We start from the raw sequence: 72,089 nt of genomic DNA, 5'->3' as shown, positions 1-72,089 counted from the left end.
AAAACTACACCTAAATTGAGAAAATTCAATCTCATTATATGCTCCACTTCAAATATTTTTGGGCAAACATAGAAAGCGTGGAGGGAATGAGACTTGAACTTGACCTACAAAGCTTCTCGAAAACAATTGCTCAATCTAAGAAGAATAACAAATTAGAAAAAAAAGAATGCTTTAGCTCTTAGATTTAGACTCACGAACTGCAAAAGAAACACCATAAATAATCTTTAGTAGTATAAAAATAATTATAGAAATTAATTATTGATATTAATATCAATTTATCACTATCAATATTACTATCATATTTATGGCAATTAAAATTATAGAATTATGTTTATTTTTTTATTTTTAATTATTGATATCTTAATCCTTTTAAAAATACATTTTGCTTTTTTAAAATATAAAGTATATGCTGTTTAGACATTTTCTATTATTATTATTATTAATTAATTAATATCAATATCAATTTGTCACTATTAATGTATGTATCAATTTGTCACTAATTATGCTTGATTAAAAATAATAATTAAAAAATATTAATGATTGATAATTAGTATTATACCATTAATATAATAATTAGTATCAACGTGTGTATCAACTTACATAATGATTGAGAATTAGAATTATATAAATTAATTTAATAATTAGAATGATTAAAAATATTTAATGATTGATAATTAATATAATAATATATTAAATATTAATTTTATATAATTATAAAAAAGATATTTTCTTAAAATATATTGAGAAGAAAGTAAATATAAATATATTAAAAATAGTGCTTTTATTTTAGAGAGAAAAAATTCATGAGAAATTGACATCTCACCTCCAATATTTCTAAAAATATACTAATATACCAATAATATTAATAATTGAAAAATAATTGTAGAGACTTATTAATAATTAATACCTAAAATAAGTAAATTAAATAACAATAATTAGAAAGAAATCTTTAACAAATGTGAGACATAAATAAAAAAATTGATAAATAATATATATATAAATATATTAAAGAATAACATTTTTATTTTGGAGGAAAAATTCATGAGGAGATGATATCTCACCTTTATTAGTTAGAAAAAAATTTAATTTTAATAGATTAAGTAGATTATTATTATTATTATTATTATTATTATTATTATTATTATTATTATTATTATTATTATTATTATTATTATTATTATTATTATTATCTATCTATCTATCTATCTATCTATCTATCTATCTATCTATCTATCTATCTACTTAATATACTAAAATTGGGTTTTTTCTCAACTAATGAAGGTGAGGTGTCGATCCCTCGTGACTCTGTTTTCCTTCCAAAATGAACTTTCCTATTCTCTATTATAAATTATTTTATAAAAAATATCTTTATTATAATTATATTATAATTAATGTTTAATGAATAATACATAATTATACTAATTTAAGAACATATCTTCATTATAATTATATCACATTAATATTTAATGTATTATTAAACTACTTATCAATTATCAATTAAAAATACTTTTAATAATAATAATAATAATAATAATAATAATAATAATAATAATAATAATAATAATATATGATAATGATATGATAATTGCACCGGCGGTGGTAATCATGATAAGAATATTTGAATCTAATCATAAAATGATCAAATTTTATGATATCAATAACGCACATTAATTTTAAATATTTTTAGTCATTTTAATGATATTAATTTTAAAAATATTGATATAATTCTAATTCTTATTCATCATCCAATAATAATAATAATAATAATAATAATAATAATAATAATAATAATAATAATAATAATAATAATAATAACTTAAAAAACCCTAAACTATTTCAATTACCCCTGTATTATTATTAAAATTCTATATGTTCCTAAATATAAGTCTTGAAAAACACGACATGACACAGACTATTAGTGTAGAGTTGTTTAAGTTTGTTTAGGAAGATATAATAGAATTTATATTTCTAAATTTTAAGACATATATTTCTATTTTAATTTGTGTATATCAGGTATAATATTCTTATTTATTGTCCGAAATTTCTCTTATTATGATAGAAGCTAATGATTCTAATCATGATATGATAAAATTATATAATTTAAATAAAATTAATAAAAAATATATTTATTAGACTTATATTATAATTAGCATTTAATGAATAATATAAAATTATACTAATTTAAAAAATATCTTAATTATAATTATATAAAAAATTAAACATAAATTTATAATTCTAATTGCCATAAATATGATACTAACGTTCATAATGGTAAATTGATATTGTAATAATTAATTTCTATAATTATTTTTGTACTACTAAAGGCTATATATAGTGTTTCTTTTATAGTGTTTCTTTTTTGTTAGTGAGTCTAAATCTAAGAATCAAAGCATTCTTTTTTTTCTAATCTGTTATTCTTCTTTGATTGGAAAATTGTTTCTAAGGAGCTTTATAAGTCAAGTTCAAATTATATCCCCTCCAAATTTTCTACGTTTGTTCGAAAATATTCGAAGTGAAGCATATAATGAGATTGAATTTCCTCAATTTAGGTTCAATTTTGAAAAATTCGTGTCAACTGTGAAGACGCAATTCAAAGATTGGTACTATATTTAAATTTTTTTTCTTAAGCTTTTTGTATTAAAAATAATTTTATAACATATTTGATTTTTTTTCAGAAACTACCAGCCTTCTGGTGCATTAATGCAATGTCATTGAGGAGAATAAAAGTCAATTTAGTTTGACAATTTTAACAAGAAGATAGTCTAAATTTGTACGGATTCTAAATGTTCGATCTTATGATGTTATTTCGGTTGGGTGTTACGAGATTGACTCTAATCTATACATATCTAAGGATTAGAATAGATTAAATATTATTTAAATAATTTAGTTCTAATATTGGTAGTATTTGATTAAATTAGTTTTATGAAAATTTAAATTGTTGTCTCAATTTATATATTATGATTATTCTTTTTGGATATGTTATTTTTAAACTTTTTAATATGAAATTTTTTCTTTTTTTTTTTTAATTTTTAAGTTTGTTTTCTTTTTTAGATATATGTATCACCTTTTTTTTTATTTCAGATTAGTAATGCAATTATTAAGAGAAATATAATTCATCAACAGATTAGAATGATTAAAATTTTAATTATATTGTATGGATACAAGATTGATTAATTAAGATTGGGGCGTGAAAAAGGAAAAAGAATGCTTTCTTGCAAATATATAAAAATATGTAAAAAAAATTTAAAATATCACCGTTTAAAAAAATTGTTAATCACGCATATAAAAAGGAATTGGAGAATATGAATGGATATAAAAAAATAAAAAATTATTACTCAATTGTAGAATAAAAAATAATCATATATATATATATATATATATATATAATTATAAAAAAAATAATTAATATATGTGACTTAAAATTTTTATATGTACAATTAATATATACAAATAAACAAATATTTAAAATTATTTAATAAAAAAATTATTATAATTTATGAAAATTACACATATGATGATATTAATAATAAAGAATAAAAAAATTATCGAATGATTGTAGGCTCAGAAAATAATTAATATATGCGATTTAAATATATTTACATACAATTAATATATATAAACTACATAAAGAAGTATTTAGAATTATTTAACAAAATAAATATATTATAAAAATAAAAAAATATTAACTAAACAATTGATATATATACATATAAATAAATACGGAAATTAGTATGATTTATGAATATTATTATGCGTATGGTATTAATAGAATAATAAAATTATTGAATGATTGTAGGCTAAAAAAAATATTTATAATCAAAAAATAAAAAATAATTAATATATATGACTTAATATATATGTATACTTAAATAAGGAAAGATTTAAAGTTATTTAAACAAAACAAATAAAAATATCCTACGAATAAAAAAATTATTTAGTAATCGATCAATATATACTGGTAGTATAAATAAAAAAATCATTAAATAAAAAATAAATAGTATGTTTTTAATTTTGGGAATTAGTCCACGAAATCACAATCACACTTTTACAATTCTGCACAACTAACCAACAAGTGCACTGGGTCGTCCAAGCAATACCTTACGGGTGTGTATGGTTCAAGTATTACTTTGTTATAAATATTCCATTCCCATGGGAATCAAAGATACCCAAGGAGAAGGTGAGAATTAAAATAATGGTATTTTGAATCCCGGAAATCAAATTTGTTTAGAAATAGCTTTTCAAACTTTGAACCAAACATAGAAATATGATATTCCTATCTTAAAATTCCTAGGAATTATTTATAATTCCTTCAACCACACACACCCTACGTGAGTAAGGGTTGATCCCACGGAGATTGTTGGCTTGAAGCAAGCTATGGTTATCTTGTAACTCTTAGTCAGGATATCAATAATAATTCTCAGTTTTAATTGGAATGAGTAAAAGAACATGGATTAATTAATACTTGTTATGCAGTAATGAAGAACAGGTTGAGGTTTTGGAGATGCTCTGTCTTCTGAATCTCTGCTTTCCGACTGCCTTCTTCTTCACGCACGCAAGGCTCCTTCCATGGCAAGCTGTATGTGTAAGACCCAGAACTTTTGAAAAAGGGCTATCATTAGCTAATTTCAAATTCAGTGTTTTTGTAGTTTTAATTTCAGAAATTTCTCTATTAAAGAAATTTAAAGTAAGTTTTAATTTATTGAATTTGAAATAAATTGAGATTATTATCCAATTTTATAATTATTGGATTATTTTCTATATTCAAATTTTAAAGTTGGTAGTTGTGAAATAATAAGGATTTCTATATGATTTGGATTAAATAATTATATTTTAAATATTAATACTGCTATTTTGGAAAATAAAAAATTAATTATATTATTTCTAATTTTTAGATTTAGGCATTTTATTGAAAATAATTTGTAAAATTGATGAGCAAATAGTATTTTTCCATATACAATTAGTGTTGGATTTACATTGGGTTTCAATTATTATATTATTCCCAAGTTTATGTGAAATTACCATAATGCCCTTAACCCTAATTTTCAAAATGAAACCCTAACCCAGTAACCCGTACTCGACCCGGTTTCCTCCTCACCCAACCTAGCAGCAGCAACACAATTTTGCTTTTCCCCTTTTCTCAAACCAAAACTACCACAGCAGCAGCTGCAAGATGAAGGAAGGAAGAAACGAATTTGAGGGAGAAGGAGAGGAGTTCACCACGTGTGGAGAGAGAGAGATACGCCGTCATCCTCGTTGCCAGAACCGCGAGGAGCGTCGCCGCCGTTGCTAGCCGAAGGGAGAAGGATCTGTTCGCATCGTCACCATGCGATTGCTGAGCCGTGCCGTCGCCGCCATTGCCGTCCGGTCCCTGGAGCCTGAGCCACGCCTTTGTCACCGAACTAGAGGAGCTCATCCTTGCTGAGTCGCCACCATCTTGCCTCTGATGGCGAGCACGAAGAGAGAGGGAGATGGGAGTCTGCACCGCAGAGAGAGGGAGAGCGCGACAGGGGAGACCATCGCCGCTTGGGTCGCCGTCGCCGAGCCTCCTTGTCGTCGCCAGTTCTGCTTGTTCTATCGCCAGGAAACTCACCGCTGTTGGGGGCTCACCGCCGCCGTTCCTGTTGTGGCTGGTGTTGCGCCGGAGAGCCATCATCGCGGGTTGGGGTTGATCCTTTTGCTACCGTTTCATTGTTGCTGCGGCTGAGTTGCGGCCGTTGGATCTGATCGGAGAGGAAGGTGGTGACGGTGGTGGATGTTGGTGCTGGGTTAGCGCCGCCACTGCTGTTGGCCGCTCCGAGCTGCTCTGCCGTCTCTGCCGCCGGAGAATGCAGCTTAGTCACCGGAAAACCACTGCTGGTAAGGGTCCTTGCATTTGGTCTTCATTCCTTTCTATTCCTGGGTTTTTATCATCATGACGTTGTCGTGCAGTCGCAGTTGTCGGGGTTTTTCGCCGCCACTGTCGCTTGAGGTGGCCAACGGAGTTGCTGCCGGGTTGATATGGAGCTGCGCCTGCTTCGTTTTGCTAGTTCAGTAAGTAAATTATATTTCGAAAAGCCTCGCGTTAGTATTCGGTTGTGTTTGGTTAATGAATATGAGTTTTGATAACGTGGAATCGAGTCCTGATTATTGTATGTTGTGATTAGTGTTGCTATGGTTATTATGAAATTGGCTTGGAGCCGAGGTTTTGGTTGCTGGTGATTTCGAGTTGAGGCGGAAAAACCTCTGTGAGACGTTTGGGTTATGGATTTGCGTTTTGAGGTAGGGGCGCTTTTCCAAAAATTATGTTTTATGTATTGGAATTATTACATATGGATACTGATGTGAGACATTGTGTATTTGGTGATTGTATCAGCATTATGTATTATTTGATTGTCTCGAATGGCTATGGATATTTGTTTGGCTGAATTGTTGTGCGGCTCTGTGAAATGTAATGTTTTGAAGTTGATTCTTTAAAGATTTGAAATCTGAGTTTAATCCGTTAAGGATCGATTTGAATTGAGTTAATTATCTTGATGATGTGAAAAGTTGAATGCACTCTTGAATTCAGCCTGGTTTGCTTTAAATGATCTGGTTTGATAAATGATTGTTGCTGAACCGTTTCTTTAAAGCTTTAGAAATGAGTTTATTTGGATGATAATGATTTGATTTTGAAACGGTTTTCTTGAAATATGGAATTGAGATGACTGTTGGATTTTGGCTTGCCTTGGACTGATTTTGAAATTTGGACTGTTGAAAAGGATTGTGAAACGGTTTAGTTGGGAATCGAACCGGGTGGCAAAGTCCAAGTTTTAGGGGAGGTGCTGCCGAAATTTCTATAAAATTCGAGTCTTTATTGAATGTTGTCTGGAAAATGATGAGTTAAAGACTTCTACTATTTTATTTGAATTATCAAGAAAGAGATGATTCATACTTTTGAAATGAATTATTAAAGAGGAAATTGTGATTTAGTCTTGCTTCTTAAGAAAGGCATTGTATCTCTTTCAGGAGAAAGTTATTTAGATGAAACTTATGTTTTAAAGCTGTTTTAAATGTGACAAGGGCAATGCCTTTGAATTTTACTTGAGGGTTTCAATTAGAGGAGTTTCAATGACTTTGAAAGAACGTGAATGTCTATTGACAAGTTTCATTTTGAAATGTTTTGAGAAAGGTTTTAAGTACTCTTGAATTTTGAATTCTTGCAAGACTAAAACAATTTTGAACAGTTGAAACGTTCTAGAATTTATCATGGGGTTGAAGTTGGTTTTGCCTAAGTAAAGGAAACGGCTTTGAAAGAAGTAAATGATTACGTGACTCAGTTTGGCTTAGATCCTATTTTATTACTCAAATCGGAAAGCCAAGGTTTTAATGATTTTAAATGAATTTGGAAAAATGAGTTATGTTATTCTCTCCTAAAGACTTGGGACTCTGCCGAGAAACTTTGTTATAAAATCTCATTGTTGGATGGATGATTTTGAATGTTTCAAAATGAATCTTTAACCTTCCATGGTTATGGAAGTTTTGGAAAGAGGATGCCGGAAGTGGCATTGTTTTAAAAGGGAAATTTACCTTGAGTAAAAGTGGCTTATGAGCCTGAGATGATTTGAGAAATGAGATCTTTAAAGCCAAGGCTGAAAAGAGTTGAAACTTGATTTCAAAGTGAAATGAATTGAGAAAAATGATTTACGGCTTAAATGCCGATTTTATGAATTTAATGATTTTGAATGGTGGAAGTGCTATTTCGTTATGGGCCGGAATGGCTGTGTATGATTATGAATATTGGCTGATTCTGGATTGAACCGTGAGCCAGAATGGCTGTGTATGATTATCAATATTGGCTGGTTCTGGATTGAACCGTGAGCCAGATGGCTGAGATGGATGTTGATCCATGGTTGAGAATGAATGCATATATGCTGAGATATTGATGATTGTGATTTTACACTTTCCCTATCTGAGATACGAGTTTCCCTGGGTAGTAGCAGTGGTTAGCCACCACGTGCTCCAGGTTGAGACTTGATACTCTACTGACCCTATGTCGTAAGGGTGGCCGGGTACTATGAAAGCCCCGGATGAGCTCGCCCCCGTGAATATACACCAGTGAGGGTGTTGGATATGGATCATGATTATGATTATGATCAAGTTTATGTTGAGTATAACTCGAGTTGGGGATGCACGACAGAGGGACAGTCCATGGTTAGCTACCAGGACTTGTCGGGTTGGCTCTATAACCGACAGATGATATCATCAGCCACTAGGACAAGCATGCATCATATGCATCTATGTGACATTGTTTGGATTTGCATATTGTACTTGGTTTGCCTTTGTGACTGCTTGTGATTAACTGCTATTTGTTCTACTTGCTGTAACTGTTTGTTTGTGCTTGAACTTTCTATCTGTGTTTGCAACTGGGACTCTGTTGGATTGTGGTGATTGGTTGATGGTTGGATTGTTTGGGCCTAGGGCCGTGGTTGAAATGAGATGGACTGATGGTTGGTTTCGGTTTTGTGTGTTTCTGGTTTGGAAAAATATGAAAGGCTATTTTGGTTCAGCATAGATAAACCTTTTTGAAAGGCTTTTGATGTTTTTGAGAATTGAACGGTTCCTCTTTCAGAAAAGATTTCCGACTTTACTTTTATTGAAAATCGTTGTTTTTGAAAAGAGGCATAAGACGGTTATTAATCACTGGTACAGTTTATTTTCACGTATCCTATTATAGTAATTTCCAAAAACCCTCTACTGAGAATCCTTTCGAGGATGATGTTCTCACCCCCTACATTTTCCCCTTTCAGGATATGGGTGCAGAAGTCAAGAAGATGTTTATTTAGTCGTTGTTGAGATGCTCTGTATTGCTTTAGATTATTATTTGTTGTACCCTCGCCTTTATCTTGATATATTCTGTAAGAGGGATAGAAATTGTATTGGCTAATGCTTGTAATATTATTTATATATATGTGTATATATATGGATGTACTCTTTATGAGTTTTTGAAAGTTGTATGGTATCTATGGATATATGTTATCGAACGAAAGTATTTTTGAATCGGTATTGCAGTTTAGAAGTTTTAAACAGGCTCATATTTTAGTATTAAATAGTATAAAAGTCGTCGTAATGTCCGAGCTATCAGAGTCGCGCAGCCGGAAGCGTGAGCTTTGGTAGTTAGGGTGTTACAGTATGTTGGTGGATCACCGTTGTCAATGGCTACCATCCGTCCTCTCAGTGAAAATGGTCCAAATGCGCTGTCACCGCACGGCTAATCATCTGTCGGTTCTCACTCATGTTGGAATAGGATCCATTGATCTTTTTGCGTCTGTCACTACGCGCAACACTCGTGAGTTTAAAGCTCATCACAGTCATCCCATCCCAGATCCTACTCAGAATACCACAGACAAGGTTTAGACTTTCCGGATCTCAAGAATGCTGCCAATTGATTCTAGCTTATACCACGAAGACTCTGATCTCACGGATTTGAATGCTCTGTTGTCAGGAGATGCAATCAAACTCGTGAACCAGGAATCAAAGAGATATGCACTCAATCTAAGGTAGAACGGAAGTGGTTGTCAGGCACGCATTCATAGGTTGAGAAAGGTGATGAGTGTCACGGATCATCACATTCATCATGTTGAAGTGCGAGTGAATATTTTAGAATAGAAACAAGCGTGATTGAATGGAAAACAATAGTAATTGCATTAATTCATCGAGACACAGCAGAGCTCCTCACCCCCAACCATGGAGTTTAGAGACTCATGCCGTAGAAAATACAAGTTCTGATGTAAAATATTGTGAGGTACAAAATAAATCTCTAAAAATAGTTTTTATACTAAGCTAGTGACCTAGGTTTACAGAAAATGAGTAAACTAAGATAGATAGTGCAGAAATCCACTTCTGGGGCCCACTTGGTGTGTGCTTGGGCTGAGCATTGAAGCTTCCATGTGTAGAGACTTTTCTTGGAGTTAAACGCCAGGTTGCTGCCTGTTTCTGGCATTTAACTCCAGTTTTTATGCCAGTTCTGGCGTTTAACACCAGAATAGGGTAAAGACTTGCCGTTAAACGCCAATTTGCATGATCTGAACTCGGGCAAATTATAGACTATTATATATTGTTGGAAAGCCCAGGATGTCTACTTTCCAACGCAATTGAGATCGCGCCAATTGGGCTTCTGTAGCTCCAGAAAATCTATTTCGAGTGCAGGGAGGTCAGAATCCAACAGCATCTGCAGTCTTTTTTCAGCCTCTGAATCAGATTTTTGCTCAGGTCCCTCAATTTCAGCCAAAAAATACCTGAAATCACAGAAAAATACACAAATTCATAGTAAAGTCCAGAAATATAATTTTTGCATAAAAACTAATAAAAATATACTAAAAAGTAGCTAGATCCTACTAAAAACTATATGAAAATACCCCAAAAAACATATAAAATATCCACTCATCAGGAATAAAACATAAGTAATTATAATATAATAATTTGTTTAATTATTAATATTTACAATTGTTATTTTAAATCATAAATTTAGAAAAAAAAAGTAGATTAACAAAAATCATTAATAACTATATTAAGTTGATATACATAACACTACATTAAGAAAAAATGAATGCATAATATGTTACTTTTTTATTAATCAAATTACTACAATCAAATTAATTTCAATAAAATAATTTAAAATTATAATTTCAACCTTATCACGTGCATAGTACGAATTATTGAACAATTTATTATCATGTACATGGCACAAATTATTAAACAATTTCTCATGTATTTTTTTTTCCAAAATAAAAATATTATTTTTACTTATAATAATTATTCTTTATCAATTCTTTCATTTAAACACTAATATTATTTATTAATTTTTTTATTTTTATTTCTCATATTTATTAAAAATTCCTTTTCAATATTTTAGATATTAATTATTGTTATTTAATTAACTTATTTTAGGTATTTAATTATTAAAATTTTAGGTATTAATTATACCTCAATTACGATATTAAGACTTTAAACATAATTTTAATTTAATTTTGGACAATATCAAAATATATATATATATATATATATATATATATATATATATATATATATATATATATATATATATATACCTAAAATAAGTTAATAAATAACAATAATTAATATCTAAATATCATATATATATATATATTTTTTTTTTCTTTTTAGCTTATTATTTTTCTATCATATGACATATTTATTATTATATTTTAAATTTAGAGTTTTCTTGATCTAACATTGCGGTGAAAGAATGACAAAAAATATAGGAACATTTCAAACATAATTACCGCTAATCTTTTTTTTCTTTAGTTTTCAAATATATTATTTATTTTATTTATTTAGAGTAATAACTAAATTTATTATAACTGTAGTACAATTATCCTTAAACTATTAATATTATTAGTATATTTTTAAAATTATTGACATATTAGTATATATAATAAGCAATAGTAAATTTTCTTTCATGTTTATCATTTAAAAAATTTATAATTTTGATATAATCTTTATTCTATTTTTTTTTCCATACTTAATGACTATTGACTACGATCCTATCAATAGTATCACCTATAGTAGATTATACGAAGAGAAAATATGAAAAATAAAGACAAAAATTATAAGGTTATAGAAAGTCCCATCCAAATTTGATAAGAGTAAGACGGTTTACATAGAAATAGTTCTAATAGATGATAAGATGAGTTGATTTATTTACTAAATTTTTTCAAGTAACGCTAAGTTCAATTTATAAATAGAGTTTAATTTCGATGCACTGACAATGTAAAGCAGTTTACACAGTCGTGCAATCACATCCGTTCTTTTGGATGACCATTCATGCGGTCAATGTGAAAGGTATTTATTTTTATTGATGTGTCATTACGTAATTAGATGCATGTGTATATAAAACTACTTTACACTGTCAGTGCATCAAAATTAATTCTTATAAATATTTGTAGTTCATATTTTAAGTTAATTTTATAAGTACACCATTTCACAAGTCAAAGATAATTCTTTTTAATAGCTTTGTAAATGCTAATAATTTTTATATTTAATTTATTTTGTAGTACGATAAAATTCATTGTTCAATCAAGAATTATTTGATAAAAATATTTTAGAATGAATTGGTAGAAAGGAAGGTTTATGTCTTCTCAAATTTTGAGATTGAGAAATCAAGCGGAATATATATTCTGACTGTACATACGTGCAAAATATCTTTTAAGAAGGAGTTACGTATAGTACATACCGTCGATGATCATAAAATTCCAGATAATCATTTTAATTTGCTTGCCCATACTGATATATTGAAACAAACAAATGAATGATTTTACTTATTTGGTATGTAATTAATTTATATTAACTCGCACAATTATTTTCCTTTTGATTTTAAATTTTACCAAAAAATTGTATAATAGCATCATTTTATTGACAATAAAAATTTTAACAGTTTATTTATGAAAATATTTGAAATTGTATTGTGACTTTTTTTAAAGGTATATCCTTTTATTAATATACTATTGTTAATTTTATCGTTTAACATAAAATAAATCAGTAAATTCTCTTTATTTTATACACGTACGAAGTTATAATTTCTTATATTATTTACTCATTTATCCTTAATTTGGTACTTTTAGTTCAATTTTTTGTTCAATTAGATGTTATTGGACTCTTGACTGGAAAAGAAAAACTTATATCATGGTCAAAAATAGAGAGAAGTGATTAGTACATTATGATTGATCTTCATGATTTGCATTATGTAAAATTTTAATATTTTAATATGAATATTTCTTTTGGTAATAATTATGTGTTGTGGTGTAATTTTTTTTCTTTATGTATTACTACTTACTCTCTTAATTCTCGCTTTCATTCAAAAATGATAAAAAAAAATAAGATGTACACTATGAGATCAATTTATAATCTAATTACTTGATCATTTATGTAATCACCGAGCAACCAAAATTACATAATTTATTCTCTAATTTATAAAACTTAACAAAGACATCGGTAAACGTATTGGTTTTGCATTTATTTATATATTTTATTTATTTATGTTATATTTGTAATTATATTACATCTATTTTTATCAATATATTTTTTTAAAAAAATACCGTTAGTGTTAGCACATGGTGTATTAAATAAATTAAATGATAGAAACACGTAACTATTTTCTTTTTCAGTCAAGATTAAGTAAAATACTGTACTTTAGACTTGCAATATCAATATATTAATAGTAAAGTGGAGAAAAAAATGTAATATTATATCAAAGAAAATTTTTTAAATCATAATTGTAATTTATGATTGAAGGCATAATTTAAATATTTTAAACGGGATAATTTTATTTAGAGAATTCATAATTCAAAGTTCAAACATAATTTTTATACACTTAATAGCTACATTCGAGTTAATATATTTAATATTATATTTAAAAAAATACGAACAATATACATCATATTATTTATTTATTAATTAAATTATTACAATTTAAATTAATTTTAATAGAATAATTTAAAATTTAAATTTTAATTTTATCACGTGCATGGCACGGGTTATTACACTTGTTATTATTATATCATTAAAAAGACTTATAAGTACAGAATAACCCGAATAACCCAAACATGCAAAACAGGTGATGCAGGAGGAACTGATCCCAGCGGAGGTAACCTGCTACAGCTTCACTAGGACTATTTGGAAGGGGCTGGTTCCGCCTAGAGTGGAGCTCTTTGTCTGGTTTGTTCTGATAGGAAGAGTGAATACAAAGGACAGGTTGAGCCGGTTTGGAATCATCAGCCAGGAAGATGTTACTTGTGTTCTTTGTAACAACGGGGTGGATGATGTACATCACTTGTTTCTAGGATGTATATTTACATGGCAGGTATGGAGTGCTTGGACTTCAGCCTTTGGCCAACGGTGGTCTTACCCGGGATCGATGAAAGAACACTTTCTTAGTTGGACAGAAGAACCGCGGAGGATGGAAGAGCGTAATCACCGGTTGAGGTGCTTCTGCGCGATCGTCTGGAACTTATGGTTGGAAAGAAATAGACGGATTTTTCAGCACACAAGCAAAGAAGTTGAAGAAATCATCAACATGTCTTCGAGTAGTACTAACGAGTGGAGCGGTGTGGATCCCTTTCGTTGTTGATGGCTATACTGGAGATGACATGGGGACAAATTTGTGTAGTTATATTTTGTTAGTTCCGCTTATTTTTAGTTTATGTAACCTGATCGCTCCACTTCTATTGTGTTGAGCTGTTTAATTTCAAAAAAAAAAAATTCGAATAACCCGTGCATTGGAATTTTTTTTATCATAATTAGAATAACTCATATCATTAGCTTTAGAATAACTCGAATAATTCGTGCATCCCTCATACTTTCTCAAATGAAGTAGTCTCTTCATTCATTCTTAGCTTTAGACTTGATAAGTAATGAAACAAAATAAACTTTGTGATTTCCATTGGCCAAATATTACGTTTTATTTTGTTGCACCAAATCGATTAGGTCTATCAAAAGGTCCTGTCTGACTCTTTAGATTTTGTATGTCTAAACTCACAAGTTATACGAGTTGGCATATTTATTTTTTATTTGTTTATAGATTTTAATTTTCAATCATGAATCATTTATTATTAATCTAACAGGTTAAGTTAACTGATCGTTTATTTTTTTATTTCTTTTTAAATTTAGATAAAAGTTAAATTTTAGGGAAAAAAAATTCAGACAAAATAATCACTTTTTAACAAAAAATAAAATCTTAGAAAATAAAATTTTTGATGGATCGAATCGAATTTTTTATCAAATAAAAAATATATTAAAAATAATATATTTTTGAAAAATACAAAAAAAAAAACAAAAAAATTAACGACTATTTATCTTATTAGTTAATTCATTTATCCTATTATTTTCTTGAGTTAACTGGACTCAATTTGTTTAGTTCAAATTTTAAAATAGGATTGATTTTAAAAACAAAATTTTGCCTATTTAATTAAACAAATAAACGAGATGATGATCCAACAGATTTATTCACACATCTGCCTTATAAAACGATGATAATCTCGTTTATCGATGGTAACAACAAACATATAAGAGTGGCATATACAATACGGCGCCTGAGTGACAACTGACAAGTAATAACGACGGAGGACAAAACTGCTTGTGATATGGTTTGTAAGTCAATGCTGAGTAAGATTATGAAAACCAATTAGGCCAATTCTCCCATGCCTATAACTTGAATGCCGAAATTGCCTAAGTTACTCTTTATAGCAAGATTTAAAAGACATACTTAAAATCGTAATTCTTCTAAAAACGTCACCTAATGAAAAAAAAAGTAAATTAGAAGATTTAAGAGAAGAAATAATTAAATTATCAAAATTAATAGATCAAAAATTAATGATTTTAACTAATGTTAATTGTAATGACACCGAATTCTTAAAATCAATACAAAATGATTTTTCTCAAAATCTTAATTTTACTATAAGTTTTATTGAAGGACTTCAAAAACCTGAAAAAACCTATTTTTCACACGGAATTTCTAAAAAATGTTACTATGGAAATGATTCCCCACATCTTTATCATACTTTTAACCCACAATTAAATTCTATAGTAGATATGCTTGAAGAAATATTAGTATCCATAAAATTTCAAAGAAATAAGGAAAAAGAGAATCCCAAAGAAGAAAAATTTCAAAATATAATCAACATAACAGATTTAAAAGTAAAACCACCATTGAAATTATGAATATTGAAGAAAAATTAGAAGAAGTTACAATGCTTTTTAAACAATTAAAAATGGCTCAAGAAAATAATATTATGGAACATGGTTTTCAAATAGAAGAAGAATTAGTAAATTCTGAAAATATAGAAAATGAAGAACACATTCTAGATTATTCAAGTGACGAAGAACCAGCAATTCCAATACAAGTAAAAAATGAAGCTGGAACATCTAGGGATAATCAATCTCAATTTAAATGGGAAACAGGTTTTGATAATTATGCTTTTAAAAAAGGGTTTATAAATAAAAATTCAAAATATACAAAAATACCATCAAAATACGTTCCTAAAATCCAGGAAATGGAAGGAGAAAGAATGCTCGATTTAGACTGTAAAACGAATGAAAAAGAAATTTTCGAAAACTGGTTGAATTCCTTCTTATTAGAAGCCTTTACTAATCCAAAACTTAATGAATTATCTGGAAGAGACATTTGGAATTACATAGGGTTTCATACTAAAGGAGCTATAAGAGATTATATGACATCAATAGAAAACCAAATAATAGAAGAATTAGCAACAAAAATAACAGCTTATGATAAGATATTATATATAATGATGATTCTATATAAAGAATTTTTTGGGAAAAATATTATAGATCATAAACAAGAAGTCTATAATAAAGAATATCAAGAAGCAAAAAACCATTTAGCTAACATTCACATATATGATCTATGTAATGTGGAGTCTTATATATGTGAATATAGAATACATTATTACAAATTAAAAGAAGAAGATAAAAATCATTATCTTAGTATGTATATAACAAAACTTCCATATCCTGCTAACGAATTTATTATGGGAAGATTTATAAGAGAAATAAATAGAGGAACAATTGAAAATAATTTTGGTGGAGCAACCTCTGCAATAAGAGAGGAAATAAAAGAACGTTGTATGCAAGAAGCAACTCAAAAAAGATTTGCAAATATAATTAGAATTTGCTGTCAGGATAATGAAGAGATACCTCAAAAATATGGTCTTAATAAAAATTTTCAAAGAAAAAGAAAATATCAATTTAGAAAAAGAAAATACTATCCAAACTGGAGAAAAAAGAGGTATTTTAGAAAAAGAAATAACAATAAAAACAAGAGACAAAAAAGTGATTATTGCCCAAATAAAAAAGAAAATTGTAAGTGTTGGTATTGCCAAGAAGAAGGACACTATGCAAATGAATGTCCGAAAAAGAAGGATAAAAAGGATCTTACTAAACAAATAGAAATTGCTAAGTCTTGTTTCATGGAACCTTTAGAAGAATTTGATGATAACTTAGACTATATTTTTGAATATGTCTCGGAAACAGACTCAGAGACTGAGTAATAATGCTACATTTATTACTATAAAAATAACAGAAAAATTTATAAATGCTTTCATAGATTCTGGAGCATCACAATGCTTTGCTAGTTCAAATATAAAACTTGATTGGAAAAAATTAAAGAAACCATTAAGAGTTAGAATAGCTGACAAATCAATACATAAAATTGACCAAAAAGCAGAGATGGTTGAAATTTTTATTCAAAATTATAGGTTCATTGTTCCATCTATATACATGTTAGATTCTGGAATGGATTTTATCATAGGAAATAACTTTTTAAAGCTATATCATCCATTCATTCAAGAACTAACATATATAGTTTTAAAAGCTCCACACGATTCTTCAATAAATCAAAAATCAAAACGTATAAAAATACCGACTACTACTATAGATAAGATCTTAAAATTTATATTAGAGATATGTTATTTAAATTTATACTTTCAAATAAATATCCCAAAAAATAATCTTGAAATAAAGATAGAAGAACTTTTGGATGAAATTTGTGCTGAAAATCCTTTAGATATTAAAAATACAAATAACGAATTAGTAAGCATTAAATTAAAAGATCCGACAAAAGAGATAAATGTTCCAAATAAAATCCCTTATTTCGCAAGAGATAGAGAAGAGTTTTCATTAGAATGTAGAGATCTTTTGGAAAAAGGAATTATAAGATTAAGTAAAAATCCTCATGCGGCTCCAGCCTTTTATGTCGAAAACAATAATGAAATTAAAAGGGGAAAACGAAGAATGGTTATTAACTATAAGAAGATGAATGAAGAAACTATTGGTGATGCTCATAAACTTCCAAGAAAAGATTCTATTTTAGAAAAAATCAAAGGAGCAACTTGGTTTTCATCTCTTGATTCAAAATCAGGATATTGGCAACTTCGTTTAGACGAAGAAACAAAGAAATTAACTGCTTTTACTTGTCCAACAAAAGAATCAACAAGTGTGTTGCTCTATGAATGGAATGTATTGCCATTCGGATTAAAACAAGCTCCAGGTATTTATCAAAGATTTATGGAAGAAAATCTAAAAGAGTTAAATGAATTTGTTTTAGTGTACATTGATGATATACTAATTTTTACAAAACAGGATAGAGAAGATCATCTTCAAAAATTATTAATAGTTTTAGAAAGATGTAAAGAAAAAGGATTAGTTCTTAGCAAAAAGAAAGCAAGAATAGCAAAACAAGAAATAGAGTTTCTTGGATTAATTCTATCTACTCAAGGAAAGCTAAAACTTCAGCCAAATGTCCTAGAAAAGGTAAATTTATTTCCTAATAAAATAGAAGATAGAAAACAATTACAAAGATTTTTAGGGTGTATAAATTATATTTCTGATCAAGGATTCTTAAAGAATATAACAGAATACACTAAAAACTTATTTCCAAAAATTAGTACTAAAAAAGAATGGAAATGGGATGAAAAAGATAGTATGCAAATTCAAAAGATTAAAGAATTATGTGAAAAACTTCCAAAACTTTATATTCCAGAAGAAAATGACTACTTAATAGTAGAAACAGATGCTTCAGACATAACCTGGTCGGGATGTCTAAAAGTTAAGAAAGCTATAAAAAGTTTGGAACAAGGAAAAGAATCACTAGATTCTAAAAATTCCCCAAAGGAATTACTTTGCAGGTATATTTCAGGGACTTTTACTCCAACAGAACAGAGATATACCACTCATGAAAAGGAAACTCTAGCAGCAATTAAATCTCTTAAGAAATGGAAAATTGATTTACTACCCAGAAAATTTACATTAAGGACAGATTCAAGCTACCTAACAGGTTTCATACGATATAATTTAAAAGTTGATTATAATCATGGACGATTGGTAAGATGGCAATTATTTTTGTTACAATATCCAATAAAAATTGAATATATTAAGGGTGACAAAAATTGTAACACCCTCACTATCAGAAGTCACGCTTCCGGCTGCGCTACTCTGATAGTAAGAAGTATTAAAACTAATTCACATATTAAATACTGAAATAGGAGCCTGTGACTCGACACTGTATCGCTGATTTTTTTAGAAAACCGAAAATAAATACTTTATCTTTAGAAAAATACAAGCAGGCATAGATTCATATATAAGACTCCTTACATAATAACTCAATATATTATACATATAAAACATACAATTCCTATCCCTCTTACAAAATTTTAATAACAAAGACGAGGGAAGAAAATAATCTAATTAATACAACATATAAACCAAACGCAGTATAACTCTTCTTAATGCTTCATCCGGTTCTTGAAAAGATAAAGCTGTAGGGGGGGTGAGAACCTAACCACACGGTCTCACCACGCAGTTTCAAAGTTGTCATAAGAAGATATTTAATAAGAAAATTGTTTTCAAACTCAGTGATTATCATTGCCTTATGAATCTATGCCTGCTTGTATTTTTCTAAAGATAAAGTATTTATTTTCGGTTTTCTAAAAAAATCAGCGATACAGTGTCGAGTCACAGGCTCCTATTTCAGTATTTAATATGTGAATTAGTTTTAATACTTCTTACTATCAGAGTAGCGCAGCCGGAAGCGTGACTTCTGATAGTGAGGGTGTTACATTATGGTATCAGAGCGGTCCTTCCTGTAGAGCCTGAGGAATGGACTGATTATGCTTCAATTGCATACTCTGAGCGTCTGACATGTAATAGGTCTCGTTCAGATAATGAGAATTAGAGTTTTATACACATGACGGTCTATTGATTAATGCCATTAGTCTTGCATTGCATAATTCCTGGTATTAAGTTTGGCCGGCTTAACACTAGTAAATTATGTATATGGAAACACCAATGGGTTATGATAGACAATATGCGAGTCATAGATAACGCGAGTTGCGGGTTTTGGGAGCATTAGAAATTAATTCTTGAAGTTGGTTGACATGTGATCCTTATCTGTGATAGGTGTTACTTTTACCTTTATCATTTGCATTGGAAATCCTTGATTCAATGCCTTTCTTGAGATACGGTTTGATTCTTTGTCAAATTATATTCTTGACTATCCCCTGGATTCTTAATGTTATGGTCCTCAATTTGACGTTCTCTTATAAGAACTTTGTACTCTAATTTAATTGGAATTTACTTCGATCAATATATTATCTTTCTTCTTGTTGTTCATAGCAAAATTTTCTGATTTAGATTCTCTCCTTAAGTTATGATTTGATATCTTGCCTCTATGCTTTGCACCATATGCGTATTCTTCTCTTAACATGCGCCTACTTATTCCATAGATTCTTGACATCACAGCTTTAGGTTATGTATTCTTCTACTTAAACGATGTAATTTATCGATGAAATCTGAACCTGTTTTGCCGTAATACATCCTATCTTATAAAGCCCTCTTGTAATTTTTGTTTTGGGTCTTCAAAGTAATTCTGGTTTGATTCTCCTCTTGAATATTTTTCAAGATTCTTGAAAGAATATTTTTGCTCATAGCTTAATTAAGTTTATTTTATAAATTTTGCATATTTTATTTTAATTTGAGTTGTTTTAATGCAAAATCTTATTTAAACATTTCATGTTTCTTTTGAGAAAGTGAATTCGTTCCTTTTTGAGATTATCCATTCTTTGTTAACGCTACCAATGACTTTTAGTATTATTTTCGACTTAGCTCAAATCCGATTTAAATAAATGCACTGTTCTTCTTCTTGATCGTTCCTACAGGAGTTCTTAAATTCAAGTTTCTTCTTAAGACTACAATTTGATTTTCTACCAAGATTTTCAGGAAAATGTTTTATCCTTAGCCTAACTAATTTTTATTTCATAAATCTCACATAATCTAGCTCGACTTGAATTTGTTTTAACAAGACGCAATATTTACGTTTTTAATTGACTTTCTTGAATTTTGTAAACAATTACCCTATTCTACTCTATGGTTTCTATTGAAGATCTTTGAAATCAAAATTTTTTTTTCTATTTGTACTTCGATTTTTCTGTCCGGCACACTTTATGATTTTTGACAATTCTTGTTTGTTGGTGACTCAAACCATTTCTTCAAATACTTGTAAACATTGTCTTAAATCATGTTATCTTCTCTTTTGCAAACTTTGTATGTCCTTTATTCGGCCTAAATTTGTTTCGGCTAAATATGTTAACTTTTCTGATGATTCCTATTGAAGTTCTTTGATTCGGATCTCCTAGGAAAAAAAATGTAAATTGACTCTCCTTCTGGAATATTTCATTGTTATTGCGCATTCTTGTTAAATTGCGACTCTATTCATCCTTTTGACTTCATGCGAACGTTGCCCTTGCCATTTGATTTGCTCTTCCTAGGTATTTTATCCCTCTAAGTAAACTCGAGTGCTTCAGTGTCATGTGCAACCCCTAGACATGGGTAACAATATGCTAGTTTTTAGTACACAGCTTATTGATGCAGGAAGTAAATTTGGTGAGTTTGAAAATGTCGCAGGTTATGGCATTTAATTTTGTACTGGTGTGTTTGAGCACGTGTCAGGTTGCTAAGTTTTCGAACTAAGACCGATTGTTTAGATTGTCGCATAACAATGAATGAGTTTAAAACCTTGATTGAGATTGAACTAGACCTTGGAATACTGGGGATTGGTTATGGCTTTCACTTCTTGAAACTCTCCCATTCCGTTTTTTAAACTTGGAAAATGTTTTGATGAAGTATAACTGGATTTTCTTTTGACTATATGTCAGTTTTATGCATGCGTTTGGCTAGTGAAGCGCTTAAATATTTTTACTCATACCTTTTCAAACTTTACATAATCTCTTACAACCTGAAATTGTATTCAAGAAATGTCACATCTATGTTTTCGTTATTCTTTTTCAAATATGTTGTTGTATACTTTTCTTTTGAAAGGAAAAATGATTTTCTTAAGTTCCGATTTTGGTAAATGATGCATTCGAAAGAGTTTCATTGATACTCGAATCTTGTGAATTATCTTTGGCCTTAGATTTTCTTTTTTATAAACCTCATACTCCTTGACCTTGAATTCATTTCAAACCGTTGTGTTGTTGTCTAATCCTCAAGGTTGTCTTTTAAATTCTTGTGAACGTCGTCCTTGTCACCTGACCTTATCTCATGCCTTGTAACCTTCTAAATAACTCGGGAATTGCTTTAGAGGCACGTAAGACCTTTGGGCATAGCAAATGAAACGTTAGTTTCCTTAGAATGCTGCTCGTGAGCGTGAAAAGATGAAGTAGTAAGTGTGTGACGTAATAAGGGGCTGTGGTAATTTTATTTCCATGTGAAAATTTGTGGATGATAGGCTTGTGACCAACTTTTTTTGGGTTGCGAAGTAATTGATGGAGTTGCAAATTGAAGTTCTGAAGTGAATACAACGTTGGTGAATGAACGTTTTACCCGTTGTTTAAATACCAGCTTGCTTTGTAGCCATTTTGCCACATTAACTATAACTTTGCATTGTGAACGCCTATCTTGTATCTCCTGCCTTATACCATACTTTACCCATATATTTAAATCTTATAGTTATTCAGTATTTGAACATCTATATACATAAATATGCTAAACTTTCTTGCTTATCTAAAACGCATTTAGAAAGTAAAGTACTGTTGCTTCAGACCCATGTGACATTCTTGTTTTAAACCCCCGTGTAACTTTTGCTTCAGACCACACTTTTTCCATACGCCTAAGTTTTACAAACTATTCGATATTTGGAAAATTAATACATATATCTGCTAAGATCTCTGCTTTTCTAAAGTATTCAAAACTATTTTAAAATGGTGTGTATTAAGTTAATTTTCGAGGACGAAAATTTTTATAAGTGGGGTAGGATGTAAGACCTCTAACTTTTTAAAAGTTATTAATTAATCATTTACGATGCATTATATTTTTTTAAGACTGTATTTCGGAGATTTTTATATAAAAGTTGAGTAAACTCTTATTTTTGATTTAGAGTTCTTATAATTGAAAAATAGGGAATATTTTATATGCCTTAATTTTAAATATTTATATTTTTAACCTTATTTTATAAATGAAGGAGAATTAATTTATTTGTCTCCAATTTTTATTTAATTAGCATTTAATCGAAACTAATTTATAAATTTGTAATTGAAAGGTATTTTCAAGATGGATATTTTATATTTAATTTAATATAATATCTCTTAATTTTATTAAAATTTAACAAAATCCCAAATTGTCCAAAAATCCCTAATTTCACATTTGCCCCAAATTGAACCCTAATCCTAAAATCAAACACACAAAACCCTAATCTTAATTAACACATAATTTTCCCTTTATCCCAAATGAAACCCTAGCTGCCCCTTACCTCCTTCAGCCGCCAATTACTTTCACTCCAATAAACCCACTCATCGAAGAAAGAAAGAAAAGAAAAGGAAAGAAGGAAGGGAGACCGAGGAAGGAGGGAGAGGGGGGAGAAGAGGGAGGCGGCGCGGTGGGTGTCACTGCCACCGCCGCCGCCGCTGCTAATCGGGAGAAGGGGAGATCCAAGAAAGAGAGAGAGTGCGTTGGTGGGAGAGGAAGACCGCTGCCACAGTTGCCGCCGTTCGTCCTCCAGCTCGTTGCCACCATCGCGGATCGCCAGTGACCTCGCGCCCGTCGCCGCCGACCACGAGCCAGAGGAGAAGAAGAACGATACTATTACGCTGTTCCTCGCTGTAGATGAAGCTCGCCGCCGCAGATGAAGTTCACCGCCGCAGCCGTTACTGTTCGCGCTGTCGTCGTCGCCGAAGGGAGCCATCGTCGTTGTCATCGGAACAGAGGGCGAGAGAGACAGAGAGCTCGCGGTGGGGGAAAGGATAGGCGCCGCCGTGCTGCGTGAAGCTCCCGCCGCCGTTCCTGCCGCCGTCCAGCCTCAGTTAGCACCGCCGAAGCTCCTGCCATCACCGTCGTTGAAGAAACTCACCGGAGCTGTTGGAGGCTACCGCCGCTCTACCTGGTTCTGTTTTGAGTCGCGCAACCGTGTCCGTGGCCGTCGGAGATCGTATCTGAAGCCTCTATCTTCTTGGGTTTTGGTTGTTGCAAGTTACTCGGCTCTACGTTGTTGTCGGAACTAGGCCAGATTTACCGGTAACTGCTTCCTCCTTTCTTGAATCTGTTCTATTTCTATTTTGCTCCGCTATTCTGATTTTATTGATATCCCTGCTGCCTTACCAATTGGAATATGTTACTGCCATCAGGACAGATGCATAGGTCCCTGATTATGTTCTTTGCTGCTCCGTCGTTTTGTTTTCTATAGCTGCAGTAAGTTATTTTAACCTTGATATCCTTACTGCTATTGTTTTCCTATGAATTATTGAGAATTTCGTGATATTGACGTTCTAGGGTCGAGTTTCGGTAATCACATGGTTGGAGTAAAAGCCGTTTTTGTTGTTGTGAAAGTAAACGGAACTGCGGATGCAACTGCCGCTGAATGCGAGCCGAAAGAAAAAGAGTTTAGTCTCGTAGTTAGATCGCAATCGAGGTAGGGGTTTTTCTTAAATATATTTTACATTACAGGGTTGTTATAAATCGATATTAACGCGTAAAATACATTTTTGTGATTTCGTGAGTCTTATGAATTGAATTGACTTGTTTTGGTTGAATGAGATCATTAATTTGATTTGATATTAAACCCGATTTGATATTGAAATATGATTTTTGAATGAATTTGGAAATGGGATATGGATTGACGAATGATGATGATATTGAGAATGGCTTAGATATTGATGAATGATGAATGAATTATTTGTGGCTTATGAATTTAAAATATCCGAGATACGAGGTTCCCTGGATTAAGTGCCGTGGCTTGCCACCACGTGTACCAGGTTGAAAACTCGATACTCTGTTGACCCTACGACGTAAGTGTGACCGGGCACTATATAAATTCCCGGGAATGTTACCCCCATTGAGCAGTATTGATTATTTGAGAAAAAACTATGCATAGACTCTTGGGGATGCACGTCGGGGGACAGTCTAAGGACAATTCAGACTTGTCGGGTTGGCTGGATAACCGACAGATGAGCCTCATCGGCCATAGGACAGGCATGCATCATATGCATTTGTATGCTTTGTTTGGGTTTGAACTTGTTTTGGTTTGCCTAATTGCTAAACTGTTCTTAACTGCTACTTGAACTATTTGCTGTAACTGCTACCTACTTGTGCTTTCCTTGTTTGTCTTGCCTGTGTTTGTCCTGGCATGCTACATTTGAGAATAAACTTTGGTACTGAATTAATGATTGTGTTGTTTGATTGCATGGTTGGTTTCTAATTGAGATTTTTCTTATAAGGAAGGAAATGTTTCGGATTTTTGAATAATTACACGTTTCTTTAAAAAGGTTTTGAACGATTACCTACTGGTTTTTTAAAAGATTCATAAGGCAATGATAATCACTGAGTTTGAAAACAATTTTCTTATTAAATATCTTCTTATGACAACTTTGAAACTGCGTGGTGAGACCGTGTGGTTAGGTTCTCACCCCCCTACAGCTTTATCTTTTCAGGAACCGGATGAAGCATTAAGAAGAGTTATACTGCGTTTGGTTTATATGTTGTATTAATTAGATTATTTTCTTCCCTCGTCTTTGTTATTAAAATTTTGTAAGAGGGATAGGAATTGTATGTTTTATATGTATAATATATTGAGTTATTATGTAAGGAGTCTTGTATATGAATCTATGCCTGCTTGTATTTTTCTAAAGATAAAGTATTTATTTTCGGTTTTCTAAAAAAATCAGCGATACAGTGTCGAGTCACAGGCTCCTATTTCAGTATTTAATATGTGAATTAGTTTTAATACTTCTTACTATCAGAGTAGCGCAGCCGGAAGCGTGACTTCTGATAGTGAGGGTGTTACAAAAATGTTATTGCAGATACATTAACAAGAGAATGGAGTTCGTCTACAACGCATTAGATCAGGAAATTCAGAAATACGAACAAGAACTCAAAAAATGCAAGCATTGTCAGCAAATAAGGACACAGATCCAATCCCTCAAGAAGGCCATCGAAGCAATGAAATCAACACAACAACCAAAACCATCAGAGCTCAGCCAGCTAAGCGTGGTGGACAAATCAGGTGAAGAAAAAATTCCAGAAAATAAAACAATTGCTGAAATTATCAAAAAATCTACCCAAGATAAAAAATATTATGTAATTTATAATGGCCCCATGAAAGGAGTATATGATGCCTGGGAAAAAGCAGCACCATTTACACATCAATCAAGGATAATTCATAAAGGAGGGTTTTTAACACTGGAAGAAGCAAAGGAATCTTTCAGGGAATATGAAGCTCTTCATCCAGAGCAAACCCTAAAAAGAGCAGATAAAGCTCCAATTCAAACCCAGAGAACAGGGATAATAAGAAACATTCCTACAAGGGCTGAAATCAAAGAAAAGAAAAGGGTCTGTAGATCAAATCTCAGAGAAACCCTTAATATAGTCCTGAACTGGACTGAAGAAAAAAGAGCAATTTTGGGATATTATCCTATTGCCAAAGAACAGCTAACAAAGCTGGTTATATTTTCAGATGCATCCCCATCGGACACCTATCAGTTTTTCCAGTATGGATTAATTGATACAATTTTAATTTTTAATGATCTAAAAATTATTAGTGAGTTTCCTGCAGGATTCGTTGATGCAGTAAAGAGATTTAAAAATATGATTGACAACGTAAATCCAAGGGATATATCCCTAAAATTTATGAACAGTCAACCTATTTTTAATGAAGAAGAAGAATGCTTGGTTCCAGCACACCAAGTAATATTCATGTCCGTCTTCCCAGGAAATTTTCAACCAATTGATCAAGTTCAAGATTTAACAATCTACAGTCATGAAGGAAGGCTAGCCAGCACACTAGCAAGGGTCTTTGAAAGAACTCAAAAGATAACAAGGGAATCTCACACAAGAATTAATTATAAAAGCAGAAATACTTTGCTTGTGTCTAGTAAAAGGAATGAAATTGAAGAAAGAGAGATGAGACTCTTAGTGGAATTTGAATCAGCATTCTACAACTTATCCGGACTCTTAGAAAAGCTCCCTGAAGGGATAAAGAGGAATCTCTGCTATTTGATAAAAGACAGAGAAGACCACAAGTGCCAGCTATGCGTCTCAGAGTTATCTGAAGAAAGCAATAATAAAACGGAATCAACCCACATGATAAAGGAAGAAGACAACGCATCTGAAGGTCACATAATGAAAGAGGAAGACAGCACATCTGAAGCATCTCTCAACATTATTGCATAGTGACGTAAGCGCTTAGGTCATAGAGCACCAACAATGTAGCTGGTGCAAGATAATAAACAATGACGTAAGCAATGACGTCATAAGAAGGGTAAGGATGGGAATTGTCCATCAGACCCAACCATTATAAATAGGTTGCTTAGGCAATTGTAGAAGGCATCAGACAATAGAAAGCAGAAGGCTAAGAGTACTCATATGCTAGGAGAGCAAGGAGGAAGCTGCCAAGGCGATTCTATAGTCTGAGGAAGAATTCCTTTAAGGAAAAAATAGTTCTAAACTCCCCTCTGGAGTTAGTATCTACAATCTCCCCTCTGGAGATAAAAACACCTCATGTAAAATATACTAAATAAAGGAAGTTTTTCTCCAGAAAGGTACATCTTCATCCTAGTCTTTCAATTATGAATTATTTAGAAAGTTTAGAATTAACAGAAGAATATGATTATTATAGATTAACTGCTTTATTAGATAATGAAAAACAGGCTGTTCTAAAAACAGAATTAAATCTCAAATCAAATGAAAATTTTAATAAACAAAACCTATTAAAAGAAGTTTTTAATAGAAAAAATGTAATATACTATGGAAAAATTCAACTTGAATCCCCTATAAAGATAAAATCTGCCAATGGAGAACTTGAAATAGCTCTGATAAATGATGAAGAATTGAGTAAACAGATTGAGAAAATTAAGGATCAACAAAAAAGATCTAAAATCGGATGGATTCATATTAGTACTATACAAGTCTTAATCAAATCTACATATATGAAAGGAATTAATTCACCAATAAGCTTAGCAATCTGTGACAAAAGAATTACTGATGACCCAATAGATCAAATAATTGGAATTGTTCATGGAAACTTGGCAAACGTAAATGTTAAATTCAATGCCCATCTTGGATACGCCATACCTTTATCAACTGAAAATCTTGGAAGATCTATAAGTTTGGCTTATAAATTTCATAGAAAGAATTTAATGGAACAAGATGATGAACCATTTTCAATTACATATGCAATAAATTATGCTTTAACAAATAGCCATCATAGTATAATATTTAAAAACAGAGAAAGAATTTATGTTGATGAATTATTTCAGAAAATTGTAAAAACAGAAATACCAAAATATAAAGCTATTGAAAACCCGGTTCTATTATTAAAAGAACTGTCAGGAAAATTAGTTTCACCGAATTTTCAAATAAGAGAATCTAAAATTAATAGCCCTTTAAGTTTATCTAAGTTAAAAATTAAAGAAGAAAATTCTGAAATAAAAGAACTAACAAAAAAGGTCGAAAAATTAAATGAAACCTTAAACACTAAATTATGACAATAAATAAAGAAGAAATATATATCACTTATCAAGATAAGAAACAAGAACTCTTTGAAAGAGAAAACCGTTTGAATTATTTACAGTTTTCTGAAATAAACCAAAGAGCATTTGAAGCTCTAAAAATAATATATGACAAGTTGAAAAAAGAAGTGGAAGAGCTAGAAAAATTAATAGAATCTCTAGAAAATAGTGATGAATCGATGATAGAGTTTGCAGAAATTCTAAAATAAATAATGAAGCATATAAAGATTGAAAAACCAGAGAATAAAATAAAAAGAAAAAGGGCGGAAAAATTAAAAAGTAAAATAAAGGAGTATAAAAGGGAATTAAATAATCTTCAGATCGAAATTGATGACCTTATAATAAAAAGAATAGAAATAAGAATAAATATAAACAAGTTGAAATTAAACCTAAGAAATTTATAAATGCCTGGAAAATCATATTATGACTTAAATGAATTAAAGCTGCTGAAAGAAAAAATAGAAAATGAAGTCGATAAATTAAAAAGATATTTAGAAACAACAGAAAGTGTAGAAATAAAAGAAGTTCTTGAGGATTTGAGAAATTATATTAAAGAAAAAGACAAACAGATAAAAGATTTTATATATAATAATTCATGCAAAAAAGAATATTATAAATTAAAACAAGATTGAAAAACTATAAAATTATAAATATACGTCAAGGACTAGTAATAAATAATCATACAAGAGAAATAGTAAAAATGGTCAATACTTTAGATTATAAAAATTGCAAATTGTTTAATCGAAGTTTAAATAATCGAAATTTAAAAATTGGTATCAGAGCCAAGTTAACGATTTAGGGTAACACTTTCTCTTTAAGCAACACTTTTAGTGATACGCTTTTAAATCATAACAACCACAAAATAAAAGTGACATCCTTACCATTGCATTCCCCATTTAGTAAGTTAGGCAAGTGTATATAGGCACCATAGCACTCACCTTAATATAATAAATCAAAAAAAAATTTTATATTATTATATCCAAATATAATTATTAAATAAAAAGATATTCTTACATAAAATATTTAAACATAAAGTTACTTTTACTTCTTTAAAAGATCTTTTAAAAAAAATCACTTTAAAAAAATCTTTTCATCAAAATTTATCAAAAACACACTAAATACTAGTTAAATTTTATTACAAAATATGAAAAAATAATCATTTTAGTGAAAAATGTATTTTACATAACTAATATATGCTTTAGAAATAAATTATCAGTTTTATGTTGCAAAATAAAGTCAATTCTCCTAGATAGACAGTAGAAATGTAAACAACATGAATAATGGGTTGCATCTTAAACTCAATAACATAAAAAAAATCTCAACCTAATTACTCATCTTTACTCTCAATTACACCTTTTACCTTTCATATTTTTTATTATCCTATTTTCACTTAAGCCACTCCACTTTCCCCTCTTCTATCACACTATCAATGTTGCCAGCAACGCCGGACCTTAGCGCCGAAATAAAAAATTCATATACAATAAAAAGAAATATCCACATCAAACTTAAAAGAAACATCCATAAAAATTTATACCGAAAAATATCCATATATGATAAAAAAAAACCTCCAATTAAGAGTAGCAAAAAAAACATATGCAATCCTATATTAAGAAACATTTATGTATAATAAAAAGAATATCCAACTACGAACAAAAAAAGATCCACCAAAACAAAAGTAACATCTAAAAAAGTGAAAGTTATTCATAGAGAAATAACTGTACTATTTTATTTCAAAAGAAACATCCAAATTACAACAACAACAATAAGAGGAGGACGAAAGAGGGAAGGTCTATGCAGTGTCCAACTTGAATGCCCAACGAGATGGAGGGAGTAGTGCTCCTCTGCCGCCGCCGTGATAAATGCAGCACCGATGGTCTGTGAGGCTGCGCAACATGAATGATGGAGGGTAGATGTCATTACGCGTCGCAGAATGAAGGAGGTGCCTTTGTGGTCGGAGCCGCGACGCGATGGAGGATGGAGCATCAGCGATCAGCGACGCTGCACACGGCGGCGGTGGTCCGGTGGAACGTGGGGTGACAACAGTAACTCCATGGGAGAAGGGTGCGAGACAGTAGCAGCAGCGCCCTCTGAAATCGCGAAACAGAAGCGGCGGCCGCTACGGGAATTGCGTGGCATGGGGATTGCAAGGCAATGGCAGTGGCGTCACGCAATGGATGGTTGACGCGAGGCAGAGTGATAGCACACTGTCGGAGCAAGGTGGAGTGGCGGCAGTCTAAACGGCGGATGGTTGACGCGATGAGAGGGAACAGGACATGTGAAGGTGCGACGAGAGGGAACTAAACATTGTGTGAGAATGTGTTTAGAAGAGGTTATGTTGTTTAATCCTAATGATTCAAATTAAAAAATTTGATTATTTTTAATTAATTAAAAATATTATTTTTTAAATTAATTTAACATTTTTTTAATTTGTTATTTACTTTATTCATTAGTATAAGCGTTGTCCTCCTATATTTTCTCAAATAAAATAGTCTCTTCACTCATCCCTTAGCTTCAAACATGAGTGATGAAACAAACAAACCTTGTGACTTCCATCAGCCAAGCTTTATGTTTTATTTTGTTGCACCAAATTGATTAGGTCTATCAAAGGTAAAGGTGGTAAAATGGGTCGAACCCATCGGGCCGATCTGTCAAACTCGCTAAAAAGGCGGGTCAGGCTAGAATTTGAAACCCACCAAATAAAACAAAAATCTGCCAAACCTGCACCGCCAAATTTGTGGGTTTTTGGCGGGGCGGGGCGGGTCGATCTGCCGTGCCAAAGGTTTTTATTTTATTTTATTTTTTATTAAATAAAAAAATAATTATTGCTACAAAATTAATAATTATATAATTTTCAAATACTTTTTTTTATTTTTTATTTTTATTCTTCTTTTAGTTATTAATTTTATTTATTTTATTTTACAATTTCGTATATATGTTCAAATTATGTGACTTATTTTACAATTTTATTTGTCATTTTCCATTTTTTCTTTCAGCAGCTTTAATTCATTTAAGTCATAATATGGTTTTCCAGGCATTTATAAATTTCTTAGGTTTAATTTCAACTTGTTTATATTTATTCTTATTTCTATTCCTTTTATTATAAGGTCATCAATTTCGATCTGAAGATTATTTAATTCCCTTTTATACTCCTTTATTTTACTTTTTAATTTTTCCGCCCTTTTTCTTTTTATTTTATTCTCTGGTTTTTCAATCTTTATATGCTTCATTATTTATTTTAGAATTTCTGCAAACTCTATCATCGATTCATCACTATTTTCTAGAGATTCTATTAATTTTCTAGCTCTTCCACTTCTTTTTTCAACTTGTCATATATTATTTTTAGAGCTTCAAATGCTCTTTGGTTTATTTCAGAAAACTGTAAATAATTCAAACGGTTTTCTCTTTCAAAGAGTTCTTGTTTCTTATCTTGATAAGTGATATATATTTCTTCTTTATTTATTGTCATAATTTAGTGTTTAAGGTTTCATTTAATTTTTCGACCTTTTTTGTTAGTTCTTTTATTTCAGAATTTTCTTCTTTAATTTTTAACTTAGATAAACTTAAAGGGCTATTAATTTTAGATTCTCTTATTTGAAAATTCGGTGAAACTAATTTTCCTGACGGTTCTTTTAATAATAGAACCGGGTTTTCAATAGCTTTATATTTTGGTATTTCTGTTTTTACAATTTTCTGAAATAATTCATCAACATAAATTCTTTCTCTGTTTTTAAATATTATACTATGATGGCTATTTGTTAAAGCATAATTTATTGCATATGTAATTGAAAATGGTTCATCATCTTGTTCCATTAAATTCTTTCTATGAAATTTATAAGCCAAACTTATAGATCTTCCAAGATTTTCAGTTGATAAAGGTACGGCGTATCCAAGATGGGCATTGAATTTAACATTTACGTTTGCCAAGTTTCCATGAACAATTCCAATTATTTGATCTATTGGGTCATCAGTAATTCTTTTGTCACAGATTGCTAAGCTTATTGGTGAATTAATTCCTTTCATATATGTAGATTTGATTAAGACTTGTATAGTACTAATATGAATCCATCCGATTTTAGATCTTTTTTGTTGATCCTTAATTTTCTCAATCTGTTTACTCAATTCTTCATCATTTATCAGAGCTATTTCAAGTTCTCCATTGGCGGATTTTATCTTTATAGGGGATTCAAGTTGAATTTTTCCATAGTATATTACATTTTTTCTATTAAAAACTTCTTTTAATAGGTTTTGTTTATTAAAATTTTCATTTGATTTGAGATTTAATTCTGTTTTTAGAACAGCCTGTTTTTCATTATCTAATAAAGCAGTTAATCTATAATAATCATATTCTTCTGTTAATTCTAAACTTTCTAAATAATTCATAATTGAAAGACTAGGATGAAGATGTACCTTTCTGGAGAAAAACTTCCTTTATTTAGTATATTTTACATGAGGTGTTTTTATCTCCAGAGGGGAGATTGTAGATACTAACTCCAGAGGGGAGTTTAGAACTATTTTTTCCTTAAGGGAATTCTTCCTCAGACTATAGAATCGCCTTGGCAGCTTCCTCCTTGCTCTCCTAGCATATGAGTACTCTTAGCCTTCTGCTTTCTATTGTCTGATGCCTTCTACAATTGCCTAAGCAACCTATTTATAATGGTTGGGTCTGATGGACAATTCCCATCCTTACCCTTCTTATGACGTCATTGCTTACGTCATTGTTTATTATCTTGCACCAGCTACATTGTTGGTGCTCTATGACCTAAGCGCTTACGTCACTATGCAATAATGTTGAGAGATGCTTCAGATGTGCTGTCTTCCTCTTTCATTATATGACCTTCAGATGCGTTGTCTTCTTCCTTTATCATGTGGGTTGATTCCGTTTTATTATTGCTTTCTTCAGATAACTCTGAGACGCATAGCTGGCACTTGTGGTCTTCTCTGTCTTTTATCAAATAGCAGAGATTCATCTTTATCCCTTCAGGGAGCTTTTCTAAGAGTCCGGATAAGTTGTAGAATGCTGATTCAAATTCCACTAAGAGTCTCATCTCTCTTTATTCAATTTCATTTCTTTTACTAGACACAAGCAAAGTATTTCTGCTTTTATAATTAATTCTTGTGTGAGATTCCCTTGTTATCTTTTGAGTTCTTTCGAAGACCCTTGCTAGTGTGCTGGCTAGCCTTCCTTCATGACTGTAGATTGTTAAATCTTGAACTTGATCAATTGGTTGAAAATTTCCTGGGAAGACGGACATGAATATTACTTGGTGTGCTGGAACCAAGCATTCTTCTTCTTCATTAAAAATAGGTTGACTGTTCGTAAATTTTAGGGATATATTCCTTGGATTTACGTTGTCAATCATATTTTTAAATCTCTTTACTGCATCAACGAATCCTGCAGGAAACTCACTAATAATTTTTAGATCATTAAAAATTAAAATTGTATCAATTAATCCATACTGGAAAAACTGATAGGTGTCCGATGGGGATGCATCTGAAAATATAACCAGCTTTGTTAGCTGTTCTTTGGCAATAGGATAATATCCCAAAATTGCTCTTTTTTCTTCAGTCCAGTTCAGGACTATATTAAGGGTTTCTCTGAGATCTGATCTACAGACCCTTTTCTTTTCTTTGATTTCAGCCCTTGTAGGAATGTTTCTTATTATCCCTGTTCTCTGGGTTTGAATTTGAGCTTTATCTGCTCTTTTTAGGGTTTGTTCTGGATGAAGAGCTTCATATTCCCTGAAAGATTCCTTTGCTTCTTCCAGTGTTAAAAACCCTCCTTTATGAATTATCCTTGATTGATGTGTAAATGGTGCTGCTTTTTCCCAGGCATCATATACTCCTTTCATGGGGCCATTATAAATAACATAATATTTTTTATCTTGGGTAGATTTTTTGATAATTTCAGCAATTGTTTTATTTTCTAGAATTTTTTCTTCACCTGATTTGTCCACCACGCTTAGCTGGCTGAGCTCTGATGGTTTTGGTTGTTGTGTTGATTTCATTGCTTCGATGGCCTTCTTGAGGGATTGGATCTGTGTCCTTATTTGCTGACAATGCTTGCATTTTTCGAGTTCTTGTTCGTATTTCTGAATTTCCTGATCTAATGCGTTGTAGACGAACTCCATTCTCTGGTTAATGTATCTGCAATAACATTTTTGTCACCCTTAATATATTCAATTTTTATTGGATATTGTAACAAAAATAATTGCCATCTTACCAATCGTCCATGATTATAATCAACTTTTAAATTATATCGTATGAAACCTGTTAGGTAGCTTGAATCTGTCCTTAATGTAAATTCTCTGGGTAGTAAATCAATTTTCCATTTCTTAAGAGATTTAATTGCTGCTGGAGTTTCCTTTTCATGAGTGGTATATCTCTGTTCTGTTGGAGTAAAAGTCCCTGAAATATACCTGCAAAGTAATTCCTTTGGGGAATTTTTAGAATCTAGTGATTCTTTTCCTTGTTTCAAACTTTTTATAGCTTTCTTAGCTTTTAGACATCCCGACCAGGTTATGTCTGAAGCATCTGTTTCTACTATTAAGTAGTCATTTTCTTCTGGAATATAAAGTTCTGGAAGTTTTTCACATAATTCTTTAATCTTTTGAATTTGCATACTATCTTTTTCATCCCATTTCCATTCTTTTTTAGTACTAATTTTTGGAAATAAGTTTTTAGTGTATTCTGTTATATTCTTTAAGAATCCTTGATCAGAAATATAATTTATACACCCTAAAAATCTTTGTAATTGTTTTCTATCTTCTATTTTATTAGGAAATAATTTACCTTTTCTAGGACATTTGGCTGAAGTTTTAGCTTTCCTTGAGTGGATAGAATTAATCCAAGAAACTCTATTTCTTGTTTTGCTATTCTTGCTTTCTTTTTGCTAAGAACTAATCCTTTTTCTTTACATCTTTCTAAAACTATTAATAATTTTTGAAGATGATCTTCTCTATCCTGTTTTGTAAAAATTAGTATATCATCAATGTACACTAAAACAAATTCATTTAACTCTTTTAGATTTTCTTCCATAAATCTTTGATAAATACCTGGAGCTTGTTTTAATCCGAATGGCAATACATTCCATTCATAGAGCAACACACTTGTTGATTCTTTTGTTGGACAAGTAAAAGCAGTTAATTTCTTTGTTTCTTCGTCTAAACGAAGTTGCCAATATCCTGATTTTGCATCAAGAGATGAAAACCAAGTTGCTCCTTTGATTTTTTCTAAAATAGAATATTTTCTTGGAAGTTTATGAGCATCACCAATAGTTGCTTCATTCATCTTCTTATAGTTAATAACCATTCTTCGTTTTCCCCTTTTAATTTCATTATTGTTTTCGACATAAAAGGCTGGAGCCGCATGAGGACTTTTACTTAATCTTATAATTCCTTTTTCCAAAAGATCTCTACATTCTAATGAAAACTCTTCTCTATCTCTTGCGGAATAAGGGATTTTATTTGGAACATTTATCTCTTTTGTCGGATCTTTTAATTTAATGCTTACTAATTCGTTATTTGTATTTTTAATATCTAAAGGATTTTCAGCACAAATTTCATCCAAAAGTTCTTCTATCTTTATTTCAAGATTATTTTTTGGGATATTTATTTGAAAGTATAAATTTAAATAACATATCTCTAATATAGAAAATATTTTAAATTTTAAGATCTTATCTATAGTAGTAGTCGGTATTTTTATACGTTTTGATTTTTGATTTATTGAAGAATCGTGTGGAGCTTTTAAAACTATATATGTTAGTTCTTGAATGAATGGATGATATAGCTTTAAAAAGTTATTTCCTATGATAAAATCCATTCCAGAATCTAACATGTATATAGATGGAATAATGAACCTATAATTTTGAATAAAAATTTCAACCATCTCTGCTTTTTGGTCAATTTTATGTATTGATTTGTCAGCTATTCTAACTCTTAATGGTTTCTTTAATTTTTTCCAATCAAGTTTTATATTTGAACTAGCAAAGCATTGTGTTGCTCCAGAATCTATGAAAGCATTTATAAATTTTTCTGTTATTTTTATAGGAATAAATGTAGCATTATTACTCAGTCTCTGAGTCTGTTTCCGAGACATATTCAAAAATATAGTCTAAGTTATCATCAGATTCTTCTAAAGGTTCCATGAAACAAGACTTAGCAATTTCTATTTGTTTAGTAAGATCCTTTTTATCCTTCTTTTTCGGACATTCATTTGCATAGTGTCCTTCTTCTTGGCAATACCAACACTTACAATTTTCTTTTTTATTTGGGCAATAATCACTTTTTTGTCTCTTGTTTTTATTGTTATTTCTTTTTCTAAAATACCTCTTTTTTCTCCAGTTTGGATAGTATTTTCTTTTTCTAAATTGATATTTTCTTTTTCTTTGAAAATTTTTATTAAGACCATATTTTTGAGGTATCTCTTCATTATCCTGACAGTAAATTCTAATTATATTTACAAATCTTTTTTGAGTTGCTTCTTGCATACAACGTTCTTTTATTTCCTCTCTTATTGCAGAGGTTGCTCCACCAAAATTATTTTCAATTGTTCCTCTATTTATTTCTCTTATAAATCTTCCCATAATAAATTCGTTAGCAGGATATGGAAGTTTTGTTATATACATACTAAGATAATGATTTTTATCTTCTTCTTTTAATTTGTAATAATGTATTCTATATTCACATATATAAGACTCCACATTACATAGATCATATATGTGAATGTTAGCTAAATGGTTTTTTGCTTCTTGATATTCTTTATTATAGACTTCTTGTTTATGATCTATAATATTTTTCCCAAAAAATTCTTTATATAGAATCATCATTATATATAATATCTTATCATAAGCTGTTATTTTTGTTGCTAATTCTTCTATTATTTGGTTTTCTATTGATGTCATATAATCTCTTATAGCTCCTTTAGTATGAAACCCTATGTAATTCCAAATGTCTCTTCCAGATAATTCATTAAGTTTTGGATTAGTAAAGGCTTCTAATAAGAAGGAATTCAACCAGTTTTCGAAAATTTCTTTTTCATTCGTTTTACAGTCTAAATCGAGCATTCTTTCTCCTTCCATTTCCTGGATTTTAGGAACGTATTTTGATGGTATTTTTGTATATTTTGAATTTTTATTTATAAACCCTTTTTTAAAAGCATAATTATCAAAACCTGTTTCCCATTTAAATTGAGATTGATTATCCCTAGATGTTCCAGCTTCATTTTTTACTTGTATTGGAATTGCTGGTTCTTCGTCACTTGAATAATCTAGAATGTGTTCTTCATTTTCTATATTTTCAGAATTTACTAATTCTTCTTCTATTTGAAAACCATGTTCCATAATATTATTTTCTTGAGCCATTTTTAATTGTTTAAAAAGCATTGTAACTTCTTCTAATTTTTCTTCAATATTCATAATTTCAATGGTGGTTTTACTTTTAAATCTGTTATGTTGATTATATTTTGAAATTTTTCTTCTTTGGGATTCTCTTTTTCCTTATTTCTTTGAAATTTTATGGATACTAATATTTCTTCAAGCATATCTACTATAGAATTTAATTGTGGGTTAAAAGTATGATAAAGATGTGGGGAATCATTTCCATGGTAACATTTTTTAGAAATTCCGTGTGAAAAATAGGTTTTTTCAGGTTTTTGAAGTCCTTCAATAAAACTTATAGTAAAATTAAGATTTTGAGAAAAATCATTTTGTATTGATTTTAAGAATTCGGTGTCATTACAATTAACATTAGTTAAAATCATTAATTTTTGATCTATTAATTTTGATAATTTAATTATTTCTTCTCTTAAATCTTCTAATTTACTTTTTTCCATTAGGTGACGTTTTTAGAAGAGTTACGATTTTAAGTGTGTCTTTTAAATCTTGCTATAAGGAGTAACTTAGGCAATTTCGGCATTCAAGTTATAGGCATGGGAGAATTGGCCTTATATTAAAAACATACTTTTCAAAATAAAAAAGTTTTATTTTTTAAAAAAATATAAATTGTAGTTTCTAAAAAAATATTTTTTAATTCTTTTAATATTTTTATTTTTATTTCTAAAATTTTCTTAAACACGCTAAAACATAAAAAAATTTATTAAATTTTTCTTTTAACAATTTAATAATATTCAAACAAATACTTAATAAAGCATTTACTAAAAGTAATTATTCCAAATATGTACTTTATATATTATAAAGTGTCTAATTTAGTCATTTATTATATCTTTACATTTCAACATACTATATCTACAAATTACTTTATAATACTCATTTTAGATTCATATCATCTAATAATCTTAACGAATTATTTTTACTTAGAACGGGTGCTCAGGTTTTTAATTTACTGGAACATTTATACCCATTATTACTTGTCACTCTACCGTATACCCTACTCTTATATGTTGTTATCATCAATGAAAATTATTGGCAATCAGGGGAAGAAAATAAAAGGAGAAAATGATAATATTTTGGTGCAACAAAATAAAACGTAAAGATTGGGCGATGGAACGAAGTCACAGTTTGTTTGTTTGATCACTGAAGTGTGAAGATAAGGGATGAGTGGAGAGACTACTTCATGCAATCACAATCTTGGAGGACTTTGTGCATTTTTTGTTGATGACGACTTACTACAATACCACATATTGCACGCAGTTGAGTTGTATAACATATGATTTGGAATCTATAAAAGGAACGGATAACATATTCTCATATGCAAAAATAAAAAAAAACATATTCACTACTCTTCCATACATCTCATTTATCATAGTCATAGATTATAATTTATAAGTTGCCTCTCATAATGAAAACCACCCTTATCTTGTGGTTTTATTTGCTACTACCCTTGTCCCTATTAAACTTCACTTTCACCATTAACATTGTTACTTCCCAATGTCTTGGCCATCAACAATCTTTGCTACTCCATTTGAAGAACGGCCTCATATTTAACCCAGCTAAGTCCAAGAAACTAATTCATTGGAACCACACTGATGATTGTTGCCAATGGAAAGGTGTAGCTTGCAGCACCAAGGGAAATGTTATTGCTCTTGACATAAGCCATGAATTCATCACTGGAGGAAACTTAACTAGTCTCTTCAAACTGCAATATTTGCAGAATTTGAATTTGGCTTATAATGAGTTCCACTTTGGAATTAATTCCGAGTTCAAAAACCTGAAGAATCTCAGGTATTTGAATTTGTCAAATGCTGGTTTCATGGGACAAATTCCAACTAAAATCTCTCACTTGTCCAACTTGGAAACTCTAGATTTGTCTACCACATTCACCTCATCATCACAACATGGTCTAAAACTTGAGAAGCCAAACATTGTAGAGTTTGTGCAAAACTTTACAAGAATCAAAGAACTGTATCTAGATGGTGTTGCAATTTCAGCCAAAGGAGAGGAGTGGTGCCATGCTGTGTCTTCCCTACAAAGTTTACAAGTTTTGAGTATGTCCTCTTCCAATCTCTCTGGCCCTCTTGATCCTTCATTGACAAAGCTTCAATCTCTCTCAGTACTTCAACTAGACCATAACAATTTGTCAAGCCCAGTTCCTGATTACTTTGGGAATTTGTCTGGCTTAAACACATTGCAGCTCAGAAGTTGCGGATTGAGTGGAGTTTTTCCAAAAAATATCTTGCAACTACCGTCACTTCAAGTTCTTGATGTGTCTGATAATCAAGGTCTTCATGGTTCCTTACCGAACTTCCCAAATCAAGCATCTCTCAGTCACTTGAATCTTAGCCACACAAATTTCTCAGGTCCTATACCAGATACTATTGGCAATTTGAAACATTTTTCTACACTAGATTTGTCCAATTGCCAATTCAATGGGACACTTCCCAATTCAATCTCAAATCTTGCCCAACTTGTTTATCTTGATTTGTCATTCAATAACCTTACTGGTCCTCTTCCATCTTTCAATAGGTCAAAGGCTCTGAGAAGCTTGTTGCTTAATCATAATTATCTAAAGGGTCCACTTCCATCCACCCATTTTGAAGGCCTTATAAATCTTGTGAGCATTGATTTAGGGGATAACTCTCTAGATGGAAGAGTCCCTTCGTCTTTGTTTAACCTTCCATCTCTACAACTACTCTCTCTTTCTAACAATAGATTTGATGGCCAACTTGATGAATTCCCAAATAGCTCCTTCTCATTAATAGGGATGCTTGATTTAAGTGGAAACTCTTTGCAAGGCCGTATTCCTTTGTCTATCTTTCAACTAAAAAGACTCACTTTTCTTGAACTTTCCACAAACATGTTCAATGGCACAATACAATTGAGTATGATTCAAGGCCTGCAAAAATTAACAACACTTGATCTCTCACACAACAACTTGTCAGTTGTTGCAAGTGCTATAGATGACAATGGTTTGCCATTTCCCAAGTTACAGAACCTTTGGTTGGCTTCATGCAAGTTGGGTACATTTCCTTCATTTTTGAGAAATCAGACCACTTTACTTTATTTAGACTTATCCAACAATCAAATTGAAGGGATCATACCCAATTGGATTTGGAGATTTGAATTTCTGACCTCCTTGAATCTTTCTCACAATTTTCTGACGAATTTGGAAGGGCTTTTCCAAAATCTTAGTTCAAATTTGTTCTATCTTGATCTTCATGAAAATCAATTGCAGGGGCCAGCACCCATTTTCGCCAAAAATATTGTTTCTTTGGACTACTCAAATAATAGATTCAGTTCTATTATTACACCAGCGGGTAATATTGGTAATTCTATTCCTGGAGCAATCAGTATATTTCTATCAGACAACAGTTTTCATGGAAAAATTGATGAATCCATTTGCAATATTTCAACTCTTCGAGTGCTTGATCTTTCACACAATGACTTTGTTGGAAAGATTCCTGAGTGCTTGACAGGAAGGAGGAGTAGCTCTCTGAAACTACTGAGTCTTGCTGGAAACAATCTCAATGGCCAAATTTCAGATACATTCTCAACTTCTTGTGCTCTAAGGTTTCTAGATCTCAATGGAAATCTTTTAAAGGGAAGTGTCCCAAAATCTTTGGCCAATTGTCAGAATCTTCAAGTCCTTAATGTTGGAAACAATCAATTAATGGACGAGTTCCCGTGCTTCTTGAAGAAAATTTATACGATAAGTGTCCTGGTCTTGAGGTCAAACAAATTTTATGGACAGATTGGGTGCTCTAATGTGATTGGCAATTGGGAAAGGCTTCAAATTGTTGATGTAGCAGACAACAACTTTAGTGGCACGTTACCTACAACACTCTTTCAGAGTTGGAAAGCATTGATGTCTGATGAAGATATATCAAGGTTTGACCATTTGTCTTTTGATATTTATGATAACAAGATCAGTTCTGTGAATTTTGCAGCTATAACCACAATTTTGACAAAGACTAGTAAAATGAAGTTAGCCAAAATTGTTGCCGTTGAGCCACTTTTTGTGGTAGATCACTTGCTCTCTCATGTTTATGGGGAGGTTACAAGTCTTCGTAGGTATGAGGCTTCTGTTACCATTGTAATCAAAGGTCAAAAAAGGAAGTTGGAAAAGATTCTCATTGCTTTCACTTCGTTGGATTTCTCATCCAACCACTTTGAGGGGCCAATACCAGAAGAGATCATGAGATTCAAAGCATTGCATGCTCTTAACTTGTCACACAATGCTTTCTCAGGTCATATCCCTTCAACTTTGGGAAACATGGGAAATCTTGAGTCCTTAGACTTGTCAATGAATTCTCTGAGAGGAGAGATTCCCAATGAGCTTGCAAGTTTATCTTTTCTTGCCATCATGAATCTGTCTTATAATCATCTTGTGGGAAGAATTCCAACAGGTACTCAAATCCAATCTTTTGAAGCGGATTCATTCATAGGCAATGAAGGGTTGTGTGGGCCACCATTAACCCAAAATTGTAGTGATGAAGGAGGACAAGGACTGTCACAACCGCCGTCATCTGAAACTACTAACTCTCATAGTAGTAGTTCAATTGATTGGAGTTTGCTAAGTGTGGAGTTGGGATTCACTTTTGGGTTTGGAATCTTTATCATGCCACTCATTTTGTGGAAGAGATGGAGGTTGTGGTACTCCAAGAAAGTAGATGATGTGCTTTACAAGATTGTCCCTCAACTTGATTTTGTATATGAACGTCGTGGTGGGAAGAGATATAGATCTTTAAGGTGGAAGCCTTATTGATTGTTGTTTCACTTTAATTTATATGATGTATGTATGTTGTTGTTGTTTTCTTTTCTTTTTCTTCTTTTTTCTTATTTTCCTTCAATTTGTGTGTTATCAATATAAAAATAAAGACTTTGTTGTTGGGAATAAAGAGTATGATCACAATTCAATCAATTATGTATCAAATAATTTGTTATTGTTATTATATTAAAATGTTAATATAATAAGGCCCTTGATTAAATTTAGAGATTTATTATTGTGATAGTGATCATAACATTGAGAGATAAATCTTTTATAATTTAATCTAAATTGTTTTTGGTCATAGGATTATTGAAAAGGACATTAATAATCCGGAAAGATCAATATATATATAATGGTCTTCATTGGATGAAGATTAATATATCTCATTTATTAAATTATATATATATAGATGATGCATATAGAGATATGACCATTGAACTGACTCACTTTGAGAATTCCTAATGGTTATAATTACCATATATTTGTCAATAGGATATTCTCAAGATGAACATGGTAATAGAGTTTCCTTTGACCTGCGACTGTCGTAGTAATTAATAACATATTTATTATACTTTGATTCCGAACACCTAATACCCTAGGGTGCTAGTTGAATGGATATTAGGTATGATTTAAATACTTGTAGAATTAATGATTAGTCAATAAGGAATCCGTCAACTCTCGGTAAAGAGTTTGAACTCTATGATTATAATGACTGAGATGAATAAAACCTTGGCCAAGGGATTGATTGAACGAAGAAATGAGTTTCTTAAGTCATTCGCAGTTCATTATAATAATGGTAACAAGTTAGAGTTTGACAATTAAACCATACTCTAAGGGTTAACCAAGAGTTAGAAAGATGGAAGGAATTATACTTTGTTCTTCTAAGGTTCTTAGTAAAAATATATTACTTTATACTATCGGGTCGTTGAGAAGTGTTGCTAGATGCCAACCTTGATTAGTAAATTTAGTATGACTAATTTACTACCCGTTTAGTATTGAACCTACGGGGTCACAAACTAACGAGTGTTCTAATTTTTGCTACAAAATTATTTAATTATTATTTAATTATTATTTTGATTTGATCAAATAAATAATTATATTAATTCAAATGAAATATTATTATATTCTTTGCTAGCACCAAGAATATAATAATAGTATGATAATTGAGAATATTAAATGAGATTTGAGAATAATTAGTTATTCTATTTCTAAATTTGGATGAGATCCTAAATGATTATGTTTTCAAATTGAGTTATGATATGATTCACTGGTTGTCACCGCCGATAGTGGTGGGGGTTGATGGTGGCTGATTTGCTTTGTTGATTTTGCTCTGATAGGGTTAGAGTCGCTGAATTTGAGACTTTGGGCATTTGGAGAGATTGAAGGGGGAGGGGTGTTCTCATTCTAGGCTGAGGGAGTTTTTTTTTTGTGGAATCAAAACGGCGCCGTTTGGTGTTGATTAAAGAACCGGACATTTAAAAAACCCGACCGGTTTTAGGCATGGCAAAAATTCCCGGCGGGGCGGGTATCCGCGAGGATTTACCCGCCGGGGAGCAGATACGGGGAGTGATTTATACCCGCGGAGACGGGGGACGGGACCCCGTATAATAAACGGGGCGGGGGCGGGGGTAGAAGTCCCCGCCCCATGGAGACCCGTTAAATTCCCGTTTAGATGAAATGACGGAAATGCCCTTATATATATATATGTGACTGAACCATTGGACAGCAACCCTAGCCGCACATATGCTTCCATGAATTCCTGCTTCAGAGACAGAGTGAGAGGCTCGTGATCTCGTCTCCTCTCCTCTCCACTCCTCCTCAAAGCTCAAACCATTAGTCCCTCTCCTTCTCAAACACCGCTAACCGCCGACTGCCGACCGCCGACCACCGCCTCCCACCTTCTGGGTCCCTCAGCGTTGGAGTCTCGTCTCATCTCCTCTCCACTCCTCCTCAAAGTTCAAACCCTCTGCCCCTTCTGTCTCCTTCCCAAACACCGCCGACCGCCGACCGCCGCCTCCCACGACCCGCGCCGCCTCCCACCTCCTGAGTGGCTCGGTCTCTCACTGGTGATCCCGAGCTCACTGTCGCTGGTCGTCGTCTTCTTCTCTTCACCGTTCGTCCGCCAAATCGCCGGTCTTCGCTGTGGTTTCTGCGTCGGGTAAGTTGATTTCTGAATTTCTGAACTTCTGATTCTGATTTATGATTAAGGTAATTAGATTTTGAATTTCTGAATTAGGGTAATTAGATTTTGATTTCTAAATTTCTGAACTTCTGATTTTGATTTGTGATTAGGGTAATTAGATTTTGATTTCTGAATTTATGAACTTCTGATTCTGATTTGTGATTAGGGTAATTAGATTCTAAATGGTGTTCAAGCATTAGCTGAGATGCCTGTTTTCGCTACTATTTTCGCTATGATTTCATGGGTGTTTTGTTTTCATTTGTTCTAAATTAATTTCATTTTCACATTGCACATAACTCCAACAATGCTACCATATATCCTAAACGAAGGCAAGCAAACACATTCATGCAGCATTTTCTTATAGTTAAATTATAATTTTTAATATGTAGGGGATCTAAGGACTGAGGAGGAACAGAATATTTTTACTTGGATTACAAAAGTTAGGAAAAGGTGATTGGCGTGGAATTGCAAGGAACTATGTTATATCAAGGACCCCTACTAAAGTGGCCAGTCACGCTCAAAAGTATTTCATCAGGCAAAACAATGTGTCTAAACAGAAAAGATGCTCCAGCTTGTTTGACATGGTTGCAGATGAAGTTTTTACTCTTGTCTGCAATTACTATCCATGAAATAATTGTTTTTTTATTTTATTTTGCATCAAATGAACATTTCTGCCACATAATCTACTCATGTTCATTGATAAAATTACCCAATTGTTTTTATTTCTTTAATATTGTTAATATCTTTGTTGTTGTTAATGTTGTTGATGTCTTTGGAGATAAGGAACATGTTGTTAATGTATTTGTTGTTAATGCTTTGGAGACAAGGAATATGATGATTGATATGGTTTTTTATTTTTTCCCCCAATTTTTTCCAATTTTTTTTTAATTTTGTAAAAATCCACAGATATCCGTGGAGTTCCCGATCCCCGGCGGATATGGAGTCCCCGTTACCTGTGGTGGGGACGGGGCGGGGACGGGGACTGGATATGGAGGCAGGGGGCAGGGGGCGGGGGGCATGTCCCCGCCCCCGTGGGTACCCGTTGCCATCCCTAACCGGTTTAGTCGGTTTACCGGTTGACCACCGGTTTGATCGGTTTTAAACCGGTTTTTTGTAGAACGGTTTTGGACATCAACCGGACTGGCTGGTCCGGTCCGGTTTTCAGAACATTGCTTTCGGTATCTTGAACAAACTTAAGTAATACACTGGCAGACTATTTAAAACTGATTTGATCATTACCAACTTCCCAGCTTTGTTCAATACTTTAGCTTTTCACAGGTTGAGCTTCTCCTCCACTTTGTCTATTATAGGCTTCCAGGTCTTCACCAACCTCGGATTTTCTCCTAAAGGGATTCTCAGGTATTTAACTGGAAGGGAATCACGCTTACAACCCAACAAGCGGCACATACGCTAGATCCATTGTTCGTCACAATTTATTGGAATCAAGCTCGACTTATCAAAATTGATACTAAGTCCTGACATCAACTCAAAGCATCTCAGGAGTCGCTTGTAATTCTTGATAGTCTTCTCTTCTAGTGGACAAAACATAATTGTATTATCAGCAAACTGTAGATGTGACAACTCTATACTATCTCTCCCAACCAACAAATGGGATATGCGGCTGTTCCTCACTGCTTCTCCAACCATTCGATGCAGCACATCCACAACCAAGACAAACAAGAAAGGAGAAAGTGGGTCACCTTGTCTCAGCCCTCTTTCCATTTTGAACGGCTTAGTCGGTAAACCATTTACAAAACTGACATAGATGATGTGGCCACACACTCCATAACCCATGATCCCCATCTATGTCCAAATCCCATCTTTTGCATTACTGTGTCCACAAAGCTCCACTTGACTCTATCATATGCTTTTTGGAAATCAAGCTTGATTATTACAGCCTCTTTTTTTCTCAGTTTAAGCCAGTTTATTGTTTCACACGCGATAAGTACCCCCATCATGTATTTTCCTTCCCTTTACAAATGCGTTCTGAGTTTCTCCTACTAATTCTGGCATCACTGATCTCATCCTCCTAACCAGCACCTTGGAAATAACCTTGTATACACACCCAACCATACTAATAGGTCGTAGGTCCTTAATCTCCCTTGCACCAATGAACTTCGGTGCCAGTGCTACCCAGGTGACATTGGAATCATCCGGTAACCTGAATGTCTGAAAGAACCCCATCACAGTTGCCGTGAATTCAGTTCCAACCTCGCCCCAACACCTCTTAATGAAATTCATATTGTATGCATCACAGCCTGGTGCCTTAGAAGACTCGCTATCCTACACAGCCTCTCTGATCTCCTCAGCGGACGTCAGCGTCTCCAAATTCACAGAATTTTCCTGGTCTATCCTACCCACCAGACCGTCCCTGAATCCCACCATCGGAGAATCTTCCTGGTGATATAAATCCTTATAGAACTCTGTAATTGCAATTTTTATTCTAGCTTGATTCCTGACCAGTCTGCCGTTGATTAACAGTGTATCAATCCTATTATTCCTCTTTCTTGCTGAATCTATATTGTGAAAGTATCTTGTATTTTTGACCATATCCTTCGCTTGCCTAAATCGAGACATCTGTTTCCAGTGAACTTCTTTTCTCATATACCACCTCTCACAACAAGTAACTAGTGTCTTTCTTCTAGCCTCCATCGTTCCATCATACACTCCATTGCTTACCATATCATCAATCTTTTTAATTTTTTCCTCAAACTTCATAATCTTCTTGTCCATCTCACCAAAGTTGGCCTTGTGCCACCTCCCTATCGGAGTCATCAAAGCCTTCAATTTATCCGTGAACTGTATCTCCCCCAATCCTCTCTACTCCTCCTTCACCATTCTGTGAAAGCCTTCATGTGTAAATCAGGAATCTAGGCTTCAGAACGACCTTGGACCTCCCCTCAGCTTCTTGTCTTCCACTAAAATAGGACAATGATCTGATAAGCCCCTAGGTCCACCTCGTAACCGGGCCTCAGAAAACTCTTCTAGCCACTATAAGCTAAATAGAACTCTATCTATACGACTGCAAAAATGCCCCCGAAACCATGTGAGCTTACGATTAGTGAGCGGCAAATCCACTAAGTGCATATCTTTTATCCAATTCTTGAAGTCATCCGCAGACCGATGTAAAACAACAGTACCTTGTTTTTCCTCCATATGTACTATTTCATTGAAATCTCCCATGTAACAACAAGGAATCTGACATAACCCAGTCATGTAGCTCAGCTCCTCCCACACCTGCACCTTCTCATCCCTATTGTGTGCACCATAAACTAAGAAAAAGGCGCAATTGAAACTACTCTTTATCAGGACCCCTTCAACACACAACCATCTCTCCACCTTATAGCAATTATTCATTTTAAACATTGATTCATCCCATATTAACAAGAGTCCACCTGCTGCACCCTCAGAGCCTACGTATTCCCATCCCGCACCATCTTGCCCCTATATTCTTGTAACATCAAACCTCGTCACTACCTGCCTTTTAGTCTCAATCAAACCCAACAGATCTAATCTATGTTTATTCTTTAGATCCTTCACCATTCTAATCTTTCCATCACTCCGTAACTCCATAACATTCCAAGAGCTAAAAATCATTTAAAAATCTTTTGACACACCTGCTTCTTATGTTTGGGCCTGCAGCATCTCAATTTTTCTTTCTGCTTCACCATTTTTCTTTGCGAGCTATTTCTTCGTTCTGTGCTTGGAGTATTGCCATAATGTCATCTTCTTCATTGTATAGCATAGCGCTTGACTCCTTAGCCAACTCCCAGGTCCTTCTGTTCTCCAGCATCTGCTCCTCCAATTTCGATTCCTGAGCATCACTGTCTTCCGCACCTGTCTCACCTTGCTCACGTCTCTGGATCCGCGAACCTGCCTTGAGCGCTGCCACCAATCCGCTTCACCCTTCCCTCCACACCAACCTCGTTCGAGTCCCCATGTTCGTCGACTCCCGTCCGGTGCTGTGCCTTCTCACCATTAGCCCCATTATTAGATATGGTTCCCTGTATATCTGTCTCACCTCCGTCCTCACAGCGAAGATCTTCACCCGCTCTCCCTACCGTCACAAAACCATCAGCATTGGAACGAGCATCTTCTCCTTGGCGCAGCCTGTTCTCGTGACCCCCAGACCGCCAGCACGCCCCGTCCCCATCCCCAGCGAGCATGTCGCCGCCACCCTCAGAGAGGCCCACGCTGTTTTTTCTCCTCCTGTCCTGCTCGCACGCACCGTTGAAGGTAATGGCCTTCACCCGATCCGGATTCCTCAACTCCGGCCTAGTTGCTGATCCACTTACTTCTGATGGAGTTGGGCCCATCAGGGCATAAGTCCCTTTCTCCTTATTTTTGTTATGGCTGGCCCAACCCTTAATTAGGCACATTGTTTTTTGTTTTCCTCTAGTAGGTCCCCTTTCCAGCCCATTAAAGGCACAAGAGATTGTTCTCTTAGACTCTAACTCCTCACTCATAACGGTCCCTCCCCCGAAATCAGCCAAGCCTTGATTCTCGCCATTAATGGCTTGATGTGTTACGATTTTCAAGCGATTGTGGTAATCACTCTCATTATTCCATTCGTTCAAAATTCTTGGTGGAATTACTAATCTGCCCTTGTCTTCTTCCTCTCCCCGTGTTACCATCATCAACCTCTCCTCGTCTTGACCACCATCACGCGATGATGCTACATGATGTTTTTGCCATATATCCACTCCTGGACCCTTACTTGTTTTATCGTGGTTCCTTTGCTCCCTATTTAAAGACCTTCCATCACCAAGTCTTCCTGTGCATTCCAGATTACACGCCTCATGTCCAATCTCCTTCACTAACACATCAAAGCCCTCCGTGCCAACGGTGATATGAATCCATCCCTAAATTACGTCTATTACACAGGTATCAATCTGCACCTGTCCTACAGTAAACAAACTGCACAATTTTGTCTCTCTATCACACCCAACTACTTCACCTCATTGGCCTCCTATCGTTTTGAATGTGTCGACAGACCATGCGTGTAGTGGAACCCCAAAACATTCAAGCCACACTCTTTGAGTTTTACTATGCTCCAACTCCTCCCACTTCCATACACTGTGGAACAAATGCAGTAGGCGATTGATGTTTAAGGTGTATGTTTCTTCAGCATGTATAGCACTATCGAAAGTCAAGAGAGCTTTGTACGCGCCCATTTCCTTAACCTGGACGACATTAGGTAAGTTCTTCACGATCGTTTCCCGCAAGGATCCAAAATTAATTGGCTTTGTCGTGCCCACTACAAGACTTTGCTGTAGCCATTCCAAAATTTCCTTCGCCACTGCTGCCTCTACCTTCTTCGTCCAACCATTTCCATGTGGGTCCTTCACGACCTTCTTGGCCCGTAAATCCTGTCCAAATGACACATCATCATTCGGCACTACTTCTCTATCTGGCTTCCAATTCGTGAGGTTTTGTGTTTCATCTCCTCTTTGTCCATTATTTGTGTTCATTGCTCCCGACCTTCTTTTGTACTTAGCCTCTCCCACAAAGACGACCTTACCTCTTAGTCTCATTCGATTCATTTTCACTATAACTTTCAACGCCCATCCTTTTGTTGTGTACCGAATGAAAGTGAAGATGTATATATTTTTACTTTTTTTGTTTTCAGGATAGATATACATCATTGATGCGTCCCGTCCAGTTGAACAAATGGAATAACTCTCGTTTTGATATGTCTTCCGAAAAATTACTCACAAAAATGGTGAAGAAATCATGCTCTAAACGCCGATACTCTTTTTGTTTCCAAACCCTAATATTCTCTAGATCTATCCCTCCCAGTGTTTTTCGCCCACACTCTCGCTCTCTCTCGCTCTCGTTCTCTCATTTTTACTATACGAGTTGATTTAATTGATTCTCTCATTTATTAATGGGTGATTTATTATTGAACTATATCTTGAATTTCCATATCAAAGTCATGAAGTTTGTTTCATCAATGAAGAATAAGTGGAAAGATTGTTTGTCTGTTTCGTGCAATCACAATCCGGAAGACTTTGCTCAGTATATCCGGATAACAAAATCAAACCCTATGCAATTAATTAGACTATCTGAGAATGTGTATACATTTGTTGACTTAATTACTACCAAACAAGCAGCATTGCTGATTCTCATTCATGACTCACGCTATCTCCTTTTCAAATTCAATTATTCAAATTAGCGGTCTGTTTCACGCTTTCACTTTTTTTTCTTTTGGTTTATTAAAAACTTAGTATATTTAATATATGGCCAATTTTATAGTGACTTTTGTTTGGTCTCTAAAAAATAATTTAGATAAAAGTATTTAAAATTTTTTAATTTTTATATTTTTAAATTTAAAATTAATTATTTAACCTATTTTAGCAATTAGATAACATCTTTTAGACACCATAGCAAACACCTTAATACATTTTAATCTAAGAATTTATTTTTGATGTATATAAGCGTAAAATAATTTTACACATGCATCTAATTACGTAACATTATATCAACAAAAATAATTATCTTTTCCATTGACCGCATGAATAGTCATTCAAAAGAATAAACGTGATTGTACGATTGTGTAAATTCGTGCATCAAACTTAAATTCTTCTATCTAAATACATTAACTTTTAAAATGAATAAAATAAAAAAAAATATAGTTAATTTGATGAGGAGGGAATATAATGTGTGATTTGCAATCTATAAAAGGAAGGATATAACATATAATCAAATGCTAAAAACCATTTATCAATTATCATAGATAATAAGTTGCTTCCCTCCAATGATGATGATGAGAACGACCCTTATTATATGGCTTTGCTTGCTAGAACCCTTGTGCCTAGTGAACTTTACCATCACCATTAATGCTGCTACTTCCCATTGTCTTGGTCATCAACATTCTTTGTTGCTCCATTTGAAGAACAGCCTCGTATATAACCAAACTCAGTCCAAAAATCATTGGAACCATGTTCACGATTGTTGCCACTGGAATGGAGTCTCTTGCTACAAGGGACATGTCGTGGATCTAGATTTAAGCCAAGAATCTATAGTTGGAGGTAACTTCAGCAGTCTCTTCCACATGCAATATTTGCGGAGTTTGAATTTGGCTTATAATGAATTCCACTTTGAAATTTATTCTGAGTTCAAAAACCTGAAGAATCTCAGGTATCTGAATTTGTCAAATGCTGGTTTCATGGGGCAAATTCCACCTGAAATCTCTTACTTGATCAAGTTGGAGACTCTTGATTTGTCTACCACAATCACTTCATCATCAAAACATGGTTTGAAACTTGAGAAGCCAAACATGGTAGAGTTTGTGCAAAACTTTACAAGAATGAAAGAACTGTATCTAGATGGTGTTGCAATTTCAGCCAAAGGAGAGGACTGGTGCCATGCTGTATCTTCCCTGCAAAGTCTACAAGTTTTGAGTATGTCATCTTGCAATCTCTCTGGTCCTCTTGATTCTTCATTGACAAAGCTTCAATCTCTCTCAATACTTCAACTAGACCATAACAATTTGGCAAGCCCAATTCCTGAGTACCTTGGTAATTTGTCTAATTTAACCACTTTGCAACTCAGAAGTTGTGGTTTGAGTGGAGTCTTTCCAAAAAATATCTTCCAAATTTCATCACTTCATGTCCTTGATGTGTCAGATAATCAAGGCCTTCATGGTTCTTTATCAAACTTTCTACATCAAAGATCTCTCCATTACTTGAATCTTAGCCGCACAAATTTCTCAGGACCTTTACCACAGTCTATTAACAAGTTAAGACAATTGTCAACACTAGATCTATCAAATTGCCAATTCAATGGGACAATTTCCAATTCATTGTCCGATCTTGCCGAACTTGTTTATCTTGATTTGTCATTCAATAATCTTACTGGTCCTCTTCCATCTTTCAATAGGTCCAAGGCTCTGAGAATCTTGTATCTTACTCATAATTATCTAAAGGGCACACTTTCACCCACCCATTTTGAAGGCCTTATAGATCTTGTGAGCATTAATTTAGAAGTTAACTCTCTAGATGGAAGACTTCCTTCATCTTTGTTTACACTTCCATCTCTGCAGCTGCTCTTTCTTGCTGACAATAGATTTGATGGCCAACTTGAAGAGTTCCCAAATGGTTCCTCCTCATCATTAGAGATGCTTGATTTAAGTGAAAACAATTTTGAAGGGCGTGTTCCTTTGTCTATCTTTCAACTGAAAAGTCTCAGTTTACTTCAACTTTCCACAAACAAGTTCAATGGCACCATACAATTGAGTGTTGTTCAAAGGCTACAAAATTTGGCAACACTTGGTCTCTCAAACAACAACTTGTTAATTGTGGATGACAATGATCTTCCATTCCCCAAGTTGATCAATCTTTGGTTGGCTTCATGTAAGTTGACGGTATTTCCTGCATTTTTGAGAAATCAGTCTTCTTTACTCTTTTTAGATTTGTCCAACAACCAAATTGAAGGAACAATACCCAATTGGATTTGGAGACTTGAAATTCTATGCTTCTTGAATCTTTCCAACAATTTTTTGACTGATATGGAAGGTCCTTTCCAAAATCTTAGTTCAATTTTGTTCTACCTTGATCTTCATGGAAATCAATTACAAGGACCAGCACCCATTTTCACAAAAAATATTGTTCATCTGGACTACTCAAATAATAGATTCAGTTCTATTACACCATCAGATATTGGTAATTCTATTCCTGACTCAGTTGATATATTTTTCTCAAACAACAATTTTTATGTAAAAATCGATGAATCCATTTGCAATATTTCAACTCTTAGAATGCTTGATCTTTCATATAATGGCTTCATTGGCAACATTCCTGAGTGCTTGACAACAAGGAAGAGTAGCTCTCTGAAACTATTAAATCTTGCTGGAAACAAACTCAATGGCCACATTTCAGATACATTATTCTCAACTTCATGTTCTCTAAGGTTTATAGATCTCAATGGAAATCTTTTAAATGGAGGCCTCCCAAAATCTTTGGCTAACTGCCAAAATCTCCAACTCCTAAATGTTGGAAACAATCAATTAATGGACGAGTTCCCCTGCTTCTTGAAGAACATTTCTTCGCTAAGTGTCATGGTTTTAAGGTCAAATAAGTTCTATGGACAGATTGGATGCCCCAATGTGATTGGCGATTGGGAAAAGCTTCAAATTGTTGATGTAGCAGACAACAAATTTAGTGGCATGTTACCAACAACACTCTTTCAGACTTGGAAAGAATTGATGTCTGATGATGAAGATAAAGATAAATCAAGATTTGGACATTTATCTTTTAATTTTTATGATATCAACATCAATTATTCAGTGAATCTTGATGCTATAACTACAATTTTCTCTAAGAGCAGCAAAATGAAGTTAGCCAAACTTGTTACAGTTGAGCCACTTTATGTGTTAGATCACTTGCTCTCTCATGTCTATGGAGAGGTTTCAGGTCTTCGTAGGTATGCGGATTCAGTTACCATTGTAATCAAAGGTCAACAAATGAAGTTGGAAAAGATTCTCATTGCATTCACTTCATTGGATTTCTCATCCAACCAATTTGAAGGGCCAATACCAGAAGAGATCATGAGTTTCAAAGCACTGCATGCTCTTAACTTGTCTCACAATGCATTCTCAGGCCATATTCCTTCAACTTTGGGAAACTTGAGAAATCTTGAATCCTTAGACTTGTCAATGAATTCTCTGAGGGGAGAGATTCCAACTGAGCTTGCAAGCTTATCTTTTCTTGCCATCATGAATCTCTCCTATAATCATCTTGTAGGGAGAATTCCAACAGGCACTCAAATTCAATCGTTTGGAGCAAATTCATTTGTGGGAAATGAAGCGTTATGTGGACCTCCATTGACACAAGGTTGTGGTGGAGAAGAGCAAGGGTTGTTACCAACATCATCTAAAACTACTAACTCTCATGGTAGTAGTTCAGTTAATTGGAGTTTGTTAAGTGTAGAGTTGGGATTCACTTTTGGGTTTGGAATATTCATGATGCCACTGATTTTGTGGAAGAAATGGAGGTTGTGGTACTCCAAGAAAGTAGAGGAAGCTCTATACAAGATTGTGCCTCAACTTGATTTTGTATATGAACGTCGTGGTGGGAAGAGATATAGATCTTTAAGATGGAAGCCTTATTGATTGTTGTTTCACTTTAACAATTCCACTAGGGAACAAGAGGGATTCACACAACTCCGGCCAATTTTTTAATGGGCTGGATCTCAAAATTCATCTTAATAAAAATAAGTTAATATATATGGATGTTTCTTTTATTAAGGATCAGAATGTTTTTTTTTTTTTCATATTAAATGGATGTTCTTTTATATATTTTTAAATTTTTTTATTACAAATGTGAATGTCTTTATTTCTTTAAGAATTTTATAGTTTTTTTTTTAAATTTTATAGATATCTAATTATTTTTGTCAAAATATAACTGAATATTTCTTTTGTTAAGTATTAGGATGTTTTTTTTCATATTAAATAATTTTTTTTTATATTTCTGTAATTGTTTAAGAATAATTCGTGCTCCACTACTCTTTCCTTAAACAATTCCTGAAGTTGAACCAAGTGTAAGGCAGAGATGGATTGAATTGTGATGGAATCGCGATTTGACCGATTTGACGGTGTGTATTTCTGAAACTTATTTCTGAAACTAACTGGTGATTACAGGAGGAAGAAAATAGCTATTGCATTGTTGAAAGAGTGTGAGAAGCTTTCCAGTTTCTTGTATTTCGGACTTATGAAGAAGATCTTGGTACACGCAAATTATACACAAATGCAGGATACCATGTTCTGTTTAGAGATCCACCATGGATAAGTAATTGGATTGGACGAAAATGTCGTGTTCTTATGAAAAGAGCCGAGAGGGCCTTGACAGTGAGAAAAAGAAAAAGGAGTGTGTGTGATTATTGGAGGTGGGTAGGTTAATGTGAGAGAGAAGAGGAAGGTTTTTATAGGTTTTAATTAGGTTTACTTAATTAGTTTTAAATTTTTTAAAATTTGAATTTAAAAAATTTAAAATTAATTATTAATAATTATAATTAATTGAGTTGTTCACTTTTTGGTTGGTTAGACACTTGGTTTCCTATATTTTTCCCATGTGTTATTATAAGTGTCCTCTAAATCAATGAATTGCATGATTTTTACTATATAGAAACTCAAATACAGTTAATTATTTTACATAAAATTAAAGTTGAGAATCGTTAAATGATTTGACAAATTTAATTAAATTATTATTTAATGATTCTCGACTATCTACACTTAAATTTTTACCTTTTTACGAAACGAAAATGTCTAAAAAACAATAAAAACCAACCCAAATTAATCAAAAAAATCTTATTTTATATTTATTAATTATTTTTAAAATAAAAATATAATAGTAAATATAATAAATATATAATTTTAGATATTATATATATATATATATATAATTTATACATATTAAATTAAATAAAATAATTTTATATTATTATCTCTTTAGCATTATTCTTTATGAAAAGAGTTTTGTCTAAAGCCAATTTTTTTTAGTCAATAATCATCCCATAAAAAGTGGATAAACAATTGTAACATAATGAGGGTTAAGAATTTGAGTTGTTATTATAAAAAAGTATTGGTTGGTTATTGATAAAAAAAAAATTCAATTTTTTTGAAGAACAAAATAACATTGAATAACAATGAATATCAATAAAAAATTGCAGTTACCCAAGAAGTCTCAAGACTTTATTATTACTATCATAATTATTAATCCATATTTTTTCTCTAAAATTTAATGTGTGCAATAATAACGAATAGGTGTATTTTATAGTAGTTATTATTATAGTAGATATAGCGGTTATAAAATTTTGATAACACTTAATTAAAAAATATAGTTAAAATTAAGTTCATATTTTTGTACTAGCTATTTAGTAATATTTTTTAGGGCAATGCTACGTAACCAAAATATTATAGATAATAAAATATTATAGATAATAAATAAAGGTATATGACTAATAGTATTTGTATTTATAAGAGAGTGTGAATCACTCTTTTAATTTAATTGACGCAATTAATTTCTTTATATCATTAATTATCTTTCCTTATTTAATTATACTAAAAGTTAATTCCAAATTTAATGTGAATCAAATTGCGAAAATTTCTCCTTCATTATTATTACATGTATTTATAATTGTGTAATTTTTTCTTCCAAATAAAAATTTCAAATTCTTATATTTTTAATTAAAAAAAAAACTCAAATCATCTCAACACATTTTATAAAAAATAAAATATTTTAAATTTGATCAATTTTTATTTATTGAAAATAAAAAATATCTAAAATTGTTGGTTCATGACCTGCAAAATAAAATAATAAATAATAATAAATTAGCACCAATTTATTGATTATGGATATTATATATATAAAATTATAAATATTATACGTATAAAAATATGGATGTTAAATTAGAGAATTTAACAACTTCTGGTATACAACTCATATTTTACATATAGGCTATTATAAAATAAAAAAATTAAAATTAAAAAATAAAATTTAAAAAATAATTATTAACTCGTCGTATTAAAATCAATAAATAAGTATACATATGAATAGTAAATAAAAAATATTAAAATTATGACCCTTTGGTGTACATGTAAGATAATTTGAAATATATAACAAGACATATAGTTTAAAATTTGGTAATATTAATTGTAAAAATTTGTTAATTATAAATATTATACGTATGAAATTATGAATGTTATGAGTATGAAATTATGGATGTTATTAATATAAAATTTTGGATGTTATGTGTATCTTACTTAATTATAGATGTTATGTGTATGAACTTGTGGATGTTATGAATAAATTTGTCAATTGAATAAATTAATTTAGGTATTTGACATTTTTCTTTTCAAATCTAATTATAGTAAAGTTTAAAAATATATGTGAATTAAAATAAATCATTTTCACTTTGAAAAACATGAAATAAATTTTTAAATTATCAAAGACGGTGATTTAAAAAATTATACATTAATTTAAATGTATAATGTCTTCAAAAATAAAATATTAAAATATTTTGAATCATGATTTATTAGTATATATGTAAAATAATTTGAACTACATAATAAAATATAGTTTAAATAATTGATGATAAATACCATAACGGACAAAGAATCAATTGCAATTATTTAATGTAATTGATATTATAATTACCGTTCTTAAATATAATTATTATTAATCTTTATTGTATTTTTATATATAAAAATCAAATTATAAAAAAGAATATTAAGTATTGATTACAATAGTACCTAATAAAAAGGGATATGATTTTCTAATTAATATCATTAATTAGCAGATTTGATAAAAATGGCAATAAATAGAATGAACGGTGATAAGTAAAATGATAAGAGAGTGAAGTAAAAAATAAAACTGTTATTAAATGATATAAATGAAGTAAAATATGAAAAGTTTTGACTATGGCTGAAAAATTTTGGTTACCAAACTTTTTCCTATTTTTTAAGCATGATCCTAATTTTAATTACGTTGTTTAATTACGTTGTCAAAATCTCATAACCATCGTAATAATAATCATCATAGGATTTACTTATTAAGTATGTAGTATTATAAATAATTTTTTCTATGAAAGGATCTTGAATTCAAGTCTTAACGCTGTATTTAGCAGCAAAAATTCAACGATCAAATCAAATTACATTTGTATATAATAAAATATATCGTATATATATAATACAATATTTGCACATAAAAGAGTATCATCATATATAGAGTCCATATATATGTTCCAACAGTTTGCAAAAATTTATTTTAAAAATATATACTAATAATTAATTGGAAAAGTCTAGGGCAGCAACTTATTAAATTCTGGCCAGTATGTAACCAACAAAAAAAAGTGAGTCATTGAATAAAATCTCACACCAATCTCACACCATTAAAACCATCATTGATGGCTATTTGATAGTTACAAATCACAAAAGTTGCTGCCCCAGCATTCCTCTAATTAATTAATTAACCAAACTACAAAAAAAACGTATTTTTCGACGCAAAAAATCGACGGCTATCTCTCCCGTCGATATTTTTCGACGGCTTGCTGTCGATATTTTAAAAAAAGATAATTAAAAATAAAATAATAAAATCGATTCTGGCCGTCGATTTTTTTAGAATGCATTAATCCATCTTAACTATCGTCATATTGTCGACGAACTAGAAGTTGAAATATTTTTTATTTTAAAATCAACGGATATGACATCTATTTTTATATTTAAAATATCGACAATGCTTTCGTCGATAAATTTAAACGATTTCAATTGCTTTCTAAAATCGAATAAATGGTGTAGATTTAATGTATAAAATAGACGCAATGGGGTTGCTTTTTTTCAAATTAAAATCGATAAATTTACCATCGATTTTTATTGTTAAAAACACAATCCACGTCCACTTCCCGCCCAAGTTCAGGAACAAAATTTTCCCCCAATTTTTCTCACCAACCTTCATTTTACCCCAAATTCACCAACCCTCATTCTCCGCTGCAGGCGTCACGGTTGCACCATCGTCACTCCATTTGCTCGCGCCACCGTCGTCGCGCTCCGTTGCTGCCATGCCGCTGTCGCTCCCCACATTTGCGCCATTGTCGCTTCTTTCTTCTGTTGCCGCCGTCGCTCCTCCTACTTTGATTTTTCTTCGCTCTCTCTCAATCGAGCTCACAAGAACCATTCAAGGCCTCGTCGAATTGCTCTCTTTGTGGAGCCTTCTCCTTTTGCGAGTCCCCTACCTTTTTGCTGTTATTGCTTCTTCATTATGTGGATCGTTTGAAATTGAAACCCTTTTTAGTTTGTTCTGTTCTAGAATTACAAAACATTGGGTTTTGGATTATTGCTATAGCTATTGAAATTGCTGTGTCGAGTGTTGACTTTGTGATTATTGGATGGCGTTTATCATTAGTCAAAAGTTATAAGTATAACAGTTAGTAAGCACAGGATCTTTTTAATAATTAATATTAGTTTATGGTTTTGTAAAGTAAGAGTAACCCTGGAAGAAACCTTTTTAAACTTTTTAATAAAGGACTATATAGTTTAGAGTACTATATAATCAAAATTTCAGCTGCTGTACAAATATGCATTTATATTTAGTTCACTCTTATATTATATTTAGTAATAATCATAGGACAAAAGTATTAAAACAGTTACTGAAGTAAAAATACAATAGAAAAAATTGGAAGATTGTATGTGGGGCCTGTGAAATATATCTAATATGAAAATCATGCTCTTCCCTCAAATCCAATGCTCTTCCAAGCATTCAAGTCTCAAATATGAAAATCATCTTAATAATGAAGGGTCGGTTCCTTTTTCATTTTTTGGTTTCAAAATTGATTTACTTAAATTATGATCAAGTGTTTAATTTTGAAGGGTTCACTTGAATTAAACAAACCATTTTTCTTAATTTATTTATTTATTTACTGCCCCTCTCATTTTGTTGTGGTTTTTAATTTTTAGAGGTAAAGGCTTATCTATAGTGATATTGGTTGAGAGATATAGCAATGGTACTGCTAAGAGGTTTTTACTCTTTACTTTTAAACTATTAAAGTTTTGTTCTTTGGCTTCTTCCTATTTTTTAATTTATGAACAAAACTTCACAGCTTATGGTAAGTACATTTTACATATTTGATTATTTTCCCCCTTGTTATGAGCAGATATGTGTTAGGTGATGATTCACAGTTGCAAACTATCCTTGTTGGGGAGGATAGGTCTACAACAAACAGGTTCCAAGATTTGCATTCTTTTGATGGAAGAATATCGTGGCTTCCACAGATAATCAAGGATTTTGTTCTACCAGCTGGCTTTCCTGGTGATTCATTTAACATAAATTTCATTTCTTATTTGTATATCATAAGCTATTGTTGCTCTTATTTTCCTATAAACCACTATATCAGCTGAAGTTAGTGGTTTTGATATCAACTTTTCAGATATTAAGCTTTAGGGAAGTAGGATAAGCATTGTGAATTGTGATTTTGACATGTTCACTTATATAATCTCATTCTTATATTCTTTTATAGTTTATACGGAGTGCTAGCTTCAAAACTTGATGGTACCGGTAGTTGTATAAATTTTTAATGATTTGAGACTTGTCTAATAGGCTAGTAGATATTTGCATAAGGGTAGAAAGCTGATGTTATAAACTTTAGTAGAAGCTTGTTGATATTTTACTCCAGTGATTAAGTGAAGTTGGTCATAGTGCAGGATCTGTTTCGGGTGATTACTTGAACTACATGTTGTTGCAGTTCCCTACCAATGTGACTGGATGGATCTTGTAACTATATGCAAATAAATTGCGGTATGGTATGAAACTATGAAATATGAATGTCACATTACTCAGTTTTTGGTAGATTGTATATGGGGCCAATCTTGTTATAGTTCAGAGTACTCTATAATCAAAATTTCAGCTGCTGTACAAATATGCATTTATACTTAGTTCACTCTTATACTATATTTAGTAATAATCATAGGACAAAAGTATTAGAACAGTTACTGAAATAAAAATACAATAGAAAAAATTGGTAGATTGTATGTGGGGCTGTGAAATATATTTTGTCTGCAGTTTTATATGTCAATTGACAAGGGCCTGTGAAATTTGTTTACTATCTTGGACAGTAATTAAATAAATATTTAGTTGCTTGGTAAGTTGCTTATAGAACCCTCTTTTTTATTTAAAGACAATCTTTACTATGATATTTGCTGTTCTGAAAATTTCTTAAGACCAAACAAGTAAGAAAAAACTCACAGCAATTCTAATGTGTTTGTTTACCTTATTTATTTCATTTATAATTTTTCGTATTGGAATATCTGAGTTTTGAAGGTCATGGTTCATCAATTATAATCCCTTGTCTATACCCTCTAGATGTATATATATATAAATGAGTATCATAAGTTATTGTCTTCTACCATTTGTACTAGAGAATCTTTCATGTTCTCAGAGGACTCTTGCATGAATTATATGTATTGTTTACTTGTCAATTGATTGGTGTATTAGTCTACTACTAGAAAGGACATGAGCAAACATTAGTTATTTACTAATTCTAAAATTCTAAGTTTGCTAATTCTGAATGGTGTGCTAGTCTTATTCCTTAGTTTAGTCAAATATCTTGAGTTTCATTAAACATTTCATGCTTTGAGTGAACTTTTTTCCTTAAAAGAGTTGTATATTTTGTTTTTGTTTGTACTAGGGCAAGCAACCATAAATTAAAGTATTTGTTTAATCTCTTTATTTGAAGATATTGAATTCAAAGCTTATGCCTCTGTTCTAATAAATTGCGTAGTACATGGCTTTAAGTCTTCATCAATTTTATTTAATATATAATTTATCTATGATCATTATTGTATAATTTATCTTTGTAAATATATAATTTTAATATGTTTTGGTCGTTGTTATTGTAGGCAAACAACGTTGATGAGACAGAGATTTATGTCTTGGGAGGCAGAAGTGGTGAGATAAGTGTTTTGTTTTCCAGAAACTTCGTAGAGGCACATTCAAATCTGCAGGGTTCAACAAGCAAAAACATCACAAATTTTATTGTACAAGAACCAATAACGGTAGCAGCAATAACCCATGTTACACCTGCCAATAATGTTTCAACCACTGATCTTCCAGGTTATTATTTATACTTGTAGAATATATAATATAATAATGTGTAACATCATTTTCTTTAAAAAAATAAAAAAGAAACTTGTTGTATATAGCTCAATTTTATTCAATACCAATTGTTATATATAATGATTCCTTCTTCTTCTTTTATTTTTTTATTTATTTTTTATTAACAGTTTCTAAATGGCAAAGTTCGGCTGCTATTGCAACAATGGTTACTGGAGAGCAATCTTTGGACGCTGCTAGCGCTCTGAGACTGGTACATATTATGTAACCATTATTATTTTATATTTAATACCTTGCTTTTTTTCATTTGGCAGAAAAAAAATCCAACATATTTTGCTATATATAAGCATAATTTCTATTACTAATTAGTGATTATAGCGTTTTTCTATTATATTATTTGGGTTTATTATTATTATTATTAGTATCTACTTTAAATTAAAATAGACAAAAAAAATATATAGACAAAGAATTTGTCGATATTTAAATAATAAAATCGACGGCAACTGTGTCAATTTTATTGGATCAAATATTGACGTCATGGTTGTTAATTTTAGTATGCATATTATAGACAAAAATCGACGGAAACTGTATCGGTTTTATTGGATCAAATATCGACGGCTGCTTTGTCGATTTTAATAAGCATATTATCGACGAAAATGTTGTCAATTTTATTGAATCAAATATCGACGGCTGCTTTGTCGATTTTAGTAAGCATATTATTGACGAAAATGTTGTCAATTTTATTAAATCAAATATCGACAAAAATGGCGTCGATTTTATATAATAATATCGACAGCGATGTTGTCGATTTTAGTAAGAATGTAAAATCTCAAACTCATATTATAAACAGAAAAACTGTCGATTTTATTAAATTATTATCGACGGCTGGGCAAGCCATCAATTTTATTAGCATTTTAGAAAAACGACAAGTTTAATAGTGACCACCTCCGCTGTCAATTTTGCTGTTGATTTGGCCCCCTCCCCCTTCCAAAAAAAATACTCATTTCAATGATCTTCTATGATATTTTAAAAAAAAAAAACATTATTCTTTGTACATCCACATACACCATAAACCTTAAACTCCAAAATTTCGAACGTTAAAAAAATTATGAAATTAAAAATACAAAATTGTTATCCCTTGCTTCAAAAAGTTTAATTAAATAAATATTTGCAAACTTTAACGTATAAGCTTTAAAGAGTAAATAATTTATCATTTTCTTTAGTGAATTGTACATAATAATTGTGAAAATCTAACACATTTTCCTTCGATCTTATCTTGTTACACTCTAACGCACACAAATAAAAAGATATAACTTAATTAAAAATATTGTTAATGTTTACGTTATTCACTTTATTAGTTATTTATATCAAATTTAAAAATAAAATAACATTAAATTTATTTAAAAATTTTTAAAATTTAAATAGAACGTTTAAAATCTTAAAGACTAATTAAATTAAGATTTAATTCAAATATTAAAAATTAAAATAATATTTTATTTTTTTATTTTAATCTAGAATAAAAATCAAAGTTTCCAGACTTGCGCTAAAACACAGCATGAAAATCTTTTCTTTACGTACAAAGATATATTTATTTTAAATTATTTTTAACGTATATTTTGCATTATATATAACATATAATTTTTACGAGTTATTAATTTTTAATATACACCTAAAATAATTGTAATGACAAACTAACCGCTAATTGGTTAAATACACGTTTTATATGAATGGAATGATGCACATTATTATGTACTTAGAGGACAGTTCAAATAAGAAGTAATAACATGTTTAGAACACATTAAGGCAACAATAGAAAACTAAATATGACATGCATTATTATTTCTACAAACCTAGCTACTATATGAAGAACATGAACATCATAAAAACTAACATATTTATATAAATAATTGAATTTTTAACCTTATTAATTAGCATCCCCCTTCCATAATAATAAATTAATAATGATCTTTTTAAAAGCTAAATAAAGAAAATTTAGAGCTCACTTCCTATACAGCCGTGCAAGACAGACAAAACATAGCGACAGAAAAAAAAAAAGGTAATTTACGTTTGAATTCTTTTTTTTTTTTAACTATCTCCTTGTCTATATTTTTTTTAATCGGATGAAATATGGTGATAGTATAAACTATATTGTTATCGTCAGAATTACAAGAAAGAAAAATGAGCAAAGGAGAGTTATGAAATTTAGTACACAAACAAAGTGATGACTACTATATTCATGAAGAAGTTAGGGCAATTAGTGTAAGTACTAGGTTGAGATTCTTTGTGTTATTTTTCATTGGTTTAAATTTTAATTTTAAAATTATGTTCAAAGTCTATTCAATTATGCTCTAACTCGTAATTGTTTATGTTTGCTTATTTATATCCGTAGGCATAGTTATCAAATCCGGCTCGACTGAAAACCCGGTCACTCGGTCACCTGATCGGATCGAGCCACTTGTTAAACCGAATGTGTATTGTATCCGGTCAAACCCGGTTCAATCCGACGGATTTTCATGAAACCCGGTGACCCGGCCGGTTAATATAACCCGGTCCGGGTCAAGTTTATTATTTTTTTTCTTCCTTAAAACCTGAAACGGCGTCGTTTCGAAACCCCCAATCTTCCCTTTTAATAAAACCCTAATGGCCAAAGCTGAGACTGAGTGGAACCCCCCCAAACCCAGCCAGCCTCGTCTCTGTGCTCTCTCCCTCACTCATTGGCTCACAACCTCACCCTTACACTCGTCGCTCTCTTGTCCCTTCCATCGCCTCGACAGTCGTCACTCTCAACCTCTCACAACCTCAGTTCGTCGCTCTCTCAGTCTCTCACCTCGTCCCCTCACCTTGGTCGTCGTCGCGGTCCCGTGCCCCTGCGTTCGGTTCGTTAGCGGCAGAAGCAGACGGAACCAATCAAGCAGCAGCAGCTCCCTCGGGTGGTGGTCGTCGTCATTTTGTGTCGCGCCAGTCGCGGTGTCAGAATCCGTCAATCAAGTGAGCTCCCTTCAAGTTCAAGTTTTCTACTCTGTTCTTTCACTAGAATTGTTGTTGAATCAGGTAGTTGTTGCTGTTGTATTTAGTTTTAGAGTTGTTGAACTGGAGAGAATTTGAGTTAGAAACTTATAATTGTTATTCAGTCTGGTTAATGTTATTGTTGTATTTGGTTTTAGAGTTGTTGAACTTGAGGAAGTTTGAGTTTGAACTTGAAAAAATTTGAGTTAGGAACTTAGAATTGTTATTGAATCTGGTTAATGTTGCTGTTGTATTTGATTTTGGAGTTGTTGAACTTGAGAAAATTTGAGTTAGGAACTTAGAAGTGTTATTGAATTTGGTTGATGTTGCTGTTGTATTTGGTTTTAAAGTTGTTGAACTAGAGAAAATTTGAGTTAGAATTGTTATTGAATTTAGTTAATATTTAGAGTTTAAAGTTGTTGCTGAACCTGGGATAATCTTTTTGTTACTGGATAAGTGGATAACAGAGTTGAATACTTTGCTGGATAACCTAAGATAATCTTTTTGTTTAAGTGGATAATAGTGTTGAATACTTTGCTGGATAACCTAAGATAATTTTTTAATTGCTGGATAATGTTTGAGACTTTGAGTTGAATACTTGCTGGATAATTTTTTTGTTGCTGGATAATATTTTGAGTTGAATACTTGAATTTTGTTGCTGCATAACGTTTGAATTGAATACTTTGGTGGTTGCTGCTGTGTTGTTTAAAAACTCACTTAGGTAAATTTTTTGTTGCTAAAATTCTTGTATTATTTTTGCTAGAATTTTAAAAATGTCTTCATCTCAAACACTATGAGGAACACCACAATTTCAAGAACAAGCATCATCAACAACTCCTGATCTTATCACTAAAAGAGTTTACAATAATTGAGGGAAGACTGATCTTGCTTGGGGTCACTCCTTCGACTTGATTTATCGATTGTGTTCTTCATTCATCCTTGTTGATTTAAATTGAGAACATATTTTGTATTTTGTACTATAGACTACTTTATTATCTTTTTTTAGATCTTTAGTTATGTTCAAAAATTGATATTAGATCATTAATGTTTGTAAAGACTTGCATTTTAAGTTTTAAGATATTATTTTAATTTTATTTATATAATTTTATATTTTTTAATTATGACCGGGTTAACTGGGTGAATTAGTGACCCACCGGTTGAACCAGTGACCCGGTGACCCAGTCATATGACCGGGTTGATTACTGGTTCGGTTCTGATAACTATGTCCGTAGGAAAGAATTGTGGAAATTGAATAACAAGATGAGTCCTCTAAAGAGTTGTCTTAAAGTGATTTTCTTGCTCAAACTCTAGGAAGAGAGCACTCGAGTAGAGTGAATGTGTGGCGTGAGTTTCGAACTGACTCCTAGTCAACTCTTCGGTCTGAATTCGCATCAGCTGGCGATGGAGTTCAAATAGAGGAGACCCAAAGGGTGTCGCTTGAACTACAGGCAGAGGTGGCAGCCAAAAAGTTGAATTGAAAAGGAAAGCAGTAGAGGATGAAATAGCAGCAGAGAAGAAAAAGAGACATGCAATGAAAAGTACTCTGGTATCTAATTCAACGGTAAGGTGAGGAGTTGCCACTAAACATCGTTGCAGGGGTGAATTCCTTGGAGTAGCGTACAATAAATATTAAGATTGGATGTTATTTTATATATTTTTTTTAAAGTTGACTATGCAACTATTAACAAGAGATATACTTTATTCATATTTTTATAAATATATTAATTTGTTTTACTATTATATCTTCATTACAAGAAATTCGTTGGATGTCGTCGGATTTATCGACGGATTTACCAAAAAATTCATCGATAATATGTTTATCATCGGAATAAATCCGACGGTATAAACCTCGTCGGTAATTATTTACCGGCAGATATTAACTTTTAATTGGCGAAATTTTAGAGCTTGTTACTGTCGGATTGATTTTTCGGTAAATCTGACAGTAATCTTAAATTTTATTTTTAAAAAAAATTATTTAAAAATTCAATTTATAATTTTAAATGTTCAAATTCAATAATTTTTAAACTAATATAATTTAAAATTTTATAATTTTTCATAATAATTTATCTATAATTTTTTGTTATAAGTTCACAAATAAGTTCACACATCAAAGTTTAAGAATAAAGAAGAAAAATAATAAATACTCGTGTATGGAAAAAAGTAGCACTATAAAAATATACTCTAAATCCAGAAAAGATGAACTTACATAAGATTCAATATGAAAAACAAGATACCTCGTGATGGCTAAGTAAATTACATAGTTGAAACTCTCTAGACAATAAAATATTAAAAAGAAAAATTAATTATACAAATAGTATATCTATTTAAGATTCTAAGTAATCCACTAACTTGCATATGTATGACTCTCAAATGGTATATCTATTTAAGTTTATAAAATTTCAGCAACTTACAAACCTACTTAGAGGTTTAGCATCATAAACTTACTATCTGCAGGCGCATTTTCTGGAATAGTACACTGTACACCTTCAATTGCAAACTATAAACATAATTAACATACAAACTATAAATATAATCAACACACAAACTATAATTAAACAAACAAATCAAAGTTCATATATTCAAATGAGTAAATTGTAACAAACTTAGTAAAATTAACAACAATCAACAAATAAAATTAATTCAGAAAATAATTAACTCAGATAACAATAAACTCAGAAAATTAACAACAATCAACAATAAGCCAATAATTAACTTAAAAAATTAACAAGCTAAAATTAACTCAAAAAATTAACAATAATCAACACTAATTAACTCAGACAACAATAAACTCATAAAAATTAACAATCATCCAAAACACCATCAACTCAAAACAAACCCTAAATTACACCCTACCTAACCTAACGTTATTTAATTTCTAAATTACACTAAATTAATACAACAAACCCTAATCAGATCACACACTTTATTACAAAATTTAATCAATAATTTAATAAAATACCTAACAAAATCTTAAACAAAAAAATATGAAAAAATACAAAAAATATAAGAAAATTATCTCGGATGGTGGCTGCAGAATGGTGGAAGTATGATGGTGACAAGAGGCAGAAGTGAAACCTACAGTGGTGGAGCTAGAGTTGATTAACATAACAAACAACCAAAAGAAAAAATGGACAATAATCTTACCTTGACGCGGTAGACCTCAGTCGCAGTGAGAAGGACAATGTGACGACCTCCGATCAATGGCAAGGAACACCAACAGTGGCAACACGGTGGAGGCTTTCCATAGAGACTCCAACAGCAGCGACAATGATGTGCTGATCTACAACGACAACGTGGCTTACCAATGGTGACGGCAACTCCAGGTAGTGGCAGCGCACCCTTCTTTAATAGACCAGAGGGAGAGAGACGAAACAGAGAGACGAGAGAGAAGAGAAGAGAGAGAGAAAGTTTGCAGAAGTGAGGGAGAAGGGTTTTGCATTTGAATTTTATCCCAAATTTATCGTCGGATTTACCGGCAAAAAAATCCGACGGCAAGGTGTTCATTGTTGCCTAAACGACGCATTTTACTAAATCTTGTTACCGTCGAAATTATCCGATAAAAAATTCGACAGTAAATTCAGCACTAATAAAATTAAATTTTGTGCCTCTATTTACCGACTGATTTAGTGGCAGAATTTTAAATCCGACAGTAACTTATTTGAGAGACGAATTTTCACTCGTAATTGTCAAAAAATCTGTCGCTAAATCCGTCGGTAACATCCGTCGCTATATTCAACGGCATTCAACGTATTTTTTTGTAGTGTTTCATTATTTTCGCCGTCAATTTAGATTTTTTAGATGAAAAATAATAAGATCTGTAAAATTAAAAAAATCCAAAAAGTGCCATAAAAATATCTAGAATATTAAAAAATATAATCGTAGCGGTTATAAACTGTTGAAAATAAGTTTAAAAAATTATATAGTTGCAATTGCGGCGGATAGTTGTCGCTGCAAAAAATTTGGAAAAAATTAAAAAGGGGTTCAGATTGTGGCTTTGTGACCGTTGAAAAATATGAGATCATGTTGGTTCTGTATTGCAGCAAACTGCCACAATAATATCCGACGCAAAATATAGAATTAGCGACAGTTATATCAACAGTTGCTAAAAATTGTCAAAAAACTAATGCTCGCGCGACAAACCAGATCGGTTCATGAACCGTTGGATTTCCCATATGTTTTGTTGTGCGGATTGACTATTTACAATTTAGTCAGTTTTACATATTTTAATAGCTTGTTCTTTTATATAGTATGATTTTATTGATGAGGATTAGTTCATTTTCAATGAGCAATCTATGAATCACTTAAACGAATAATATTATGTAAAAAAAAATCTCAATACTATTAAAATTTGTTATTTTTTATCATTATTATTAGTTATTAATTTAATTTTTTTAGTCTAGTAATTATTTATAGAATTAAACTACTTTTACAAAAAGGTTGTAGGGGACAAAGTCTCCGTCAGCTAAGAAGAGCAGGGTCTCCATAAATATAAAAAAATCAAATCATAAGATTTTTAGTTATTATTTTCATGTGAAAGAATTTAATTTTTTATTAATAATTAATTTTAAATTCGTTCTCTAAAATTTGAAAAAATTTAACTTGTATACTTTTATATTTGATTAGGTGTTAAGTCTGTTGCACAAATAGAAATAATTAATTTTTATGCTTGCTATTTAAAAATAACATTTTTCTCTCAATGTATATAAAAATATAATTAGATATTAGCATAAAAAATTTATATTATAGTTATAAAATTAACTCAATTTTTTTTTAAAACAATTGAATCTTAATTGATTCTAACTTTTAATCACAACATTAATTTTCTCTCTAAATTATCTGTAATAAATATTTGAAGGAATAGAAGTGAAAATATAGATTAAAAAGATAAGTAATAAAATTTAAAACTAGATAAAAAAATATGCATATAATAATAATACTATTTTTTATTTGAATTATATTATATTGTTAATTTTATTTTTGTAGAACAGAAAGGTAGAGAAAAATAGAGAATGAGAGAAAAGGGAGAGAAAGATAAAGAAGAAGAATGAGAGAGAGAATTTGTTAATTTTAAAAGGAAAAATTTTAATTGTAATGAAAAATTATCTAGTGACATATTTTAATTTGTCAAATTACTAATATAAAATATAAATTATAAATTATATATAAAGTGGGAAGGTTAGAATAGAGAAATAAAAAAAGGGAGAGAGATATAAGAGAATGTAAAAAGGGAGTTTACTAATTTTGGAGGGAAATATTTCCTCTCAATTTTAATAAGAGTGTCATGTGACATGTTCTTGTATGGTTTGATTTTGGTATAGCTCGTACTCCAATGACTACCTTCTAGCTCCCAGTTGAGATGAATTATACCTGGGTATCAAGAAAACAAGAAGAATGAACATCTAAAAAAGACACTTCAATGCTCAAGTTAGTGTGTGAATAATGAGTTATATTTAATGAATAATTCTTATATCAATCTCTTACCCTTTTTCCTTTCTATACTTACCCCTTTTATAATTGGAGTAAGTTCAATAACTGTTTTATCTTTTCAAATTACATTGATAGCAATTAAAAGCATTTTAGAGCATTTTGATACGATATTAATATTGATGGCCGATCTATAACATATAGAGCCGAGTTGTAGTATGTAACTGATTTATAGTGGATATATTATGACACATTTTGATTATTAAAGTAGTTAGTAATATATAATATATAAATATAACTATATTTTAATTTTAATATTTTAATTTTAATTTAATTTAAATGCAATTAGAGAATATCATGTTGCATATTTTTATTGTTGAATTTATAATTAGTCATCGATAATGATATATGAGAGATAGATTGGGAGAAGGAATGAGAGAGATAAAAAAAGGGAGAGATGATGGGAAAACTCTTTAATTTTGGAAGAAAATATTTGATTTCAATTGTAATGAAGGAGTGACAGAGTTAATACTCAAAATGGCCGCTGAAATTGACCTCCAACTCAATTTAGCCATTTAATTTTCAATTGACCCAAATTGTATCTTGAAATTTCAAGGTGTAACTCAAGTTGACCCCTCCGTCTATTTCTGTCACCAGAAAGATGACGTGGCATGATTAAATGATGACGTTTTGCTGTTCACACCTAAACGACGTCATTTTAGTTCCTTCGTTACACAAACAGACCACTTTCTTCTTCTTAATTTGATCAGTAACCCCCTGCTCTCTCTCTCTCTCTCTCTCTCTCTCTCTCTCTCTCTCTCTCTCTCTCTCTCTCTCTCTCTCTCTCTCTCTCTCTCTCTCATCCATTCACCATCACCGCCCCTTTCACCGGATCCACCACATCGTGTGCTCACGAATTGCGTCTCGCCTCTCTCTTCGTCTCGCCTCCCGCTCACTCTCTCACATGGTTACACTCACAAATCTGCTATCGCCCACCGCATGATTGCTTTCATGTCATCGTCTCCTCTGCGTCTCGTCCCGGCTCCTGTGCATTTCTGGCACTACGTCATCGCCTCCGTCCGTGGCTCGCCTTTATTGTGTTGTCGTGTCTCCTTGCTCCTGTGCCACTGTGTGTTTTTCATCGTCGTCGTCGTGTACTCATCCGGCGGGGCTCGCATCG

The 72,089-nt window shown here is 31.8% G+C and overlaps 3 protein-coding genes and 1 long non-coding RNA gene across 4 annotated transcripts; 3 read left to right on the top strand and 1 right to left on the bottom strand.

The window, feature by feature from the left end:
- The first annotated feature begins 39,331 nt into the window (after nucleotides 1-39,331).
- Nucleotides 39,332-42,694, top strand: LOC112728034 (uncharacterized). The gene has a single exon (XM_025778010.2). The coding sequence runs from the start codon at nucleotides 39,332-39,334 to the stop codon at nucleotides 42,692-42,694; it is 3,363 nt and encodes a 1,120-aa protein (XP_025633795.1).
- A 3,595-nt stretch (nucleotides 42,695-46,289) lies between these two features.
- On the bottom strand, nucleotides 46,290-46,682 carry LOC140176838 (uncharacterized mitochondrial protein AtMg01250-like). Its single transcript, XM_072208392.1, has one exon. It carries the CDS (start codon nucleotides 46,680-46,682, stop codon nucleotides 46,290-46,292), a length of 393 nt encoding a protein of 130 aa, XP_072064493.1.
- A 4,821-nt stretch (nucleotides 46,683-51,503) lies between these two features.
- LOC112730429 (uncharacterized) lies at nucleotides 51,504-55,492 on the top strand. Its single transcript, XM_025780515.3, has one exon. It carries the CDS (start codon nucleotides 51,637-51,639, stop codon nucleotides 54,988-54,990), a length of 3,354 nt encoding a protein of 1,117 aa, XP_025636300.3. The 5' UTR covers nucleotides 51,504-51,636; the 3' UTR covers nucleotides 54,991-55,492.
- A 3,758-nt stretch (nucleotides 55,493-59,250) lies between these two features.
- Nucleotides 59,251-62,870, top strand: LOC112728033 (uncharacterized). The gene is made up of 5 exons (XR_003166090.3): nucleotides 59,251-60,387; nucleotides 60,525-60,679; nucleotides 61,072-61,165; nucleotides 62,266-62,479; nucleotides 62,650-62,870. It is a non-coding gene; the product is annotated as an uncharacterized lncRNA (long non-coding RNA).
- The last annotated feature ends 9,219 nt before the right edge of the window (nucleotides 62,871-72,089 follow it).

This window comes from Arachis hypogaea, chromosome 12, assembly GCF_003086295.3.
Source record: "Arachis hypogaea cultivar Tifrunner chromosome 12, arahy.Tifrunner.gnm2.J5K5, whole genome shotgun sequence".
NCBI lineage: Eukaryota > Viridiplantae > Streptophyta > Magnoliopsida > Fabales > Fabaceae > Arachis > Arachis hypogaea.
This window is presented reverse-complemented; position numbering and strand designations above follow the sequence as displayed.

What these genes read in the sequence shown, in the direction of transcription:
- LOC112728034 (XM_025778010.2), top strand. Translation starts at nt 39,332, where the DNA reads ATGAAAACCACCCTTATCTTGTGGTTTTATTTGCTACTACCCTTGTCC.
- LOC140176838 (XM_072208392.1), bottom strand. Translation starts at nt 46,682, where the DNA reads ATGGGGATCATGGGTTATGGAGTGTGTGGCCACATCATCTATGTCAGT.
- LOC112730429 (XM_025780515.3), top strand. Translation starts at nt 51,637, where the DNA reads ATGATGATGATGAGAACGACCCTTATTATATGGCTTTGCTTGCTAGAA.